Source organism: Triticum dicoccoides, chromosome 4B, assembly GCF_002162155.2.
Source record: "Triticum dicoccoides isolate Atlit2015 ecotype Zavitan chromosome 4B, WEW_v2.0, whole genome shotgun sequence".
NCBI classification, from domain to species: domain Eukaryota; kingdom Viridiplantae; phylum Streptophyta; class Magnoliopsida; order Poales; family Poaceae; genus Triticum; species Triticum dicoccoides.
In genome coordinates, this window is record NC_041387.1 from 476,905,812 (window position 1) to 476,977,900 (window position 72,089).

Here is a 72,089-nt window from a genome sequence, read left to right on the forward strand (position 1 = left end):
ATCCATTCATCATATAGTATCAACGCCAGTTTAGCCATCCTGATGTTGGAAAAGAATTGTAGTTTCCTTCCTCTTAAGCAGAAGTTGGGTTGGCTTAAATGCCACTGCAATGATATGGGGGAGCTCATGGCAGCTCTCGTCAAATATGATGACTCTGATAGTACTAAGGACCCTGAGTCTGATGAGGAGAAAGCTGGCAAGGGGAAGAAGAGTGGCAATGCAAAGGGACAACATTATACGCCGAGCCAAGGTGGAAATGGTAAGTGCAAAGCCGACAGCGGTTTGGACTTTGTGGCTAACACCAATGCGCAGAACAATAATCAGCGCCGTAAGGGGAAAGCATCAACGCCCCGGTTTGGAGGGCCGAAGTTCAACCTTGAGGCCGTGATGAATCAACCTTGCCCAAAGCACGGTACACAAGAGAAGCCGACCAGTCATCTATGGAAGGATTGCTTCATCATGAGGGAGTATAGAAATTACATTTTTTCAGAATAGTCATGGCCCGAATGGCGGCTCAGGATCCGGCTCTCATGGTCCTGGTTGTGGAGGTGGCGGTTCAAGCTCTGGTTTTCAGGGCCAAGGCAATCAAGGCAGCTTCAATCAGCAGTCTGGTCAAGGGAATCAGCAGCAGCAGTCTGGTTATCAGAACAATCCAAAGCAACTGAATGGTGGTCAATATCACGTGTTTACCACGAGTCTGTGCAAACGAGATCAGAAAATCCATAAGCGGGTGGTGAACTCAGTTGAGCCGGCGATCCCTCAATAGTTGAGGTGGTCTGAGCAGCCTATCATATGGAGCCGTGAGGATCACCCGCCCCGAGTTGACAATCCGGGTCAATTAGCGTTGGTGGTTGCTCCTCAGGTAGGAGGATACAAGCTTCCGAAGGTGCTTACGGATGGAGGCAAGTAGTATCAATATCCTTTACTATGATACTTTTCGCCGTATGAATTTGACCGACAAAGATCTTAAGTCATCCTCTACTATTTTTCACGGGGTGGTGCCTGGTAAGTCGGCTTACCCGGAGGGTAGGATAACCCTGGAAGTGGCTTTCGGCAATGATCATGATTCTAGAGCTGAAAAATTGACCTTTGAGGTGGTCAAAATCAAGAGTCTGTATCTTGCTTTGTTCGGATGGCTGTCTTATGCCAGATTCATGGCCCAACCTTGTTATTTTTATTTGCAGCTAAAACTGTTGGGTCATAAATGCACCATCATGGTGTACGGTGATAAAAATAGCTCTAGAGTGTGAAGAAGGTGATGCTGCTTATGCTGAGTCTGTTTGTGCAATAGAGGAGTTGAAGTTTTACAAGGATAATGTTGACCCGACATATATGACACCTTTGAAGAAGCCAACTACAGAGCATGACCCCTTGTTGAAATTTAAGTCAGTAGATGACACTAAGTTGGTTGAATTTTTTCCGGTGATTCATCTAAGCAGTTCAGCATCAGTGCTAATATGGATCCGAAATAGGAAAGCATGCTCATCGAGTTCATCCGTGAGAACCGTGATATCTTTGCATTGAAACCTTTAGACATGCTAGGTGTACCGAGGGAACTCATCGAGCACACTCTCAATATTGATCCAAAGTTTAAGCCCATCAAAAAATTCCTTCGTCATTTCAATGAAGAGAGGCGTAAGGCCATTGGTGAAGAAGTGGCCCGGCTCTTGGCGGCTGGGTTCATCATTGAAGTTTTTCATCCTGAGTGATTGGCTAACCTGGTGCTGGTGCTTAAGAAGAATGGCACCTGGCGTATGTGTGTGGATTATACAGATCTTAATAAGGCCTGTCCGGCTGACCCTTTTGCTCTCCCTCGTATTGATCAGATTATTGATGCTATGGCGGCTTGTGAGTGTTTGAGTTTTCTGGATGCTTATTCTGGTTATCATCAAATCAAGATGGCAGTTAAGGACCAGGAGAAGACAACTTTCATCACTCCCTTTGGAAACTTCTGCTATGTGTTTATGCCTTTTGGGCTCAAGAATGCCCATGCGACTTATCAGCGGTGCGTTTAGAATTGCCTTCATAACCAGATTTGACGTAATGTTCATGCCTATGTGGATGATATTGTTGTGCAATCCAAGAAGAAAGAGACCTTGATAGATGATTTGAAAGAGACCTTTGACAATCTCCGAGTCTATAAGATGATGCTTAACCCGACAAAGTGTGTCTTTGGCGTGCCAGCACGCGAGCTATTGGGTTTCTTGGTTTCTGAGAGAGGCATTGAAGCTAACCCGGAGAAAATCAAGGCTATCACTTCTTTGGCTAAGCCGGCATGTATCAATGACGTCTAGCATTTGGCGGGTTGTATTGCGGCTTTGAGCCAGTTTGTAAGCCGCCCGGGTGAAAATGCTATTCCTCTCTATCAGATGATGAAGAAAACATATCACTTTGTCTGGAGTGATGATGCGAATGAGGCGTTTGAGGCATTGAAGAGACAGTTGGCTGAACCGCCGGTTCTTGCAGCTCCTACTGAGAAGGAGCCCTTGCTTTTATATGTGGCTACTAACAGCAGAGATGTCAGTGTGGCAGTTGTAGTGGAAAGGAAAGAGTCGGGCAAGGAATATCTGGTTCAAAGGCCAGTTTATTGTGTCAGTGAGGTTCTCATTGAATCTATGCAGAGATACCCACATTGGTAGAAACTGGTTTATGCCGTGTTCATGGCTAGCCATAAGTTGAAACAATATTTCCTTGGTTAGCCCATCACCGTGGTTAGTTGTGCCCCTTTAGGGGATATTATTCAAAACAAAGAAGCCATAGGTCGGGTAGCCAAGTGGGCCATTGAGCTTGGACCCCATGGTTTGAAGTATATGCCCCGAACAGCTATCAAGTCTCAAGCACTTGTGGATTTCATTAATGACTGGAAAGAGTTGCAGATGCCTGAGGAGAAGCCGGATAACACATATTGCACTATTCACTTTGATGGATCCAGGCAATGGGGGGGGCTAGAGTTATTTTGACTTCCCTATGAGGTGATAAATTTGGTTATGTTTTGAGGTTGATGTTCCCTTGTACTAACAATGCAGCTGAGTATGAAGCCTTGCTCCATGGTCTTCAGATGGCTAAAGAGATGAATCTAAGCCGGGTGAGGTGTTTTGGCGACTCAGACTTGGTGGCTCAGCAAGTTTCAAGAACTTGGGATTCAAGTGATCCTCTCATGGTGGCTTATCGCCGAGAGGTTGATACTACTGCTGTTCATTTAAAGGGTTACCAAGTGGAGCATGTTGATTGCGGGAAAAATGAGGCTACTGATGCTTTGGTCCCACCTAATATTTTCCTTGATATTTTACATAATCCTTCGGTTAAATTGCCTACGGAGGAAGATTTGCAATTCTTGTCTCGGAGGCACAGTTGGTGGCCGCTCTTCATGCTATACCTGATTGGACAGTTCCATATTTGGCTTATATGACCCGGGGTGAGTTACCTGAAGATGAAACTTTAGCCAGGCAGATAACCCAGTGGTCTAAGTCAATGACTATCGTCAATGGAGAGTTGTACCAATGCAGTGTCACAGGGGTGTTTCAACGTTGTGTTTCTCTTGAGGAGGGCCGCGAGATTCTATGAGAGATCCATGAAGGCGATTGTGGTCACCACGATGGGTCTAAATCTCTTATGGCTAAGGCTTTTCGTCATGGGTTTTATTGGATGGCGGCTCATGCTGATGCAGAGGATTTGGTCAGTAAATGTGATGGTAGTCAGAAATTTTCAAGACGAGCTCATGTGTCGCCTCAACAATTGAGGATGATTCCAATTACTTGGCCGTTCGCAGTTTGGGGGCTGGATATGGTTGGACCTTTTAAAAGATCCAATGACAAAAAGACTCACCTCTTGGTGGTGGTTCACAAGTTTACAAAGTGGGACGAGGCAGAGCCGGTCAACAAGTGTGATGCGACAATGATGGTTCAATTCATCAAAAAGGTGATTTTCCGTTTCGGTTACCCTCACAGGATCATCACTGATAATGGCACTAATCTGTCTAAAGGTGCTATGAAAGAATTTTGTCAACGTGAACATATACGTCTTGATGTATCATCTATGGCCCGCCCCTAGTCCAATGTGAGGGAGTCCCGGATTAGGGGGTATCCGGACAGCCAGACTATATACATCGTCTGGACTACTGAAGCGTGAAGATACAAGACTCAAGACTTCAACCCGTGTCCGGATGGGACTCTACTTTGTGTGGAAGACAAGCTTGGCGATCCAGATATTATATTTCCTTCCTTGTAACCGACTCCATGTAAACCCTAGCCCTCTCCGGTGTCTATATAAACCAGAGAGGATGGTCCTTAGAAGGCCGATCACAATTACAATCATAACATCATAGGCTAGCTCCTAGGGTTTAGCCTCTATGATCTCGTGGTAGATCTACTCTTGTATTACTCATATCTCCAATATTAATCAAGCAGGAAGTAGGGTTTTACCTCCATCTAGGGGGCAAAACACACCTATTTGGCCCGAGCCACAAACTCGATCAGCCGTGTGAAATTCACGGTACTCCAAGAAGGACGGCAAAACACACCAATAGAGAATGCCGGATCTTCAAAACAAAGCGACCGGTCATGTGCCGAAAACAATGAAGGGAGGTGTCTAGGCACAACAGTATGGCCGATCGCCACCCTATCATACAAACCACGGCAATTCAATTGTCGTACCCCCAGACCTAGTAGTCCAGGGGCTCCATAACACACAAATCCCCCACGGGTATAAATTTACAAATAACACCTTCTACAAGATGTCAGGCGCAAAGGCCAAGTTCATTGGCCCACCGCTCTAACGGTTGTTCTCAGATAACCAAAAAATGCCACATCATCGGTGCATTCCCCTCATACGGTAACTTACCGTCTGCTAACGGGATGAACCATGCTGACTAGATTCCACGTGGTAGGCTGTAAGGCCAACACCAGTGATATACTCACGCCTACGTACAAGGCCAAACCCCGCCACTAGAGCGGAAATCATACAGCTGTCGGAGTAACAAGTCATGCATGCCTATCAATATTTTGATATGACAACCAACTATCCGGACACCAACTGAGGAGTCCGGGCTACTTCTCGGAATAGCGGCTGGGGTCACCAGGGTCCAATCAGGAACCTTTAGACCAACCACGGGAGGACGCTCGGCGGCCTCCAAGCATTTACCTTCACAAACTAACTTTTATGCAGAACAGGATTGGCGGCGTGGAATCGACCCGGACACACAAGGACAGGACCATGCAGGTAGAAGGCAGTTCGGATTCACTTTCGATCCATTCACAGCCCCCTCCAGTCCGGCCATCATAGGTTCCGCCAAAAACCATTCCTTTTTCATAATCATAAATCGCACTCATATGCATAGACAAATCATCCTACTACAATGTGCAGACTTAAATAACATGCACCGACCGTCGTTTATCATTGACGCCTCTTTGCCACAAAAGGGCAGCCACACTTCGTGTTACACCTGGTTATTCGAGGGGCTTCACAAGACGGCAACAAAGTCCGACCACCTTTTCGGTCGGTCGGCACCCCGAACTTATAGCACTATATGCATCAGCTCCGAATCATGTCTTGGGTCATTGGTTGGGTTTGCCCGGCTCCCATGTTTTGGTACCTTACGTTTCATTCCGTCGGCTAAGGTAGCGCTGGGAGAACTACTGCGATTGTGTCCCAGTTCTGTCGAACGAGCGCCTCAGTAGAGAAAGCCGAAAACCGACTGTCATGATGCAGCAAGAGCGGGTCAGCTATTCGAGAGGTTGTAAAATCCTTAAAGATTTATTCCGCATAATGCCATCATAAATGCAGACTGCAACGAATCAGTCTTTCGATCAGGCGCCAATAGAGCCCCTATTTCGGCCTTCTGAACACTAGGGGTTGCGCCGACCATACTCGAATTCCTATGGCTAAGTGAGAGTAGTAAAGCCTTATAGTCCGATTGCCTGGTTCGTGGTGAGAAACACCTCCTCATAAGGACCCAATCATGGGATAAAGAGTGTTCAGAAATATCCCGAACACCCTCGTACTTCTCACGTGGGGGCTGAAGCCGACGACTAGCCAACTCTCAGAATTTACATACAATAAACACCCGCACGGGAAGAACATATGTTCACACAAAATAGGCAATACATAATAAACGTGCCATTATCCCATATTACAAATATTGGCAAGAATGCATTCAGGGAAATATAATGTCTTTGGTGCACTTATCCGCAGCCAGGCGGGCCCCCTTCAGTACACCTTCATAGTACAGTTCGGGCTTGCGATGCTCCTTACCCTCCGGTGGCCCCTCAGTTATCAGCTTCTCCGCATCAAGCTTCCCCCAATGCACTTTTGCATGGGCAAGCGCCATGCGCACACCTTCTATACAGACTGATCGCTTGATAGTATCAAGCCAAGGACAGGCGCCCACAATCCGCTTCACGAGTTCGAAGTAACTGCTTGGAATTAGCTCTGCCGGCCACAGCCGGATAACCAAGTCCTTCATGGATAGTTTGGCCTCCTGGTGCAGTTTGACCAGCTGCTTTAGCTGATCGATAAAAGGCACCGGATAGTTCGGCGCCAGATACTGCGACCAGAAGTTCCTCTCCACAGACTCCCTCTCCTCGGTCCTGTAAAATTGGGCAGCATATGATATGCTGCGAGGCAGATCCGCAAAAGCCCCTGTAAAATCAAGAATTCAGCTTGCCGCTTAGAGTTCTCCACACTATAACATAATAATGGCCATGGATACAACATGCCTTACCATCTGCAACTTTTCGGGCCTCCTAAATGTCCCGTACAGCACCTTGGGCTTCTTCCCAAGCATCTTCTGCGCCTTGGAGAGCTTGGGCGAGTTCGGATTCTTTCCCTACTAGACTCTGCTCCAAGCTCTCGCTTTTCGTCACAGCCTCCTGGAGGTCCCGCTCAGCTATGACGACCCTGGCCGCGTGTTTTTCACGCAGCGCCTGTTTGGCGGCAGCCTTCTCGTGGGCATCAACCACTGCCTTCTTCATTGCCTCATATTCGGCACTCGCTCCTAGGGCGTATAACATAAATACTTTTCAATAGGCACACTTATTCATTTGTGCCCAAAGCAAGACAATGTTTAAACATACCTTGCTTCTCCTCTAATTGCTTCTTCACACGGCCAAGTTCTTCTTCGGCCCGTTCCAGGCTCTGCTTCAGTTCGGACACTTCCGCGTCATGAGCGGCAGTCCTCTCCGCAGACGCTTGTTTTCAAACAAATGGGTATACATCATTAAACACAGGTTCCCACTATAGAAGAGGGTTTGATCCCCTTCCCGACTCTCTTTTGCCGGACAGTGTATCAGGGGCTACTCCTCATATCATGCTGCTTCTTCAAAAGGTTCCTTCGAAACGATACCTCAAAAGAATTTATAAGGTCAAGACAGGACTCATTCAGCTCGCTTTCGGCAGCCTGAATCTTTCCAACCACCGTATCCATAAGGGTCCGATGTTCATTGACGATAGATGCGTTCTTTAACGCTGTCGATAGACCGCTCGGCAGCTCTGCATAGACAGAGGTTGCCGGCGGAGTAGGCAAACCGCCCTCCGTGGAGGGTGGCCGCTCGCCTGATCCTGGAGCTTTAGAGGCCTCCAGGACCTTATTCGGCTCTGAGCCTCTTTGAGACGACACCTCAGTGTCGCGCCTGGACTCCGGAAAAGGAGCCCCTGGAGGCGTCTCGCTCGCCACAACATCCGAGCTCAATGAATCTCTGATGAGGACTGTCCGACAGGAGACGTCGCCGGGCTATATGAGATGTGGGGACAGTCAAAACTACTATGCCCAGATGACCCTGGATACAGAGGCGTATTCGGATTTAGGTTACTTATGATTTTCCCAGGGGCTGGGCCTCGGGATCCCACTCCGAGTTGTTATCGGCAGCCGGGGTGGATGCCTATGGATGGGAACCTCGCCCCCTCTTGGGCGATTCGGCCTCCAGGGACAGGGAAGCTGTACGCTTCTTCCCGCCTTCAGAGCGAGGCTCGTCCTCCTCTGCTTCCTCCTCTTCATCTTCGGAAGAAGGAGCGTCGCTGGAGCCTTTGGATCTGGCGTCCGAAGCCTCGCAGCAATAGAGGCCACTCCGGGTCTTCTTGACCTTCTTGGAGGCCTCCTTCTTTAACGCCTCGTAAGGCGCAGGGACCAGCATCTTCGTTAGAAGAGGTCCGCCCGGTTCCTCCAGTAGTGGGGCCGGACATTGTATCTGCTCCACCTTCTTTATCCATCCCTGAGGTCACGACGAAGCACGATTAGAATTTTCCCCCAGGACATGCCAACTGAAGCATGGATGGACAGGGCGTGGCTGTAACTTACTGGGCTTGGAGAAGGGATAATTGATACCCCCGATCCTCGGTGGAATCCGGCCATTTGCCGGACTTGAAGAGCACCTTCCAGATATCCTCGTGGGAGGAGTCATAGAGCTCCTGAAGGGTCTGGTGCTTGGCTGGGTCGAACTCCCACAAAGTGCAGGCTCGACGCTGGCAAGGGAGAACCAGGCGAACTAGCATCACCTGGACTACGTCAACAAGTTTGACGTCCTTGTCGATCTCGCTCTGAACGTGCGTCTGGAGCAGTGATAGCTCATCGGACGAGGACCAGTTCGGGCCCTTCTTGGGCCAGGACGTGAGCCACAGTGGAGCTTCGAATCTGAATTCAGGAGTCGCAGCCCATTTTTTGCCGCGTGGTTCGGTGATATAAAACCACTGCTGTTGCCACTCCTTGATGGAGTCGTTGAAAGTTCCCTTCGGCCAAACACCTTGGGCATCTTGCTCACCATGGCACTGCCGCACTCGGCGTGTTCGCCGCTCACCACCTTGGGCTTCACATTGAAAATCTTCAGCCATAGGCCGAAGTGAGGCAGAATCCGGAGAAAAGAGTTGGGGGAAAGATCATGAAAATCAGCCCATAGTAATACATGACCCCACGTACAAATGGGTGGAGGGGAAACCCGAGCCCACGGACAAAATGGGGAAGGAACACGATTTTCTAGCGAGGCTCCAGAGTAGGGACAACCTGTCCCGCCGGTGGGAGACGGTGGCCAATCTTCTTGGCCAGATACCCGGCTTCCCGGAGCTTCTTGATATCCTTCTCCCGGACGGTAGAGGCCATCCATCTGCCTCCTGCTCCGGATCCGAACATCTTTGGAAAACCTCTCTTCAATGGGAAAGGGAGAGTGCTTGGGCGTTAGGGCTCGAGCGGTGGGGAATGATTTAGCGGAAGGAGAAGGCGTGGGTAAAGAGGAAGAGACCTTATCTCTTTATAAGAGGTGGTAAAAGCTTTTTGTGCTTCCCCACTTGCCTGGTGGAACCCGCTCACATCCCGCTTGCCGCGATTAGCAGTGCGGTTGGATTACCCATGCCCATATTAATGAGAATCCCGTGATAAGGGGACACGATCTTTGCTTCGACAAGACGTGCCAAGGAAACCGCCTCGTGATATACGCTGAGGCTGGAGGTGAGAAAACGGCTCGGATAATGACCCGACCTTGATCACATGTCGCACTGTCCAGAAAGTTGTCAGCAGAGTACATTTGGGAAATACTGCTATCTCTATGGCGGTATGTGAAGATCATTTTGGCTATCCGGACATGGCCTACGTGTTCGATAATAACCTTGGAATATTCAGAAGGAGGAACCCGCCTTGCAATGCCGAAGACAAGACTGCATGCCAGACTCATCGTCATTGAAGTCTGGTTCAGGGGCTACTGAGGGAGTCCTGGATTAGGGGGTATCCTGACAGCCGGACAATATACATTGTCCAGACTACTGAAGCGTGAAGATACAAGACTCAAGACTTCAACCCATGTCCAGATGGGACTCTCCTTTGCGTGGAAGACAAGCTTGGTGATCCGGATATTGTATTTCCTTCCTTGTAACCGACTCCATGTAAACCCTAGCCCTCTCCTTTGTCTATATAAACCAGAGAGGATGGTCCTTAGAAGGCCGATCACAATTACAATCATACCATCATAGGTAGCTCCTAGGGTTTAGCCTCTACGATCTCATGGTAGATCTACTCTTGTATTATTCATATCTTCAATATTAATCAAGCAGGAAGTAGGGTTTTACCTCCATCGAGAGGGCACGAACCTGGGTAAATGTTGTGTCCCTTGCTTCCTGTTACCATCAACCTAAGGCGCACAGATCGAGACCCCCTACCCGAGATCCGCCGGTTTTGACACCGACACAATGGGCAAGCTGAAAGAGCCAATTAAGAAATCTTGAGAGGTATAAAGCCCCGGCTCATGGTCCCTTTGTAGAGGATGCCGGGTTGTTGGGTGGAAGAGTAGCCCTCACTGCTATGGAGTATCAATACTGTTGGGAACTGTAGCATGCAATTTCAAAAAAATCCTATGCTCACGCAAGATCTATCTAGGAGATGCATAACAACGAGAGGGGGAGAGTCTGTCCACGTACCCTCGTAGACCGAACGCGGAAGCGTTAACTTAACATGGTTGATGTAGTCGGACGTCTTCTCCAATCAACCGATCAAGCACCAAACATACGGCACCTCCGAGTTCTGCACACGTTCAGCTCGATGACATCCCTCGAACTCTTGATCCATTAGAGTGTCGATGGAGTCGATGAGTTCCGCGAGCACGACGCCCAGGGCTTTGCCTAAGCAATACAACGATATGACCTGAGGAGTAAACGATGGAGGGGGGTGTCGATGTCAAAACCGGCGGATCTCGGGTAGGGGGTCCCGAACTGTGCGTCTAAGGCTAATGGTAACAGGAGGCTAGGGACATGATGTTTACCCAGGTTCGGGCCCTCTCGGTGGAGGTAATACCCTACTTCCTGCTTGATTGATCTTGATGATATGAGTATTACAAGAGTCGATCTACCACGAGATCGTAGAGGCTAAACCCTAGAAGCTAGCCTATGATTCTGATTGTTGTTGTCCTACGGACTAAACCCTCCGGTTTATATAGACACTTACATAGAGTCGGTTACAGAGGAGGAGATCTACCTATCCGAATCACCAAGCTTGCCTTCCACGCCAAGGAGAGTCCCATCCAAACACGGGACGAAGTCTTCAATCTTGTATCTTCATAGTCCAACAGTCCGGCCAAAGTATATAGTCCGGCTGTCCGAATACCCCCTAATCCAGGACTGCCTCAGTAGCCCCTGAACTAGGCTTCAATTACGATGAGTCCAGTGCACAGATTGTCTTCGGCATTGCAAGGCGGGTTCCATCTCCAAATACTCCAAGATAAACTTCGAACACATGAATCGTGTCCGGCTCTGCAAAATAAACTCCACATAACACCGTAGAGAGCATAATATTCCACAAATCCAATCTGCCGACAGCTTTTCCTAGCATGACATCACGCTATGGCTCGGTTACTACGAACCATTTTTCCCAGCCTGCCACTACACATGTTGCGAGGCGGTTTTATTGGCATGTCTTGTCGAAGCAGAGATCGTGTTCCCCTTATCGTGGGATTCTCATCAATACAGGCGTGGGTAACCCAACTACACCTGTTGGTATGACTCCTTAATTTTAGGCAAGTCCTGAACGGTCACGCTGAGGACGCTTGATATTCACCCCCTTTATAGAGGGACCGAGGCCTGTCCCTTTCTTCCCACGCTTGCTCCTTCCCCCACCTCGAGTTCCAACACCCAAAGCTCAGGCTTAAGCACTTTGGACCTTCAATCATGTCTGGGCCAGACCTTCAAGGTCGGTGGATGGCCTCCTCTGTCACAGATGAGGACATCGAGAAGCTCAGGGAGGCCAGGTATCTGACCACCGAAATCCAGCACAGGCTTCCTGCACAAGGGCAGGTCATCCCCACTCCCGAACCCAACGAGAGCGTTGTATTTGTTTCCCACTTCCTCCTAGGTTTAGGCTTTAATCTTGATCCCTTTGTGAGTGGGCTCATGTTTTATTATGGGCTAGATTTTCATGATCTAGCTCCGGATTCCATCCTTCACATCTCGTCGTTTATCATTGTGTGTGAAGCCTTCCTCACATCAGCCCACACTTTGGTCTATGGCTCAAGACCTTCAATGTAGAGCCGAAGGTGATCGATGGGAAACACGCAGAGTGCAGAGGTGCTATAATAAGTAAAAGCGCCGATGCCCCATGGCCAGAAGGTTCCTTCTCGGAGGTGTCTGATTTATGGCTACGGAGGTGGTTCTACATCACAACTCCCCGAGGCACAAAGTGGGCGGCTGCCCCTGCCTTCCGCCCGGGCCCTCCGCCTCAACTGGCGTCATGGGTGAACGAGGGACCGGACTAGGGACCTGCTAATGACGTACAGACATTGCAGAGCCGTATTCGGGATCTTCTTGAGAGGGATGTCAGCCTCATTAAAATAATTCAGGTAATGCTAGTCTGTCGGGTCCTGCCGGGCAAACGTCGACCTCTCCGGATGTGGGAGTTCAACCCAGAAGGACCATGAACTATTCAGCACTTCTTCAGCATGACGCTCGAAGGGATGCATCGGTTATTCTTCGGATCATGCATAAAGTGTCCGGACACCACCAAGGATGTGGGTTTGAACTGCAATCGTCCAGATACCCAAGTAAGTAACTCTGCAACCGAACACTCTGTTCATATTTATCACAGCATTATTCTGAAAACTATCCATGGCCAGGATTGGCTCAGCAAGGCAGAGAGGATCAGGTGTCCGGTCCCGCTTCCCGAAGGCTTGCCGAATCCTGCGTTAACCAGGATGCTTAAACACGCGCTGAATCAAGTGCCATCGGGGAAGGATGAAGGGAAGAGTAGAGAAACCGAAAATGAGCTTCATACATTGTACATCCAAACTGGGGGAATTAATATCTCCATGAAGGAGGATAATCGGGGAGGTGAATCTCAAGTTCCCTCCCCCCACGGGAAGAAAAGGGCTGCCTCCGAAGACCTGGAAGTGGAGGCGTCCAAACTAGGGAAGAAGCCTTCGCCAGGGAGCCCCGCCCCAGAGGGCGTCCTCGCCGCACAGCGCCTGCAAGCGGGCCAGCCCTGCACCGAGCTGTAAGTTAATTAAAAGTATTTTAATAAATATATACTGCTTTTTCCTCCGAGAACAATAACTAGGACCTATCTCTTGCAGTCCGGCTTGTAGCCCTTCTCAACAGAGTTCGTCTTTGGGGGATCTTTTTCCGGAGATGATGGAGAGTGAAACTCCACCTGCCTCCCCGCCCTATGGGGCGCGTGACCCCAAGGTGTCGTCATGGAGGATTCCTGATCCGTCAAGGCCAGAAGCCAATTCTTCGGCCACCCGAAGCCCGGAGTGTTCGGCTCCCAAGGAGGGCAATAGGAAGAGTCCGGGACTGTCCAGCACTCAGCCGGACACACTGACGGGTCTTCTGGACTGAGCTGCTCTCTTAGAGGCTCACTATACTTTAATGGGTATGGTATTTGAGAAGATTTCATCCGCCAAAAGTGGGTTGAATGAGGCTCTTACGAGCCTCCTCAAAGGTTTTGAGGTACGCAAAGAAATACACAATCTTTCGGCTGTACCGCACACGCTAGGTGTGCTCCGTATAGATAGTAGTCCGTATAGATAGTAGCCCCTGAGACTCTGGTTGCCAGCCCTAGGAGGCAAACTGAGGATCACACTCCCAAGTAACGATCACACTGTATTTATGTGCAGATGGCTAATGGTCCGGTGGTTGACCGGACTGCTGAATTCACCGAACTGAGTGGACAACTTGATGTGGCAGATGCCGACAGCGCGCTTGTGAACAAGCGGCTTGACGCGTCACAGGGTATGTGTTCTTTTCCTAATTGTTAGCAAATATTAATAGTAGCATGATGCTAATATAATATGTTGTGGCTGCAGATGGAGCTGCTGCCGTGGAGGCTCTAAGGGCGGACTTGCCCTAGCCAAGGAAGAAGCCAGGATAAGCGATGCGGCCGTCCTAAAGGCGACCGAAGAGTTAAGAGCCGAACAGGCTGCTCATCGCCAAAGAGAAGATAAAATAGTCGAGATGACTATGGAGCTGAGAGATGCCATCGACCGATATGAGCTCCTTGAGAAGGCGAGCCAAGAGAAAGCGGCTAACCTGAAGAAAGCCTTGGAATCTGCCAAGGGAACGCGCTTTGAAATTAGAGCTGCCCAGGAGGAGCTTCGACAAGCCGGAGATATCACGGCTGGGAAGCCCTTCTTGTTGCAGATAAAGTTTGGAGATCCGAACTATGCCCCTCTGGATCAGCTATGGAGTGCTGCAGACACGTATGTGGACCTGGGAAAAAGTACTGCTGATGCGACCAAGTTTTTCAAAGACCAAAAAGATAATGAGGTGGAAAGGTTATTCTGGTCGCAGTTCAGTTCCCCGACGCGTCCGCTGCCATTGAATGAAAGGATGGTCGCATGGGCCGAGCTCCATAGGTTGTCCGGACTTGTCATGAGGTATGTTGTAGACCATCTCTGGCCGAAGGGACCAAGGCCGAATAGTTATTTTGGTTTAGTGCAACAATTCCTTGGCGCTGTGTCGCGTATTGATGCTGTGAAGAGGTCGGCGTGCATAGAGGGTGCATGGATGGCTCTTGCCCGTGTTAAAACATATTGGGCAGATATGGAGGCCACCGGTATTGCAACACAGGGTCCGGCGGGAGGCCAGGACCTGGCCGAGCACTATTTTGAGCAAGTCCTAGAAGGCGCCCGTTTAATAGAGGCTCAGTGCTCTAAGAGTATTATGTTCGAGTAACATATATCTCAATTGTAAAAACAATTTTATTTTGATTATAAAGGATGTATTTATACTTTTTCCCGAAAGTATTGTGGTGGCTCCTGTGCGGCCGTTAATGTATCTAACCTGAAAGTTTGCAATCGTTGGATTCAGCCCCCACGCATATAATGTGGGGCATAAAATGCGAGTAATCACACTTGATCCATTGTCTTGGTCCATTAAGGAGGTGATCTCACATCGAACTATGCAGCCGAACTATATAGCTTTAACACTTTCCCTTAGCCATAGGAGTTTGACGGTGGGGCTACTATATAGCCCCTGGTACTTCCACGTTCATCCGAATACGGAGCACGTGTGTACATGACCGAGAAACGGTCCTTCATTAATGCGGAGGAATCCCGAAGATTCTGATAAGTCATCAAGTGGTTGACCAATCTCTCGCTGTATCATGACAGTCGGTTTTCGGCTTTCTCTACTGAGGTGCTCATCTGGAATAACCATGGCACAATCATAGTAGTTCTCCTTTGGCCGCCTTAGCCGATAAAATGGAACCTAAGGTAGCAAACCAGGAGCCAGGCAAACCCAACATTTGACCAAAGACATGATTCGGAGCTGATGCATATAGGGCCAAAATCACGACGCCGAACACTCCCGAAGGTATTCGGACTTTATAACATATACTGGGCTGAGGAACACCCTTGATGATGAACCCAGAATTTCCAGGTACGTGCATTGATCTGTCCTGGCGAAATGCCAATAACGCCAGTGTCTCTTGTGGGTGTATTAAGTACCCATGGGATGTTAAGCAACAAGAGACATTAAAGATGGTTTACGCAGGGGCTTAATCTAAAGAGAAACCTTTGAGCGGGGCCCTGCTGCACGTCTACGGCTTTGTCTCTATTGTGCCGTATCCTGGAAGGGTGTCGCACGATTGGTATCTCTAAAAAAGGAAAATTCAGGTAAAAGAGTCTAGTGTAATCGTGCGAGAAGTTGGTTATTCTCAATGAATCATGAAAATGCAATATATTGTTATATTAATAGGGTCAAGCCCAACTGTGGGCTTTGTTACATGTTTGCAGCCCCTAGCACCACCTATGGGGGTATATCTATAGACCCCAGCTCAGGTTTATCTGGGCTATTACCACCGGTGGTGCACCGGACTCGTCTAACCGTGTTCGTGGTCTTGACGACCGATCATGTATTTTGGTTGAAGAGGCCGCTTAGTGTTCGGCTGCTATAGCCACCACATATTCTTCCGCACATAAGGAACGCTCTGTGTTTCCTCTAAGTGTGATTACGCTGCATGGACCAGGCATTTTGAGTTTAAGGTACGCGTAGTGTGGTACTGCGTTGAAGCGAGCGAAGGCCGCTCGTCCGAGTAGTGCGTGATAGCCGCTTCGGAATGGAGCGATGTCGAAGATTAATTCTTCGCTTCTGAAGTTGTCGGGAGATCCGAATATAACCTCTAATACGAGGGAGCCCGTGCAGCGGGCCTCAACGCCTGGTATTACTCCTTTAAAGGTAGTGTTACTTTGTCTTATTCTTGACGGGTCTATCCCCATCTTGCGGACAGTGTCCTGATATATCAGATTAAGACTACTACCACCGCCCATAAGGACTCGAGTGAGATGGTATCCATCAATTATTGGGTCGAGCACCAAGGCAGCCGATCCTCCGTGCCGGATACTAGTCGGATGATCCCTCTGATCAAAAGTGATCGGACAGGCCGACCAAGGGTTGAATTTGAGGGCGACGGGCTCTATAGCGTATACGTCTCTGAGTGCACGTTTGCGCCTTCTCTTCGGTATATGAGTTGCGTAGATCATATTCACTGTTTTTACTTCTGGTGGGAATTTTTTCTATCCCCCAGTGTTCGGCTTGCGAGGCTCATCCTCGTCCTCACTTGGTGTCTCCCTTCCTTTGTGTTCGGCGTTTAGCTTGCCGGCCTGCTTGGGGACCCAACATTCTCAGTAGGTGTGGTTTGCAGGTTTTTCTCGGGTGCCATGAATTCGACATAATTTGTCCACAACCTTATTTAGGCTGGACGGTCCATCCCTGCTGCCTTTAAATGGCTTTTTCCATTGACCGGGTCGAGAGCCCCTGTGTCAGTGTCAAAACCGGCGGATCTCGGGTAGGGGGTCCCGAACTGTGCGTCTAGGCGGATGGTAACAGGATACGAGGGACACAATGTTTTTACCCAGGTTCAGGCCCTCTTGATGGAGGTAAAACCCTACATCCTGCTTGATTAATATTGATGATGTGGATTACAAGAGTAGATCTACCACGAGATCAAGGAGGCTAAACCCTAGAAGCTAGCCTATGGTATGATTGTTGTTCATCCTATGGACTAAGGCCATCCGGTTTATATAGACACCGGAGAGGGCAAGGTTTACACAGAGTCGGTTACAATGGTAGGAGATCTACATATCCGTATCGCCAAGCTTGCCTTCCACGCCAAGGAAAGTCCCATCCGGACACGGGACGAAGTCTTCAATCTTGTATCTTCATAGTCTTGGAGTCCGGCCGATGATGATAGTTCGGCTATCCGGGCACCCCCTAGTCCGGGACTCCCTCAGTAGCCCCCGAACCAGGCTTCAATAATGATGAATCCGGCGCGTATGTTGTCTTCGGCGTTTGCAAGGCGGGTTCTTCTTCATGCTCCATGTGTTTGCCGGATAGTGTCCGGTTGCTTCATAAATGCTGCGCTCCTTGGCTTCCGTGTCCAATAATGGTCTTCTTCCACGCATCGCACGAATGCGAAAAGCCAGGGTATTTTTATGTTTTACCCCCTAGCTGCGCAAATAAGCTGCCTATAAGGGAGGCGAGGATCCAGATCCAAATCACATCCTCCTTCTTCTGCAAGCACTCACCGAGGCGCATCTGACACCAAACCCATTCCAACATGGACAGTCGACACGGCTCCTCTTCTCGCGCTCCCAGCCCTAAGCCAGGAGATTGGAGGAGATGCTTAGTCCCACACAGCGAGTTAGTGACGCTCCAAGCAGAGGGATATCTTCCCCCGGCCTTTATGGTTCCGGTTCGAGTTGGACTGGCCACCTACAAAGGTGGGAAGCAGGCGGAGAGCGCCCCCAATCCCTCCAAAGGAGAGCAGGTGTGTTTCGTCTCCTACTTAATAAGGGGACTCAGATTTCCTATACATCCGTTTCTCCGGGGGCTCCTGGAGTTTTACGGACTCCAGCTTCATCACCTTACACCTGCCTCCATTTTGCACATTGCGGGCTTCGTAGCTCTGTGTGAGCTGTTCTTGGGCATTGAGCCCCATTTTGCGCTGTGGAAGAGGCTGTTTTGCCTCGTACCCCGCTCTCACGAGGGGTCGATATACCAAGTGGGCGGAGCCGAAATATGGCGCATCGCCGGGACCGGATACCTGTCCGGGACCCCGAAGAAGGCGTCCGAAGATTGGCCTTCGGAGTGGTTTTATATGGAGGATGCTCCACTGCCGGATCCAGTCCGGATCGGCCTTCCGGAGTTCAGCAACGCTCCCCTGAAGAAACGCCTAAGTTGGCGCCCACGGAGCCCTCGACGAGAAGATGATAGTAGCGTCCATTACTTGATGGGCCGGATACGGCTGCTAGCCCATTCCGGATTAACCATGATCGGAGTCATGGCCACATGCATTATGCGTGGGGTGCAGCCGCTCCAATATAGGGGCCACCCCATGTGGGACTTCAACGGAGACGACGACGCCACCCGTCACGGCCGCAAGGGACCTGGCTCGATCGACGATCTGGTGAAGATCCTGTCCGGCTTGTACAAGGGGGAGAAGGAGGACTTCCTCCGCATGAATCCTCTGAATGGATTTTCCATGAACAACCCTCGGAGCTGGGTAAGCGGTCGCATGCATATCTGAACCGTGCCTTTAAAGGCAATTGTCTTATTGTATGATTTTGACACAGGAACTGCGTCGGGATGTGGAGGGCATAAAAAGCCCAGCCCCACAACCCGAAGACCCAGAAAGGTCCCTCGATCCGGCCTCCGAAGAGGATCCGGACTTAGCGGTGGAACTGATCAACGGGGTGTACCACCAGCTCAGCATAGATAATGCTTTAATCACCATTATGGCTGACTACCCCGGTTTGTGTCCGGCTTCCCCGGTGAGTACGACCGAAGTCCTGGCACCGTTACTTCTTTAATGCTTAGTTCTGACCACCGTGCTCCAATGGTGTTCGGCAGGAAGCGCCTTTACGGCAGGAAGTCGAGCCCGCGGCGACCGGCCAACAAGGGTCAGTCCAGCCCAGCAGGCGGAGGAGGAGTGCGACGCGAACTGAAACGTCGCTGTAACGGTACGGAGCACCGCTATTTTTTAAGGGAAGGATTCCCAGGAGGCATATTAATGCTCATAACCTTTCCAGAAAGAGCGCTCGCCGGACAGTGTTCGGAGAGGTTGCCAATCAAGCCTCCGCCAACCATGCTCCAACGCATGGCCCAGAAGGGGAGGCGAATACAAGGCATGAGTCGGACACTCCTCCGACGGAGGATGCCGACAGGCTGTCTGCCACCCGGTCTGAGGTGGAGAGCGCCATGAATCATAGGCGTCGCCGGACAGTTCTTCGTGACACGTGTTTCTCCCCGGAGGCGTTAAATGCCTTTGATGCGGGAAACGCGCACCTCCGTGCCGCTCAAGATGGGTTAACCAGAGCCACGGAGCAGTATGTGAAAGACATACGTGTAAGTAATTTTAATAGTTATATATGCCAGTAGCCCCCGAGACTTAAAATGGTTAAAATAACTGATTTAAGGATCAACTTTTATGCAGGATCTTACGGAGAAGAATACCCATCTGTCCCAGGAGCTCCAAGAGTGCAAGGCCCAACTTGAGGCCGCACTGGCCGCCACAGGTGGAGCCACAGAGACCCCCGCTGGTAAGACGTACTTTGAAGAGATAATTAATTAACAAAGTGCGGCGTGAATCTGACAATAATATTGCAGAGGGCGCCGGACTAGATCCGGACAAGCAACATCTACTGCGTCAGCTAAAGGCTGGCGAGAGGGTGCTTATGAAGGTGCAGCAGGAGAGAAATAAGCTCCAAGATGCCCACACCCAGCAAGGAGAAGAGCTTAAAGGTGTTCGGGCCAGCTGTCTGGCTCCTTGAAGGAGAATCAGCAACTTCATCGCGGCATTTATAGTAAGTGCTTAAGCAAATTCCTTTGAAAAGAAGAATTCAGCGAGGAAGTCGTTTGACAGAAATATGTCTTTAGGTGTGCTCACAGGTCGCCCTGCGGAGGAAATGCCTAGGTCAACAGGTGACCAACTTCCCGAGCTGGCGCAATTGTTCGAACGTGTTCGGCAGGCGATGAGTGGCGTCGTTCAGGCTTTATGGCCATCCATCTCCCTACCTGAGGGCCTTGGTGAGCTTGCTGAGAAGCTCCAGGGAGCACGGCGACGCCTCCGTTTGTGGAAGATATCGGCCTACCGTCAGGGTGCCAGGGAGGCCTGGGCCATGGTGAAGACACGCTACCCGAAGGCTGACCCAAACCACATGGCCGAGGTCGGACCTGCGGGGCCTGATGGGAAGGAGATCCCTGTGAGCTTAATGTATGGCCAAGTAGAACTGGCTGCGAAATATTCCCAACAGGACTGTAAATTAGACAGCCTGTTAGATGGGATTGAGGAGGAGTACAATTAGTCGGTTTGACGATGTAATTTGAAATGACATGTAAGATGCCTTCTAGCCGGATTGTAGATCGTTTGTCTTTGCGGACCGTTTCGCTTCAACCTCGTGGACCCAACAGTCCGGAGTGTGTCCGAATACCCCTACGGTTATAAAAGAACCGGGGCATGCATGGAGACAAGGCATCGGGGTCATAATTGCGTTATCAGACAAGTGCCCAACTAGTCATGTTATATTACATGGTTAGCAAGAAACATCTTCCAGGGAGAATAGTTCCGTTAAGGGTTCCTTTCCCTGGGAGGCATGCCCTAAGGTGCAATGCCGGACTGCGAAAATAGCAGAAAAAGCATCCGGGGGCTTATAAATAAGTAAGTAATAAATCATCTTTCAAGTCACCGACCGAATTCTCTTAAGAACGCTAGCTTTCGGCTTCACCCAGTCTGAGGTACACGTCCGGCTGACCCGGCAGTAACAATCGCAAAGGTGCTCCCTTTACCTCCTAACCGAACAATCGGGAACGTAGGGGTAAGCACAGGAGCCAGGCAACCCAGCTTGGCCAAAACTTAAGTCATATCGATGCATATAATGGTGAATAAAAGGTACATGCGGAAGTATGACACATGTATTGGGCGTGAAGCCCATATTAATAAGCTTCTGGTAAAAAGCCCCCAGGTATAATGAGTGCTAGGAGCACATCAAGTGTGTGCGAACAAAGCGCAAATCAGCCTATAAAAGGTAAGGAAAAAAGTGGGAAGAAGGAGGGGGACAAGAGACAGTAAAAAATATAAAAAGGTGGATGGGGAGTGAGACGAACTCTAAGTCCGGTGTTTAGGTGTAGAATCTTCGGAGACGGGCTGCGTTCCATGGGTTCGGCTCGAGTCGGTTGTCAGATGCTTTACGTAGACGGTATGCTCTGCCGGTCAGGACTTGGTCGATGATGAAGGGACCTTCCCACTTGGGCTTAAGTTTGTCCTTTTTCTTGTCCGGCAGGCGTAGAACGAGTTCGCCGACATTGTAAGTTTTGGCCCATACTTCTCTGCTTTGATATCTTCGAGCCTGCTGCTAATAGAATGCGGAACGAGCCTTTGCCACGTCCCGCTCCTCCTCTAAGGCGTCCAAACTGTCCTGCCGATCCAACTCGGCTTCTCTTTCTTCGTACATGCGCACACAAGGTGAGTCATGAATTATATCGCAAGGCAGAACTACCTCTGCGTCGTACACCATGAAAAATGGTGTGAATCCAGTAGTTTGGTTTGGCGTGGTTCGCAGCCCCCAGAGTACGGAGTCGATCTCCTCTACCCAGTGCGTGTTAGATTCCTTGAGGGACCGCACTAGTCTGGGTTTGATGCCGCTCATGATTAGACCATTTGCTCGCTCAACTTGACCGTTAGTTTGGGGGTGATAGACTGAAGCGTAATCGAGCTTGATGCCCATGTTTTTGCACCAGAGTTTAACCTCGTCGGCAGTGAAGTTCGTGCCGTTATCAGTGATGATGTTGTGGGGGACGCCAAAACGGTGTACTACCCCGGATAGGAAGTCTATCACCAGTCCGGATTCTGCCGTTTTAACCGGCTTGGCCTCAATCCATTTGGTGAATTTGTCCACCATGACCAATAAGTATTTGTGCTTGTGGGTTCCCCCTTTAAGGGCTCCAACCATGTCAAGCCCCCAGACCGCGAACGGCCAGGTAATGGGTATGGTTTTGAGGGCGGTGGGTGGCATGTGGCTCTGATTAGCAAAGAGCTGGCAACCGACGCATCATTGGACTAAGTCCTGAGCATCTGCCCGGGCTGTCGGCCAATAAAATCCTGTACAGAAGGCCTTGCCTACGAGTGCCCGGGCTGCAGCGTGGTGCCCGCCGAGTTCGGCGTGAATTTTGGCCAGGAGATTCCGCCCCTCCTCTTCGGAGATACACCTTTGAAGGACTCCGGTTGTGCTTTTCTTATAAAGTTCTCCCTCATGGACCTTGTAGGCTTTAGATCGCCAAACTATGCAGCGGGCCTCATTTTGTTCTTTGGGAAGTTCCTGCCGAATTAAGTAGGCTAGGAATGGTTCTGTCCACGGGGCAATTACTGCCATTATTTCGTGAGCTAAAGGTGTTATTTTGTTGGCTAAGCCGCCGATTGTGTCAGAATGGTCTGAGTTCGGTGATGCAGCTGGCTCCGGATTGTTATTTCCGGACTCCTCTTCCCATAACACGGATGGCTTGAAGAGTCGTTCCAGGAAGATGTTTGGAGGGACGGCGTCTCGTTTCGCGCCGATGCGTGCTAACACGTCTGCTGCCTGGTTATTATCCCGGGCTACATGGTGGAATTCGAGTCCTTCGAACCGAGCTGACATTTTTAGCACGGCGTTGCGGTAAGCTGCCATTTTTGGATCTTTGGCATCAAAGTCTCCATTTACTTGGGATATTGCAAGGTTTGAATCCCCGCGCACCTCTAGGCGTTGAATGCCCATGGAGATTGCCATCCGGAGGCCATGTAGAAGGGCCTCGTATTCGGCTGCGTTATTGGAGTCCATGTACATTATTTGAAGTATGTATTGGATTGTGTCTCTGGTTGGGGACGTCAGGACGACGCCAGCCCCCAAGCCAGCCAACATTTTGGATCCGTCGAAATGCATGATCCAATTGGAGTATGCGCCGTACTCTTTAGGGAGTTCGGCTTCGGTCTATTCGGCGACGAAGTCGGCCAGAACCTGCGACTTTATAGCGCACCGTGGTTTATAGGTTATGTCAAATGGTAAGAGCTCAATAGCCCATTTTGCAATCCTGCCCGTTGCGTCGCGATTGTTTATAATATCGTTGAGAGGTACTTCGGAGGCCACCGTTATGGAACACTCTTGAAAGTATTGCAGCTTCCGGGATGCCATGAACACCGCATATGCTATCTTTTGATAATGTGGGTACCGGGACTTGCATGGAGTTAGAACAGTGGATACGTAGTACACTGGTTTTTGAAGGGGGAATCTGTGCCCTTCTGTCTCTCGCTCGACGATGAGTACCCCGCTAACAACTTGATGTGTTGCTGCGATATATAATAACATAGGTTCGCCCAGGTTGGGCGCGGCCAGGACCGGATTTGTTGCCAGTATGGCCTTTATTTCTTCGAGTCCGGCTGTGGCAGCATCCGTCCATTCGAAATGTTCGGTGCGCCGGAGGAGGCGGTAGAGGGGCAGAGCCTTTTCTCCCAAACGGGAGATGAAGCGACTTAAGGCCACTACGCATTCGGTTAGTTTTTGTATTTGCTTGAGGTCTTTTGGAATATCCAATTGTGACAGAGCTCGGATTTTGGCTGGGTTTAGTTCAATTCCTCTACCGGATACGATGAAGCCCAAGATCTTTCTGGCTGGTACGCCGAAGACGCATTTTTCCGGATTGAGCTTAATGTCATATGCTCGGAGGTTGTCGAATGTCACCCTCAAGTCTTCTACTAGATTTTTGACGTGTTTGGTCTTGACGACCACATCGTCTACATATGCCTCTACTGTTTTGCCTATCTGGGTAGCCAGACATGTTTGAATCATGCGCTGATTTGTTGCGCCGGCGTTTTTGAGTCCGAAGGGCATTGTGTTGAAGCAGAATGGCCCATATGGAGTAATGAATGCCGTTGCGGCCTAGTCTTTCTCCGCCATCTTGATTTGATGGTATCCGGAGTATGCGTCGAGGAAGCACAATGAATCGTGCCCTACGGTAGCATCGATGATTTGGTCGATGCGAGGGAGGGGGAAAGGGTCCTTTGGACAGGCCTTGTTAAGGTCTTTAAAACCGACGCAGAGGCGCCAGGATTTGTCCTTTTTTGGTACCATTACTAGATTGGCTAGCCAGTCCGGATGTTTTATATCTCTGATGAATCCGGCTTCTAAGAGTTTGGCTAGCTCTTCTCCCATTGCCTGTCTTTTGGGTTCAGAAAATCGCCGAAGAGCTTGTTTGACCGGCTTGAATCCTTTTAGGAGGTTTAGGCTGTGTTCTGCCAGCCTGCGTGGGATTCCTGGCATCTCTGAAGGGTCCCAGGAAAAAATGTCCCAATTTTCCCGAAGGAATTCTCGTAGTGCGGCTTCGACATCAGGACTTAATTGTGCCCCAATGGAGGCCGTCTTTGTGGGGTCGGTTGGATGGACCTGAAATTTGACTATTTCGTCTGCTGGTTTAAAAGAGGTGGACTTGGACCTCTTATCGAGTATCACATCGTCCCTATCCACCGTGGAGCGCAGCGTAGTTAGTTCCTCTGCCGCTAGGGCTTCGGACAATGCCTCTAGGGCCAGTGCGGCTGTCTTATTTTCAGCACGGAGTGCTGTATCTGGAACGCTGGCAAGAGTGATTATCCCATTGGGTCCGGGAATTTTGAGCTTCATGTACCCTTAGTGGGGTATAGCTTGGAAGATTGTGAATGCCTCTCGCCCTAACAAAGCGTGATATCCGCTGCCGAATGGGGCCACTTGGAACGTGACCTCCTCGGACCCGTAATTGTCCGGTGAGCCGAACACTACATCTAGTGTGATTTTTCCTATGCAGCGTACTTCTCGACTAGGGATTATCCCTCTGAAGGTTGTGCTGCTTCGCTCGATGCGGCTCCAGTCAATATCCATTTTTTGAAGGGTTTCCTCATAGATGAGGTTTAATCCGTTGGCGCCATCCATGAGTACCTTGGTAAGGCGAAAGCCGTCCACTATCGGACTGAGGACCAATGCGGCTGGTGCTCTAGCTGTTCGGAATTTAGGTTCGTCGCTGGCATTGAAGGTGATAGCCGTGTCACTCCATGGATTTGCTGTTGCTACTTGGTAGACTTCGGCGAGGCCGCGGATTGTTCGTTTTCGCATGTTATTTGATGCGAAAGTCTCGAAGACTGTTAATACCGTACCGGTACTGCAGGGCTGTTTGCCCGGGGCTAAAAAGCCTTCGCCACTTTTGGCCACTTGCCGTAGTATCCAACATGCTCGAAGGCTGTGTGTTGGAGTGGCGCCCTCCGTACTATGGATTTTGCAGGGTCCGTTGAGCCAGCCCTCCAGTACGGTTCCATGCCCTTTAGGGGGTCTTTGCTTTTTGGTTTTTAACCCGGGTGCTTGAGTATGGCGCACCCTTTTACTTCGGACTAGGGTTGTGGTCCAGGCCGGACTGTCCCAAAACCTAGTTTCGGTGTTCCTGGCACTCTACCGCACAGTATTTTTGTACGATAGTCGCTAGGTCGATGAAGCGTGTAACTTCGCGATGACTTATGGCATTCATGATTCCCTTGTCCGTGCAATTGTTGCAGAAAATTGAAATCGTGCTTTGTTTGCAGCAGTCCTTTATCCTGTTCATAACCAGGAGGAATCTGGCCCAGTAATGATGTACTGTTTCATCGGGCTCTTGCCGTATTCGAGATAGATCGCTTATGTTTGGGTGGGCGGGTGGAATCAAGTTCGGAACCCCGCCCGATCTGAGGCTCAAAGGCCAAGAAGTTTCCGAATTTGGAAGCTTGACTTGCTGGATGCTTTCCAACGAATCTAGTCCGATGCCTGACTCTAAGTTCAGTATTTGATTAGCGTCCATCCCTTCGCGGGAATCCAGCTTGGAGGGATCGGGAATCCGGACATAGTTGGTTTTCAACATAGAAGAAGGGTTGCCGCATTGTTCCTCTACCACGACAACATGGTGGGTGGCCTGAGGAGAGTTAATCTCTCTCAGATCGGGTTTAAGCCCAATCTGATTGTAGTCTGTGGCGACTCCCAGGGCGGCGATGCGATCCAAGAGCTTGTTTACCGAGGAGAGCTCAATCGGATCTAACTGCTCGGCGAATTCCGGACTGACGTGAAGATCGCTTTTGATGACCTGAGAGGTCATCGTCGGAGCGGTGGCCGAACAGGCGGTCATAAGAAAACCACCTAGCCGGACAGTTTGGCCGACGGCCAAAGCTCTCTTGACGACGGTACCGTCTTTAAAGACGGGAGAAGGCATCCTTCCTGATCGCGACGACACAGAGGAACTCTCAATGAAAGCACCAATGTCGGTGTCAAAACCGGCAGATCTTGGGTAGGGGGTCCCGAACTGTGCGTCTAGGCGGATGGTAACAGGAGACGAGGGACATGATGTTTTTCCCAGGTTCAGGCCCTCTTGATGGAGGTAAAACCCTGCGTCCTGCTTGATTAATATTGATGATGTGGATTACAAGAGTAGATCTACCACGAGATCAAGGAGGCTAAACCCTAGAAGCTAGCCTATGGTATGATTGTTGTTCGGCCTATGGACTAAGGCCATCCGGTTTATATAGATACCGGAGAGGGCTAGGGTTACACAGAGTCGGTTACAATGGTAGGAGATCTACATATCCGTATCGCCAAGCTTGCCTTCCACGCCAAGGAAAGTCCCATCCGGACACGGGACGAAGTCTTCAATCTTGTATCTTCATAGTCTTGGAGTCCGGCCGATGATGATAGTTCGGCTATCCGGACACCCCCTAGTCCGGGACTCCCTCACCCTGAATCCGGTGTTGACCGCCGTGTTATCTGGGCTGTCTTCATTGTTTCGACGCTTGTGTTTATTGCGTCGTGGCTTCCTATTGCCATCCCTGAGTTCGGATGTGCCTGGGTCGCTGGTACCTCTACGGGCTAACCAGCTGTCTTCTCCTGCGCAAAAGCGGGTCATAAGGCTTGATAGGGCTGCCATTGTCCTTGTCTTTTCTTGGCCGAGGTGTCTGGCAAGCCATTTGTCTCGGATACTGTGCTTGAAGGCCGCTAAGGCTTCGGCATCCGGACAATCAATGATTTGATTCTTCTTAGTGATAAATCTATTGCAAAGCTTACGGTCCGACTCTCCGGGTTCTTGGATTATGTGACTTAAATCGTCTGCATCCGGAGGTCGGACATAGGTCCCTTGAAAATTGGCCCTGAAAGCATCCTCAGGTTCCTCCCAACTTCCGATTGAGTTTTCGGGGAGGCTTTTCAACCAATGCCGAGCTGGTCCTTTAAACTTGGGGGGCAGGTATTTAATGGCATGGAGATCATCTCCGCGAGCCATGTGGATATGAAGGATAAAGTCCTCAATCCAGACCCCAGGGTCTGTCATTCCGTCGTATGCCTCTATATTTACGGGTTTGAATCCCTGTGGAAATTCATGATCCAGAACTTCATTAGTGAAGCACAGTGGGTGTGCAGCACACCTGTAATTGGATGTGTCGTGGCATGCTGTCGACGGTTGTTGTGTTCGGGGTTGATTCCGAACTGGTATTCGATCCGTATGATCATTTTGGTGGCTATGATCTTGCACCGGAGCACGTCCTCTAGATCCATAGATGGACCTGGTCGCACCAGCCTTTTTGTCCAAGAGCTCACATAAATCATGTGATGGCTTGTGTGCGGCGTTAGTAGCTGCTCTGTCGCGGCCACGAGGTGGTCGGTCCGGCTGATCGACCGTATTATTCTTCAGCGGGATGGGCTCTATGGCCTCGTCGTTGAATTCGGGCAGCAGCTTGCGCTTTGGGTAGATCTTTGTGTGGTGATCATTGTCGGTGTAAAAACCGGCGGATCTCGGGTAGGGGGTCCCGAACTGTGCGTCTAAGGCTAATGGTAACAGGAGGCTGGGGACACGATGTTTACCCAGGTTCGGGCCCTCTCGATGGAGGTAATACCTAATATGAGTATTACAAGAGTTGATCTACCACGAGATCGTAGAGGCTAAACCTTAGAAGCTAGCCTATGATTATGATTTTTTTCCCTATGGACTAAACCCTCCGGTTTATATAGACACCGGAGGGGGCTAGGGTTACACAGAGTCGGTTACAGAGGAGGAGATCTACATATCCGAATCGCCAAGCTTGCCTTCCACGCCAAGGAGAGTGCCATCCGGACACGGGATGAAGTCTTCAATCTTGTATCTTCATAGTCCAACAGTCCGGCCAAAGTATATAGTCCGGCTGTCCGAATACCCCCTAATCCAGGACTCCCTCAGTAGCCCCTGAAGCAGGCTTCAAAGACGATGAGTCCGGCACGCAGATTGTCTTTGGCATTGCAAGGTGGGTTCCATCTCTGAATACTCCATAGAAGATTTAGAACACGAGGATTGTGTCCGGCTCTGCAAAACAAATTTCACATACCACCATAGAGAGAATAATATTCCACAAATCTAATCTGCTGACAACTTTTTATAGCATGACATCACGCCATGGCTCGGTCATTATTCGAACTGTTTTTCACAACCGTCTACCGCACATATTGCGAGGTGGTTTCCTTGGCACGCCTTGCCGAAGCAGAGATCGTGTCCCCTTATTGCAGGATTCTCATCAATACGGGTATGGGTAAACCAACCGCGTCATCAATCGTGGCGCTTGGAAAGTAAGTGATTTTAACAGGCAAGTGGGGAGGCGTACAATTTCTACCGCCTTTATAAGGAGACAGGGATTCCCCGTTTTCACCCACACCTTCTTCCTCCTTTACTCATCCATTCTCAAACCCTCGAGCTCCAGCGCCCAAGTTCTCACCTTCTCCGTAAAGCCATTCACGACATGTCCGGAGCGGGAGGCAAGTGGATGGCCTCCTCCGTCACGGAGGAGGACATTACGAAGATTCGAGAGGCCGGATACCTGGCCGCAAACATCGCGCACAGGCTTCAGGTGGAGGGGCAGATCACCCCACTCCAAAACCTCGGGAAAGAGTAGTGTTCCTCTCTCATTTCGTCTGCAGACTGGGTTTTCCACTTCACCCATTTGCCCGCGGGCTCATGTTTTACTATGGGTTAGATTTTCATGATCTGGCCCCAAATTTCATCCTCAACATCTCGGCGTTTATCGTCGTGTGCGAGGCCTTCCTCCGCATCAAGCCCCACTTTGGCCTGTGGCTAAAGATCTTCAACGTGAAGCCGAAGATAGTGAGTGGCCAGCAAGCGGAGTGCGGAGGCACCATGGTGGGCAAGATGCCCAACGTTACCTGGCTCGAAGGCTCCTTCATGGAGACCGTGAAGGGGTGGCAATCGGGGCGGTTCTACATCACCGAGCCGCGCGGCGCCAACTGGGCGGCGGCCCCCGAATTTCGATCCGGCATCCCCATGCGACTCACCTCCTGGGAAAAGAAGGGCTTGGCCTGGGGTGTACCTGCGGAGCTGACCGGACACCAAAACTGCATCACAAATATGATAGACAAGAAGATCAAGCTTGTCAACGTGGTCCAGGTCATGCTCTTCCGCTGTATCCTCCCGTGTCAAAGACGGGCGTTCAATATGTGGGTGTTCGATCCGGCCGAACACCAGACGCTGCGAGAGCTCTTCAACACGATGCATAAAGACGTTTGGAAGGTGCTGTTCAAAGCTGCCGAAGTACCTTCTTCCAATTCCGAGGACCATGGACTCAGCGCAAAGCGCCCCGCCAATTGGGTAAGCTCTCTAAATATCACAAGATGTGCCTTTCCCAATATATTTGTGGGAGGATTTTAAGCCACCACGCTAATCAAACATGACTATGTGGTGACGGCGGAGCGGATCGACTGTCCGGCTCTGCTACCTGAAGATCCAGCAACCGCACTCCTAACGGAGATGCTGGTTCCGGCGCCTTATTAGGTGCCGGAGAAGAAGGCCAAGAAGGCGGCTACGGGGACCAGGAAAGGTCTCCGGCGCCAGGCCGTAATAGACTCGTCGTCCAAGGACGCCGAGGCAGATTCCTCCCACAAAGGCGGGGAGGAAGAAGAAATCCCCCCTCCCCGCACCGGGGAGGAGAAGAAGAGAAAAGCCGCCCCGCAGGGGGAGGCTAGGATGCCTAAGAAGGGAAAGACATCCCTTCCGGACTACTCCACCACGGCCCTACAGTGACGAGGAGTGGTTGCCCAGGGCCAAGCCCCTGGCAAAATCGTAAGTATCCATACTCCATAGTACGTTTAATGCGTCTTAGCTTCATTGTTTGTTATAACGCCGAGCTTGCATGTGTAGTCCGGCCAAGTCCCACCTCGAGGTATCCTCTTCGGATTGGTCCTTGAGTGAATAGGAGATGAATACCTATTCACTCCCGATGGCCACATCCCCACGACCCACGGATGACACCGAGGTGTTGTCCCAGAGGATACGGAACAGGGGGCGACGGATCTAGAGAAGCCCCAAGGCGAAATCCCAGATGCTTGGCACATGGGGGGTAAGATTCCCATGGATTATGCTGACGGGAGCCGCAACAAGTCTGGCTCCCAACCGGATACTGCGCCGGAACCTCCAATGGTTCCGGATTCAAGTAGGCAGCCCCTCGCTAAGGAGGGCGAGCTGTGAATGCCGATGACCTCTGTCCAGTCGGAGGCATCGGATAATTTGCTGGAAGTGCTTTGCGGCGCTTCCACCGACGAAGAGCACCGTACTCTTATGAGTATGGTGATTGAGAAGGTTCGGTCCACCAAAAGTGGATTGACTGAAGCCTGTGCCAGCCTCCTAACAGGCTTTGAGGTAAGTAACAAGAGTGTAAGAAAATGTCACCTTATAGATAGTAGCCCCTGATACTCTGTTTGGTGTTCGAAAAAAAGCCAAACTGAGGGTCAATTATTATCCGCAACGGTCTAACAGAAAATGTCTATGTGAATAAGCAGGCGTTGCTGCTGGCTGCTGCCGCCCGTACTGCAGAGGTTGCCGGACTGACGCGAGACCTAGGGCGGGCCGAAGAAGAGCTCAGCCTCGTGAAGAGGCAGCTCCAGAAGAACAAAGGTAAGATATACCCCGTCCGTATGTAATATAAAGGAGAAAAATCATGGATGCTAATAGAAGCATCATGAATTTTAATAGGGGCCACGACTGAAGTGGCGGCCCTGAAGAAAGTGCTATCCGAGGCCAAAGACAAGGCGGCCAAGGAGCGCACCGCGCGTGAGAAACAGGAGGCTCGAGTTAATGAGGTACAACAAGAGCTCCGGGACTTTGACAAAAAATTCAAGTCCTTGGAGCATGACTTCAAGATGCAAGAGTCTGAGCTTGCGAAGGCCCTCCAGAGCATGCAAGACGCCAAGGCCGAAGCCCAAAAGGCCCTCCAGGAAATTCAGACGGCATGGAAGATAACAGCGGGTAAGGCATTCATTATGCAAATCAAGCACGTGGAGGAGACATTTCTTTTACTTACCTGAATTCGAAGCTCTCCAGGGGCATTCGCAGATTTGCCACGCAGCATATCGGATGCCACGGAGTTCTACCGTGCCGAAGAGGGGAGCTCGACGGAGAAGTTGTTCTGGTCCCAGTATGCCGGGGCCGAACATCCGATGCCCTTGAGTGACCAACTGAAGCAATTGGTCGAACTCTACAAGGCAGGCGAACTGGCCATGAAGGACTTTATAGTCCAGCTGTGGCCTGGCGAGCCCCTACCCAACAGCTACTTCGGCCTGATAAAGCGGATGGTGAATACTTGTCCACTGCTAGAAGTTGTTAACCACTCCGTCTGTATTGAAGGTGCCCGCCTAGCCTTCGCCCGCGCGAAAGTTCACTGGGCAAAGATGGATGCGGAGAAGCTCGTGACGAAGGCACCGCCGGAGGGCAAGGCGCATCGCCACCCTGAGAAGTACTATGACGGTGTTATGAAAGGCGCCCGCCTTGTGGCGAAGGAATGTGCCAAGGATGTAATATTTGAGTGAATGTACTCATGTCATCCTGTAATATGAAAACTAGTTCGTGTACGCTATATAACGCTTTTTGATTTAAAATATTACCTTCTATGCGGCCGTTTATAAAATTCTGAAAGTTGGCCAGTCGTCGGCTTCCGCCCCCATGTAACTAGTACTGGGGTGTTCATGGTAAACCCGAACACTCTTTATCCAAATTGTTGGTGCTTGAAGGAGGTTTTTAGCACAGCGAACAAGGCTATCGGACTATGCAGCTTTATCACTCTCACTTAGCGATAGAAGTCTACAATTTTAAATTTCGGCGAAGCCGCTAGTATTCGGAAGGCCGAACTTGGGGTGCTATACACGCCTAAATCGGACAAGGCCGTTTCCTCGCCTGAAGCGGAAAAACTCTTTAAGGATTTAAGACCTCTCGAACAGCGACCAGCTCTCGTCGCATCATGACAGTCAGTTTTCGGCTTTCTCTACTGAGGTGCTCGTCCGGAAGAACCGGGACACAATCGCAGTAGTTCTCCCTGTGCTACCTTAGCCGATATAGCGGAACGTAAGCCAAAACAAGGGAGCTGGGCAAACCCAACTATTGACCCAAGACATGATTTTGAGCTGATGCATATAATGCTATAAGTTCGGGGTGCCGCACTATCAAAAGTGTTCGGACTTTTCTTGCCATGTTATGGGGTACAACGAAGCCCCTGGCAAACTGAACATACCAAAGTGTATGGCTGCAATAAATGCGGTCAAGGGAAAATATAAAGAGAACAATAATAAGCTGATGCTGTATATTTTCCCATTGTTATTTAAGTAATACGTCAAAGCGTATGTTTACAAGTAATGCAATAAGCAAAAATAGGACTATTTGACATGTCCTATCCAAGGGCACGCTGCGTGTGGGTATGTAAAACAGGTATAACGATCGTTAACAGGACCACCTGGGTATTCCCTTATACGCAAAGCCTCTTGCCTCCTTGGTTTTTCCTTCCCGTGATGAGTCCGATGATCAGGATCTCTGTGCGGGCTTCCCAAAAGTAGGGTCCTGAAAAGAAAGAAGATGATAAAGGTATGCGGGTCTCGTGATGGTTGAGCCATACCGTGGACCGCATTGCCGTCGTGCTTCTGCCTATGCCCATGGTATTTTGAGTGCGTAATTGCATACGCGTGGCACAAATTTCGCCGCTTGACTGGGACTACGACGGAGGGAGAATTGCTACTCGAGCTCTTGGTGTGCCGGACGATCCTGTTGCAGGGTACTCCGGACTCGCTTGACGGTGTCCGGGGTTTTTATCACCGAGTTGGCGGTCTGCCGACGAAGGCTGCTTTGTACTTCTGCTGCGAGGGCCGCAGTTTGCTCCTCCATACGGAGAGAGCAGTCTGTGTTTCCATTGACTGTTATAACCCCGCGAGGTCCTGGCATCTTGAGCTTGAGGTATGCATAGTGTGGTACCGCATTGAATTGAGAAAATGCGGTTTGTCCTAGTCGTGCATGATAGCCACTACGGAAGGAGACGATATCGAAGATTAACTCCTCACTTTGGAAGTTGTCCGGAGATCCGAAGACCACATCCAGTGTTATTGAGCCTATACAACAGGCCTCTACACCTGGGATTACACCTTTAAAGGTGGTTTTGGTGGGTTTGATCCTTGAGGGATTGATGCCCATTTTGCGCACTGTGTCCTGGTAAAGCAGGTTCAGGCTGCTGCCACCGTCCATGAGGACTCACGTGAGGTGGAATCCGTTAATGATTGGGTCGAGGACCAATGCGGCTGAACCGCCATGACGGATACTGGTAGGATGGTCCCTGCGATCAAAGGTGATCGGGAAGGATGACCATGGGTTGAACTTTGGGGTGACTGGCTCCATCGCGTAGACGTCCTTTAGTGCATGCTTCCGTTCCCGCTTGGGAATGTGGGTGGCATAGATCATGTTTACCGTTTTCACTTGGGGAGGAAATTTCTTCTGTCCCCCTGTGTTCGGCCGCCGGGGCTCCTCGTCGTCCTTGCTATGCAGCCCCTTGTCCTTGTTTTCGGCATTCAACTTGCCGGCCTATTTAAACACCCAACATTCTCTGTTAGTGTGGTTGGTTGGTTTATCAGGGGTGTCGTGAATTTGACACGAGCGGTCGAGTATGTGGTCCAGGCTGGATGATCCCGAATTGTTTCTTTTAAATGGCTTTTTCCGCTGACCAGACATGGAGCCGCTGAATCCAACATTGACTGCTGTATCTTTGGTGTTGTTGCCTTTGTTCTGACGCTTATTTTTGTTGTGTTGTGGCTTGCCGTTGCTGTCGCGGATATCTAAAGTGCCGGAGATTCTTGGTGTGATGCTACTACGAGCCAGCCAGCTGTCCTCGCCCGCGCAAAAGCGGGTCATTAGTGTCGTGAGGGCTGCCATGGACTTCGGCTTTTCTTGGCCAAGGTGTCGGGCGAGCCACTCATCACGGATGTTATGCTTAAAGGCTGCTAGGGCTTCAGCGTTCGGACAATTGACGATTTGGTTCTTTTTAGTTAGGAACCGAGTCCAAAATTTCCCGGCTGACTCTCCGGGCTGTTGGGTTATGTGACTTAAGTCATCAGCATCCGGTGGTCGCACGTAAGTGCCCTGGAAGTTTTCAAGGAATGCATCCTCTAGGTTTTCCCAACTACCAATGGAGTTCACCGGCAGGCTATTCAGCCAATGTCGAGCTGGTCTTTTGAGCTTAAGGGGAAGATACTTGATGGCGTGCATATCATCACCACGGGCCATGTGAATGTGGAGAAGAAAATCTTCAATCCATACTGAGGGATCTGTTGTGCCATCATATGATTTGATGTTTATGGGTTTAAACCCTTCTGGGAATTCATGGTCCATTACTTCATCAGTGAAGCAGAGGGGGTGTGCGGCGCCTCTATGCTAGGCTATGTCACGACATAGTTCGAATGAGTTTGGTCTGTTGTTTTCGGCCCAGCCGAACTTGTTGCTAGTGTATCCGGCATGACGGTCATCATCACGCGTTATGGCGCGCCCCCATGATCCGTAGATCGGTCTTGACTGTCTTGCTTTGTTTTCCAATATATCTCGCAGGTCCAGCGTATTGCCCCGGGCGTTAGCGTTTTTGTTTGATGTGCGGCCGGGTGCAGGTGGTTGTTCGGGCTGATACGCCACTTTGTCTCGGCCACGAGGTGGCCGGTCCGCCTTGTCCTGCGCTGTTATTGTAGGCTCTAGCGCCTCCTCTTCAAGTTGAGGTATTAACCTGCACTTCAGGTAATTTTTGGTTGGGAGCTCCAGTCCGTATTCCTCGGCTGCCAGGACCTCGGTCCATTTGTCTGTTAGCAGATCTTGATCAGCTTGGAGCTGTTGTTGTTTCTTCTTCAGGCTTTTTGCAGTGGCTATAAGCCGGTGCTTGAAGCGCTTCTGCTCGACGGGATCCTCAGGCACGACAAATTCATCATTGCCGAGGCTCACCTCGTCTTCGGAGAGAGGCATATAATAATCTTCCTCCAGGTCTCCGTCCGGTTCCTGTTCATCTGGGCTAGCTTGCCTGTCCTCCTACTTGGCCTACTCGAAGTTAGGCTGGTCGGGGTTGTATTCGTTATCGGCACCATCCGGATTGCTATCGTCTCCTGTGCCGGCATTGCTGTGGCGGGGCTTAGAGCGGCACCGATGACGCCCACGCTTAGACTGCTTCCCTGAGGGATTATCCTCTGTTGCCTCTTCGCCATTGTTTTCTTTGGGGTATCCACCATTTATATATCATATGATGAGGTGGCTGTCCAGCGCCCAGTGGGCGGCGGTTCCTGTTCTTCTCCTGCATCATCATCCATACTATCGATGTCTTCGGAGTCGAAGTCGATCACGTCGGTTAAATCATCGACAATGGCTATTAAGTGGGTGGTGGATGGGTAACGAATTTCTTCATCGTCCGCTTCCCACTCGAGCCAGACATAGCTCGGCCAAGAGTCTCCTAATAAAGAGAGAGACCTCAATGAATTTAGCACGTCACCCAAGGGTGAGTGTTGAAAGATATCCGCGGAGGTGAACTCCATGATCGGTGCCCAATCAGATTCGACAGGCATGGACGCACGCGGTCGGGGACCTGAGACCGTAGACAAGTCCGGGGGTCCGGTGACACAAGTTTCCTTAGAGGTGGAGCTTGTGTTCAGCTCAAACGCCGATGAGTGTGGGGTCCATCCACCCGTCCTCGGATGGCGCGGTCTGCTCTAGATTAAAGGCCGGGGCAGCTGCAGGTGCGATAGTCTGAATACCGTCTGAGGGCAGATCTAAGTCATGCACGTCGTGACTGTTCGGTGCTCCAGGTACAGGCTTGAATCCGTCGAAGATCAAGGCTCCGCGAATATTAGCCATGTAGTTTAAGTTTCCAAATCTGACCTGATGGCCAGGGGCATAGCTGTCGATCTGCTCCAGATGGCCAAGTGAGTTGGCCCGCGGTGCGAAGCCACCGAATACGAAGATCTGTCCGGGGAGAAAGGTCTCACCCTGGATCGCATCATTGCTGATGATTGAAGGAGCCATCGAGCCTTATAGCGACAACACAGTGGAGCTCTCAATGAAAGCACCAATGTTGGTGTCAAAACCGGCGGATTTCGGATAGGGGGTCCCAAACTATGCGTTTAAGGCTAATGGTAACAGGAGGCTGGGGACACGATGTTTACCCAGGTTCGGGCCCTCTCAATGGAGGTAATACCCTACTTCCTGCTTGATTGATCTTGATGATATGAGTATTACAAGAGTTGATCTACCACGAGATCGTAGAGGCTAAACCCTAGAAGCTAGCTTATGATTATGATTGTTTTCCTCCTACGGACTAAACCCTCCGGTTTATATAGACACCAGAGGGGGCTAGGGTTACATAGAGTCGGTTACAGAGGAGGAGATCTACATATTTGAATCGTCAAGCTTGCCTTCCACGCCAAGGAGAGTCCCATCCGGACACGGGACGAAGTCTTAAATCTTGTATCTTCATAGTCCAACAGTCCGGCCAACGTATATAGTTCGGCTGTCCGAATACCCCCTAATCCAGTACTCCCTCAATCATCACCATATTTTTCTCCAGTGTCTAGCACTTTGTTCCATCTGCAGTTGAGGGTATCATGTGCGGCTTTAAGCCTTTGCTTCTGCTTCTTCAGGCTCCTTGCGGTGGCCATAAGCCTTTTGTGGAGGTTCTCTTGTTCCAAACGTTTTTCCAGGATGATGAATGCGTCGTCGTCCGGACTATCCTCCTCTCCGGAGGCAGGTTGATGAGTTTTACCCTCGGGATCGCCGTGATCGGGCGTCTGCTCCGGGCTATGTTCGGCGTGCCCTGGATCATCCTGCTCCATCCCTGGGTCCATGGGGTCGTCGTTTCCTTTCGAGTCGACCAGGGTATCAATTTCTTGCGCTGTTATTGCTATTTTTACTATGGCTGGACTTAGAGCGGCGCCTGCACCATCGCTTTGGTTTCTGCCTGGGGGGATTATCCTCTGTGGCGTCCTTTTTTCGCTGTTGTTCTCCTTGGGTGTGTCCACCATGTATATATCATATGATGAGGTGGCTGTCCAGCGCGCCGTGGGCGGTGGTTCTAGATCATCTCCCGCATCAACGTCCATACCATCAATGTCTTCGGAGTCAAAGTCAAGCATGTAGGTTAAGTCATCGACAGTGGCTATTAAGTGGGTGGTGGGTGGGTAGCAAATTTCTTCGCCGTCCGTATCCCACTCGAGCCGAACATAGTTTGGCCAAGAGTCTTCTGATAAAGAGAGAGACCTTAATGAATTTAGCATGTCACCCAAGGGTGAGTGTTGAAAGATATCCGTGGAGGTAAACTCCATGATCGGTGCCCAATCTGATTCGATAGGCACGGACGCACGCGGTCCGGAACCTGATACCGGAGACAAGTCCGAGGGTCCGGTTACACAGGTTTCCTTAGAGGTGGAGCCTGTGTTCGGCTCCAACGCCGATGAGTGTGCGGTCTCTATGGCGGGGTCCATCCACCCGTCCTCGGATGGCGAGATCTGCTCCAGATTAAAGGCTGGGGCGGCTGCAAGTGCGATAGTCCGAATACCGTCTGAGGGAAGATCTAAGTCATGCACGTCGTGACTGTTCGGTGTTCCTGACACAGGCTCGAATCCATCGAAGATCAAGTCTCCGCGAATATCAGCCGTGTGGTCCAAGTTTCCAAATCTGACCTGATGGCCAGGGGCGTAGCTGTCGATCTGCTCCAGATGGCCAAGCGAGTTGGCCCGCAGTGCGAAGCCGCCGAATACAAAGATCTGTCCGGGGAGAAAAGTCTCACCCTGGATCGCATCGTTGCTGATGATTGGAGGAGCCATCGAGCCTTATAGCAACGACACAGTGGAACTCTCAATGAAAGCACCAATGTCGGTGTCAAAACCGGCAGATCTCGGTAGGGGGTTCCGAACTATGCGTCTAAGGCTAATGGTAACAGGAGGCCGGGGACACGATGTTTACCCAGGTTTGGGCCCTCTCGATGGAGGTAATACCCTACTTTCTCCTTGATTGATCTTGATGATATGAGTATTACAAGAGTCGATCTACCACGAGATCGTAGAGGCTAAACCCTAGAAGCTAGCCTATGATTCTGATTGTTGTTGCCCTACGGACTAAACCCTCCAGTTTATATAGACATCGGAGGGGGCTAGGGTTACATAGAGTCGATTACAGAGGAGGAGATCTACATATCCGAATCGCCAAGCTTGCCTTACAGGCCAAGGAGAGTCCCATCCGAACACGGGACGATGTCTTCAATCTTGTATCTTCATAGTCCAACAATCCGGCCAAAGTATATAGTCCGGCTGTCCGAATACCCCCTAATACAGGACTCCCTCAGGGGGCACTACACACGGCTAAACAACTGATGTGCTTTGGGTGCCCCTCCGCCCCCGTATATAAAGGAGGAAGGGAGGAGGCCGGCCACAAGGGGCACACCAAGGCGGGAGGAGTCCTACTAGGACTCCACTTCTAGTAGGATTCGCCCCCCTTTTTTCCTTCTTCTGGAGGGGGAAAAGGGGGAAGGGAGAGGAAGATGGGAAGGAAAGGGGGGCGCTCCCCCTCCCCTAGTCCAATTACATCTCCCTATGGGAGGGGGGTACAACCACCCCTTGTGGGCTGCCTCCCCTCTCTCCTATGGCCCATGTAGGCCCAATAATCCCCCGGGGGGTTCCAGTAACCTCCCGGTACTCCAAAAAACATCCGATACTTCCCGAAACCATTCCGGTGTCCGAACGTGACCTTCCAATATATCAATATTTACCTCTCAACCATTTCGAGACTCCTCATCATGTCTGTGATCTCATTCGAGACTCCGAACAACCTTTGGTCACCAAAACACACAACTCATATAATACCTATCGTCATCGAACGTTAAGCGTGCAGACCCTACGAGTTCGAGAACTATGTAGAAATGACCGAGACACCTCTCCGGTCAATAACCAATAGCGGAACCTGGATGCTCATATTGGTTCCCACATATTCTACGAAGATCTTTATTGGTCGAACCGCAATGTCAACATAGTTATTCCCTTTGTCATCGGTATGTTACTTGCCCGAGATTCGATTGTCGGTATCTTCATACCTAGTTCAATCTCGGTACTAGCAAGTCTCTTTACTCGTTCCATAGTGCATCATCCCGTTAGTAACTCATTAGTCACATTGCTTTCAAGGCTTCATATGATGTGCATTACCGAGAGGGCCCAGAGATACCTCTCCGATACTCGGAGTGACATATCCTAATCTCGATCTATGCCAACCCAACAAACACCTTCGGAGATACCTATAGAGCATCTTTATAATCACCCAGTTAGTTTGTGACGTTTGATAGCACACAAGGCATTCCTCCAGTGTCCGGGAGTTGCATAATCTCATAGTCAGAGGAATATATATTTGACACGAAGAAAGCAGTAGCAATAAAACTGAACGATCATGATGCTAAGCTAACGGATGGGTCTTGTCCATCACATTGTTCCACTAATGATGTGATCCCGTTATCAAATGGCAACTCATGTCCATGGCTCGGAAACTTAATCATCTTTGATCAACGAGCTAGTCTAGTAGAGGCATACTAGGGACATATTGTTTTGTCTATGTATTCACACATGTATCAAGTTTCTGGTTAATAAAATTCTAGCATGAGTAATAAACATTTATCATGAATAAGGAAATATTAAATAACAACTTTATTATTGCCTCTAGGGCATATTTCCTTCAAAAACTACCCCCAATAGATCTACGGGTTACACGCCTTTCTTCATGGTTTATGGAGCACAGGCGGTTCTCCCTAGTGATATCCGTCATGATTCACCCCGTGTGGTGGCTTATGTTGAAACTGATAATGAAAAAACACTTCAGGATGCTCTTGACCTTTTGGATGAGGAGTGTGACCTTGTAGCGGCTCGTTCGGCGTTTTACCAGCAAGATCTGCGTCATTATCATAGTCGCCGGGTTAAAACACGAACCTTTCAAGAAGGTGACTTGGTGCTCCGGCTCATCCAGGATCAAACAGACATGCAGAAGTTGTCCCCGCCTTGGGAAGGGCCTTTTGTGGTTAGCAAAAATATGAACAACGGGTCATACTACCTCATTGATGTTCGAGAGCACAAGGACTCATGCAAATCTGAGGAGGAGACCCACTGGCCGTGGAACATTGCTCATCTTCGACCTTATTACACCTGAGCCACCAGCTCTTGTGATGTACACACTTCTACCAATGTATATACTATGATTAGAATAATAAAGCCGGCATCCCTGCTAATTCAGGGCCTCTATCGTTTCATTTCTGAGAATCTGAGTCTTTATTGTCAATTCATAAGGTCACTTGGGAGCTTCTTGTTCATTGAGCATTGCTATGACTACCCTCTTGATCCGGCTTGCATGCCTTGTTACAAAATAACCTGGGGGCTTCCTGCTCATTGAGCATAGCTTTGACTACCCTTTGATCCGGCTTATATGCCTGATTGCAGACAACTTGGGATTTTTTTCCCTAAGTTCAAAGGTTACCAAATAGAACTTGTTCCAATGTACAGTTCAAACATAGGTAACATGTCTTGATGACTTGTTAAAAAGTTACTTGGGGGCTCCCTGTTAATGAACAAGGCTTTGTTGTCCCTTGTAATAGGCTTGGGCACCATGTGTATTCACCAAAGATTCGGTTATCCTGCCTGTGTATGCTTGGCACTCCGACCAGGTAATCGTGGGATGACTCGACGTACTCTTGACAGTCAATCTTATAAAGACCCTAAACTTTTCAAAGTTAAAACAATGATTGGTCATTTGAGGCCCGACTTACATGTTTGAATTAAGGATTAACTTAGTGGCTGTGCAACCCTTGAATAACACTTGATATTGAGGCTTGGCAGCATATGAAGGCCTTGTTTTTTCTGATTTATATTCGCTTTGAACATTTTTGACGGTTCCTCTTTTGTACCATATTGATATATGGTTTAAAATTGATTAAGGCCATGTCAATTTGATCCTTATGATTGATATTGAAATCTATCCAGAGTTTTGATAACCCGGCCTGGCTTTGGACGATAATTCGCATGTGTGTGTTGATTATGTGCTTGGTGTTCTGTGCTCTAAGTCTTTGGGTTGTTACCCTTACTGCATATGGCATGTTAAGCTGGCAGTACGAACAATTATCACAGGTATGATATTTACTTGTTATGAATATATGAGGTTTGATAATCCCACCCTGGTTAAAGAATATGCAGTCACTAGTGGATTTTTGTGGGGTATTATGACCCGCCCTGGGGTAAACCACCAGTGCACTTGTTATCTGCTTGTATGCAAGAAATACGATAACCATGGTTTGCATAATAGATGACATTATAAGTATGAGTGGTAGATCATCAAAGCATTAGATCCACGGGTCAAAAGTGTTATGCAAATAAACATGCACGATGGCATGACAGGTCAATGTTTTAAGCTAGCCTATTACAAGGCTATCATTAAGCCCAAATGATTCAAAGTTTTTCAACAAAACATGGTGCCGTGAGAGCCACCCTTCAGATCAGTTGTGCTGTTGCTGGTTGGATGAGTCCGGGTTAGCCTGCGCCGGTTCTTCGCCTCCATCTGTTGTCTAGAAATCAGGTGTTTTCCAATCGATGTCCGTTAAAGCTTGGAATTCAGCTTCATCATTAATGAGTTCAGATAGGTCAACTTCAGGGGTAAAAGTATGCTTACGTGCTGGCAGGACAAGATCGATAGCTTCATAAACTAGAGCCTTTTGTCTGGAGTTCTCTGGTGTATAAGCTGCCTGATATTGTGAAAGGTTGGTCTCTTCGGCCAACTTGGCGGCTAGTGGGCGCACCTCCCTCGCTCATACAACAAAGTCATCTGCGGTGAAGGGTGTCATGTCCTCCTTATAATGCGGGCAGCCACTGGCCAACTCTGCCGGGTCTAGCTCCGGTTGCCACGCCTTTGCTCGACTCAAAGCCGTAATGGCGCCGGCTCTTGCAAATGATTGCTTGATTTCTGCAATCCTTTGCAGCAAGACAGATAATTGATTTAGCACATCTTTGATAAGTGAAGGTGGCTCTTTGCTATGAGTAATGGCAGCTATAGTGCGCTGAGTGCCTGCTTATAGCTATTCCACTAAGGTGTAAGCCATCTTCAGCTTTACAAGTGTATTTTTCCCAAGGTTGGAGCTTCTGGGACCTATAAAGTAAAGCATATACAGTTAAGTCGCCAGGTGAGTTAAAATTGTACATTGGAATTAAGTGAGTTGTTCAGAATTGCTTACCAAAGATGGCACTGGTCATCTGTGAAATCTGGTGCTTTAAGCCGGAGAGCTCTGTAGTGACCTCTTTCAGAGAAGATTCAGCAGATTCTGCTCTTTGCACTAAGGACATTTTTTCCTCGTCCCAGGCAGATCTTTCTGTTGCAAACTTGGTTTTGAGCTTTTCTGATTCATCCAAGCTAAACTTGAATTTGGCTTCAGCCTTCTGGGTTTTAGCTTCTTGATGTTTGACCTACTTTTTCAAGTCAGCTAATTGAGACTGGGCTTTAGTGGCGGCTTCCTGAACAAGCATGGCTAAAACAATCATAAGTGGCAACATATATAAGTCCCAAGCGCTTTGCAAAGCAAGATCACTTGGCACTTGGGGGCTAATGTGTGTGGAAGCTCTTTTTATGCATGTTATGAACCGGATCAACTTTGTCAAGCTAAGTCGACTCATGAGGGCTAGGACTTTGAAGATTTCTGTTCTACTAATGAGAATGAGTCAGCTAAACTTTGCCAAGATAAGCCGGCTCATGGGGGCTACGATTTGAAGCTTTCTTACTCTATGCTAATTGAAGTCTTTGCTATACTCTGCTAAAACTATCCTATGGCTAAGACTTGGGGGTTGGAAGCTATATATTAATAAAGGAAGTAGAGGTTTGTACCTCATATTTTTGATGCATCTACTTGACGATGCCCATCTCAAGATCGCGACCAGCATGAACTTGGCTAAGATAGCCAGAGAGGAGTTCACTGACGCCTAGCTGAGAATAATTGGACAGATCAAACTTGACCTTCCGCTTCTGGACAAGTTCCTCCTTGGTAGTGTGGTTGGCCAGGACTGTGGGATTCCCTGGCTCTGTGTAGTTGGTGCTAGTGACAAGAACATCTTCAGTTTCTTCAGCCGGCTTGGCAGGGCTCGACGGTTTAGCTCCTGAAGAGTCAATAGTCCAAGGGTCCATGGGGATCTCTGGTATCTCTGTTGGGACCTTGTCATCAATGTTTTCAGTATTTTCGATTGAAGCTTTAGATTCTGGCGGTTTATTCTCCAGTTCATGAACCTGGGGGTCTTTGGTTGGCTTGACGGTTGTGGGAGTCCTGGATTAGGGGGTCCTCGGGCGTCTGGTCTATTGATGTGGGCCAGACTGATGGGTCGTCAAGATACAAGACAACAGATTATCTCCCGTGTCCAGTGGGGACTCTCACATGCGTGGATGGCAAGTATTGGTGTCCGGATATATTATTCCTTTCTATAAAAACCGACTTGGTACAACCCTAAAGCCCCTCCGGTGTCTATATAAACCGGAGGGTTAGATCGGAGGCCGGATCACAACATTGCTAGGCTAGCTATCTAGAGTTAGTCGAATCAATCTCGAGGTAGATCAACTCTTGTAACCCCTATACCCTCGAATATAATCAAGCAGGAGTAGGGTTTTACCTCCATCAAGAAGGCCCGAACCTGGGTAAATACTGTGTCCCTTCTCCATGTTTACCATTGATCCTCAGACGCACAGCTTGGGCCCCCTTACCCGAGATCTGCCGGTTTTGACACCGACATTGGTGCTTTCATTGAGAGCTCCGCTGTATCGTTGACAGAAGGATCGATGGCTCACCTCTTCGTTAATGATGATGCTGTATCTAGGGAGACCTTTCTTCCTGGACAAGTTTTTGTGATTGGTGGCTTTGTGCTTCATGCCAACTCGATTGTCCACCTCGAGCAGGTCAATAGTTACACCCCCGGCCGCCAGATCAGGTTTGGATACAAAAACTATGTTGCTGACATCCGAGGAGACCTAGTCTTTGACGGGTTCATGGCCTCGACCGCCACTCTGTGTCCCCGCCATGAAGACTCTTCGGATCCCCTGTCAGATCCCATCCAGGGGTGAACTCCAAAACCCACCTCAGCCTTACATTCGGGGCAGGTCTCATCGTCCAAAGACGGGAACATAAGCCCCGCCAGACTTCTTCCCCTTGCGGAACTCCTAACCGAAGACCGGGATGCAATCTTAGACTTGGCTCTAGGCAACCATCCCGAACTGCCGAGGTCTGCACTCACCGGGCTCGATCAAGCGTCCCATGCCGAACTCAGCTCGGCGGGTCTATCGTTTTCGCTCCCACTTCCGCTCTTAGATGAAGCACTGTGTCTGATGCAGTCCCTCGCCATCACTAAGGCCTTACCTATGAACTGTACCCATCTCGGACTGGGGGCTGAGCGCGGGGAATTTTATGCCCCACACAACACCCACTAGATATCCACTGTCGAAGAGTTAACCGACATGTTGGACTATGCATCTGAAGACATTGACGGCATGGACGGCGATGCCGACGCTGAACCAAGCCAGGTCCCACCCGTTATGGGGTGTTGGACGACCACCTCAACCTACAACATGTACATGGTGGACACTCCGAAGAACGATGAGGATAACCTGAGCTTGGATGAGGACAAACCCGTCGATAAACCACCAAAGCGCCGACGTCAGCGGCGCCGCTCAAGATCGTGTCGGGCAAAGGATAGCAATGCCGGCACCGGTGAATGAGACTCCGAATGATGCCGAAGATCCCGAATACCCTGTCGAGCCCATGTCCGAACAGGACGAAAGGGAAGAGGGTGAATATAGCCCTGGACACGCTGACAACGAAGATGCGGAGGATAACAACTACATGCCAGAATCTGAAGAGGAGGTTAGCCTTGGTGACCAAGACTTCATCATCCCAGAAGAACCCCTCGACCAAGAACGCTTTATGCGGCAACTCATTGCTACAACCCGGAGCCTGAAGAAGAAGAAGCAGCAGCTCAAAGAAGAACAAGATACACTGAATGAAAGGTGGACTAAGGTCTTGGCCGCTGAGGAATACGGCCAAGAGCGACCTGTCAAAAGTTACCCTAGGTGCAAGCTGCTGCCTCAATTCGAAGATGAAGTCCTTGAACCAATATCGTCGAAATACAATCAGGCAGATCAACCAGACCGACCACCACGTGGACGGGAGAAAACGACATATCAAGCTGAACACCAACCCGCACCCCCTCTCCGAAGAGGCAGGGAGACGGTAGCCGTGGGATACACGTATGACCTGCAACGTGACCTAGCCAATAAAGCTGGTCAGACCAGATTAATCTACGGATCAAGGGGCCGTGCCCCGGCGCGAGATAATGGCTATAAAGCCCGGTGTGATGAATGTTACTATATTCAGGATCAAAACCAAACTCAAATGCCAGCAGATCTCCACTGCGATATTGCACGATATAAAGGGGCCACACACACCCTATGCTTCACCGATGAGGTTATGGAACATCAATTTCCGGAAGGGTTTAAACCCGTAAACATCGAACAATATGATGGAATTACGGATCCGACCGTCTGGATCGAGGAATTCCTTCTCCACATTTATATGGCTCGAGGAGTTGATCTCTGAGGGAGTCCCGGATTAGGTGGTGTCCGGTGACCGGACTATAACCTTTGGCCAGACTCCCGGACTATGAAGATACAAGATTGAAGACTTCGTCCCGTGTCCGGATGGGACATTCCTTGGCGTGGAAGGCAAGCTTGGCGATACGGATATGTAGATCTCCTCCCATTGTAACCGACTCTGTGTAACCCTAGCCCTCTCCGGGGTCTATATAAACCGGAGAGTTTTAGTCCGTAGGACGAACAACAATCATACCATAAGCTAGCTTCTAGGGTTTAGCCTCTTGATCTCATGGTAGATCTACTCTTGTACTACCCATATCATCAATATTAATCAAGCAGGAGTAGGGTTTTACCTCCATCGAGAGGGCTCGAACCTGGGTAAAAACATCGTGTCCCTTGTCTCCTGTTACCATCCGCCTAGACGCACAGTTCGGGACCCCCTACCCGAGATCTGCCGGTTTTGACACCGACAATCTCCACGCTATCAAATATCTTCCTCTAAAGCTAAAAGGACCAGCCCGGTACTGGCTAAATAGCCTCCCAGAAAACTCCATTGGAACCCGGGAAGACTTGGAAGATGCTTTCAAGGCTAACTTCCAGGGCACTTACGTCCGGCCACCGGATGCTGACGACTTGAGCGACATAATTTAGCAGCCAGGCGAATCAGCTCGTATTCTTTGGAACCGGTTCTTAACTAAAAAGAACTGGATCATAGACTATCCGGACGCTGAAGCCTTAGTGGCCTTTAAGCACAGCGTCCGTGACGAATGGCTCGCCCGACACCTTGGGTAGGAAAAATCGAAGACCATGGCAGCCTTAACAACACTCGTGACCCGCTTTTGTGCGGGCGAAGACAACTGGCTGGCTCGTAGAAGCAACAGCTCAGGCGACTGATGTCTACGATGCAACCTTCTTCTTGTAGACGTTGTTGGGCCTCCAAGTGCAGAGGTTTGTAGGAAAGTAGCAAATTTCCCTCAAGTGGATGACCTAAGGTTTATCAATCTGTGGGAGGTGTAGGATGAAGATGGTCTCTCTCAAACAACCCTGCAACCAAATAACAGAGTCTCTTGTGTCCCCAACACACCCAATACAATGGTAAATTGTATAGGTGCACTAGTTCGACAAAGAGATGGTGATACAAGTGCAATATGGATGGTAGATATAGATTTTTGTAATCTGAAAATATAAAAACAGCAAGGTAGCAAGTGGTAAAAGTGAGCGAAAACGGTATTGCAATGCTTCGAAACAAGGCCTAGGGTTCATACTTTCACTAGTGCAAGTTCTCTCAATAATAATAACATAATTGGGTCATATAACAATCCCTCAGCATGCAACAAAGAGTCACTCCAAAGTCACTAATAGCGGAGAACAAACGAAGATATTATTGTAGGGTTCGAAACCACCTCAAAGTTATTCTTTCTGATCAATCCATTGGGTTATTCCTAAGTGTCACAAACAGCCCTAGTGTTCGTAGTAAAATAACACCTTAAGACACAAATCAACCAAAACCCTAATGTCACCTAGATACTCCAATGTCACATCAAGTATCCGCGGGTATGATTATACGATATGCATCCCACAATCTTAGATTCATCTATTCAAACCAACACAAAGAACTTCAAAGAGTGCCCCAAAGTTTCTACCGGAGAGTCAAGACGAAAAATTGTGCCAACCCCTATGCATAGATTCCCAAGGTCACGGAACCCACAAGTTGATCACCAAAATATACATGGGGTGAATCAATAGAATACCCCATTGTCACCACGGGTACCCCATGCAAGACATACATCAAGTGTTCTCAAATCCTTAAAGACTCAATCCGATAAGATAACTTCAAAGGGAAAACTCAATCCATTACAAGAGAGTAGAGGGGGAGAAACATCATAAGATCCAACTATAGAAGCAAAGCTCGCGGTACATCAAGATCGTGCCAAATCAAGAACACGAGAGAGAGAGAGAAAGAGAGAGAGAGATCAATAACATAGCTACTGGTACATACCCTTAGCCCCGAGGGTGAACTACTCCCTCCTTGTCATGGAGAGCACCGAGATGATGAAGATGGCCACTGGTGATGGATCCCCCCTCGGGCAGGATGCCGGAACAGGGTCCTGATCGGTTTTTGGTGGCTACAGAGGCTTGCGGCGGTGGAACTCCCGATTTAGGTTATTTTCTAGAGGTTTGGGGATTTATAGGAGAGGTTGGCGTCGAAAGCAAGTAAGGGCCCCCCAGGGAGAGTCCACGAGGCACAGGGGCGCGCCCCAGGGGGTAGGGGTGCCCTCCACCCTCGTGGGCCCCACAGGACTCCCCTCTGGTAACTCTTCGTTCCAATATTTTTTATATTTTCTAGAAAAAATCTCTGTCGATTTTTAGCGCATTTCGAGAACTTTTATTTCTATACAAAAACAACACCACGGTAATTCTGCTGAAAACAGCGTTAGTTCGGGTTAGTTCTAACCAAATCATACCAAAATCATGTAAAAATATTATAAACATGGCATGAATACATCAAAAATTATAGATACGTTGGAGACATATCAGCATCCCCAAGCTTAATTCCTCCTCGTCCTCGAGTAGGTAAATGATAAAAACAGAATTTTTGATGTGGAATGCTACCTAATATATTTATCAATGTAATCTTCTCTATTGTGGCAAGAATATTTAGATCCGTAAGATTCAAAACAAAAGTTTAATATTGACATGGAAACAATAATACTTCAAGCATACTAACAAAGCAAGCATGTCTTCTCAAAATAGCATGGCCAAAGAAAGCTATCCCTACAAAATCATATAGTCTGGCTATGTTCTATCTTCATCACACAAAATATTTAAATCATGCACAACCCCGATCACAAGCCAAGCAATTGTTTCACACTTTTGATGTTTTCAAAGTTTTTCAATCTTCACGCAATACATGATCGTGAGCCATGGATATAGCACTAAGGTGGAATAGAATATGGTGGTTGTGGAGCAGACAAAAAAAGGAGAAGATAGTCTCACATCAACTAGGCGTATCAACGGGATATGGAGATTCCCATCAATAGATATCAATGTGAGTGAGTAGGGATTGCCATGCAACGGATGCACTAGAGCTATAAGTGTATGAAAGCTCAAAAAGAAACTAAGTGGGTGTGCATCCAACTTGCTTGCTCACGAAGACCTAGGGCATTTTGAGGAAGCCCATCATTTGAATATACAAGCAAAGTTCTATAATGAAAGTTCCCGCTAGTATATGAAAGTAACAACATAGGAGACTCTCTATCATGAAGATCATGGTGCTACTTTGAAGCACAAGTGTGGTAAAAGGATAGTAGCATTGCCCCTTCTCTCTTTTTCTCTCATTTTTTTGTTTTTTTGTTTTTTTTGGCCTTCTCTTTTTTTAGGCCTCTTTTATTTTTTATTTTTTATTTTTCATCCAGAGTCTCATCCTGACTTGTGGGAGAATCTCCATCATCCTTTCCTCACTAGAACAATGCTCTAATAATGAAGATCATCACACTTTTATTTACTTAAAACTCAAGAATTACAAATCGATACTTAGAACAAATATGACTCTATAGGAATGCCTCCGGCGGTGTATCGGGATGTGCTTTGAATCAAGAGTGACATGCATGAAAGAATTATGAAAGGTGGCTTTGCCATAAATACGATGTCAACTACATGATCATGCAAAGCAATATGACAATGATGAAGTGTGTCATAATAAATGGAACGGTGGGAAGTTGCATGGCGATATATCTCGGAATGGCTATGGAAATGCCAAAATAGGTAGGTATGGTGGCTGTTTTGAGGAAGGTATATGGTGGGTGTATGGTGCCGGCGAAAGTTGGGCGGTACAAGAGAGGCTAGCAATGGTGGAAGGGTGAGAGTGTGTATAATCAATGGACTCAACATTATTCATAAATAACCATGCTCCTAGGGGGATAGATTGGTAGGAAAAGACCATCGCTCGTCCCCGACCGCCACTCATAAGGAAGACAATCAATAAATAAATCATGCTCCAACTTCATCACATAACGGTTCACCGTACGTGCATGCTACGACAATCACAAACTTTAACACAAGTATCTCTCAAATTCACAACTACTCCACTAGCATGACTCTAATATCACCATATCTCAAAACAATCATAAAGAATCAAACTTCACATAATATTCAATGCACTTTATATGAAAGTTTTTACTATATCCCTCTTGGATGCCCATCATATTAGGACTAAATTGATAACCAAAGCAAATTACCATGCTGTTTAAGACTCTCAAAATAATATAAGTTAATCATGAGAGTTCATCTATTTCTTCAAAATAAAACCACCGCCGTGCTCTAAAAATATATTAGTGAAGCACTAGAGCAAATGACAAACTACTCCGAAAGATATAAGTGAAGATCAATGAGTAGTCGAATAATTATGTAACTATGTGAACACTCTCTACATTTAAGAATTTCAGATCTTGGTATTTTATTCAAACAGCAAGAAAAACCTAATAAAATAAATTGATGCTCCAAGCAAAACACATATCATGTGGTTAATAAATATATAGCTCCTAGTAAAGTTACCGATGAACGAAGACGAAAGATGGATGCCATCTGGGGCATCCCCAAGCTTAGGATTTTGGTTCTCCTTGAATATTACCTTGGGGTTCCTTGGGCATTCCCAATCTTAGGCTCTTTCCACTCCTTATTCCATAGTCCATCGAATCTTTACCCAAAACTTGTAAACTTCACAACACAAAACTCAACAGAAAACTCGTAAGCTCCGTTAGTATAAGAAAATAGATCACCACTTTTGGTACTGTTGTGAACTCATTTGAAATTCATATTGGTCTAATATCTGCTGTATACTAATTTCTCTGTGGTTCATACCCTCCGATACTACTCAAAGATTCATCAGAATAAGCAAACAACACATAGAAAGTAGAATCTGTCAAAAACATAACAGTCTGTAGTAATATGTAACTCTCGAATAATTTTATAACTCCAAAAATTCTGAAATAAACTGTTGGATGTTAGTAATTTGTCTATTAATCTTCTTCAAAAAGAATCAACTTAAAATCGCTCTTCTGTAAAAAAATGACAATTATTCTCGTGAGCGCAAAGTTTCTGTTTTTACAGCAAGATCACATTAACTTTCACCCAAGTCTTCCCAAAGGTTCTACTTGGAACTTTATTGAAACAAAAGTTATAAAACATGATTACTATAGTAGCTTAATCATAGGGACACACAAAAATAGTAGGGGTAAATATTGGGTTGTCTGCCAACAAGCGCTTTTCTTTAATGCCTTTTTAGTTAGGCATGATGATGACAATGATGCTCACATAAAAGATAAGAATTGAAACATAACGGGAGCATCATGAAGCATATGACTAACACATTTAAGTCTAACCCACTTCCTACGCATAGTTATTTTGTGAGCAAACAACTTATGGGAACAAGAATCAACTATCATAGGAAAGCAAAACAATCATAGCTTCAAGATTTTCAACATATAGAGAGGAAACTTGATATTATTGCAACTCCTACAAGCATATATTCCTCCCTCATAATAATTTTCAGTAGCATCATGAATGAATTCAACAATATAACCATCACATAAAGAATTCTTGTCATGATCCCCAAGCATATAAATTTTATTACTCTCCACATAAGCAAAATTCTTCTCATTCGGAATAGTGGGAGTATCATAAGAAACTCGAATACTATAAATTGTTTCCACATTGAAAGAGTAATGTTAAGAAAATGGGTAATAATAATCATGACAAGTTTTATAAATATACTCATCACTACTTTTTATAGCATAAGTATCATCACATTAATCATCATAATTAGCAACTTTGTTCTCATCAAAATCAATTGAAACTTCTTCCAAGATAGTGGAATCATTACTAAATAAAGTCATGACCTCTCCAAATCCACTTTCATAAATATAATCATCATAAATAGGAGGAATTCTATCATCACAATAAATTTTCATATCAAAACTTGGGAGACTAAAAATGTCATCTTTATTAAACATAGCATCCCCAAGCTTGGGACAAACATTAATTGCAGCAAAGAAATTCTCAAACATGTCATTCTCATCAAACATAGCATCCCCAAGCTTGGGCTTATGCATATCATAAGCATAATCACTCTCATCATTAATAGTATGAATAGCACCAATAGTATAGCAATTAACATCATCACAATGAGTAGTAGGAGCAGCATCGTTTGGGAGGGATACCTTTTTACCTTTGCTTCTCCTTCTTTTCTTTTTCTTCTCCACATTATGTGTGGGTTTAATCCTCTTTTTGGAGCTCCTCATTAATGAGATTGGTTGAATAGAAAGCTCCTCCTTGTTGCCTGATTCACAATAAGAAAGAATAGGAGGATATTGGGAAATCTCTTCCCTTTCATTAGTATTCTCTTCATATTCTATTTGTTTCCTTGTCTTTATGTAATTGGCAATATAAGGATTTTCAATGCAATTCACCGCACAATACATATAAATTTCCTCTAGATCAAAAATCAAGAACTGGCTCAATGGAAAATTCTGGAATATCCTTAGTTATATGTTTCATTTCTTCATAACCCAGAAGCAAACTAAGTTCATTATGATGTGCAAGGGAAATAAAGTCATCACAACTTTTGGACACGATTCGATCATGAAACAATTTGCATTGGATATTTAAATGACCACGTTCATTGCAAAGGATGGCTAAGAAAATTTAAATTTTCAGCATAAACATCTAGCCTTTCTTGCAACCATTTAGTTTCTAAATGCTTATGCCTCTTGCAAAATCTATCTTCCCTATTTGGTGTGTACTTGCAAACTCTATGCACTCCATAAAAGTTGACATGCTTATAAGAAACATTTTCATCATGACTAATGCAATCATCATTAGTACTATGGATATTCAAAGAGTTCATACTAACAACATTGCAATCATACTCATGATTCAAAGATCTAGTGCCAAACATTTTAATGCATTCTTCTTATAGCACTTGGGCACAATTTTCCTTTCCATCATTTTCATGAAAGACATTAAAAAGATGAAGCATATGAGGTACCCTCGGTTCCATTTTTTTAGTTTTTTTATAAACTAAACTAGTGATAAAACAAGAAACAAAAAGATTCGATTGCAAGATCTAAAGATATACCTTCAAGCACTAACCTCCCCAGCAACGGCGCCAGAAAAGAGCTTGATGTCTTCTATGCAACCTTCTTGAAGACGTTGTTGGGCCTCCAAGTGCAGAGGTTTGTAGGACAGTAGAAAATTTCCCTCAAGTGGATGACCTAAGGTTTATCAATCCATGGGAGGCGTAGGATGAAGATGGACTCTCTCAAACAACCCTGCAACCAAATAGCAAAGAGTCTCTTGTGTCCCCAACACACCCAATACAATGGTAAATTGTATAGGTGCACTAGTTCGTCAAAGAGATGGTCATACAAGTGCAATATGGATGGTAGATATAGGCTTTTGTAATCTGAAAATATAAAAACAGCAAGGTAGCAAGTGATAAAAGTGGGCGAAAACGGTATTGCAATGCTTCGAAACAAGGCCTAGGGTTCATACTTTCACTAGTGCATGTTCTCTCAACAATAATAACATAATTGGATCATATAGCAATCCCTCAACATGCAACAAAGAGTCACTCAAAAGTCACTAATAGCAGAGAACAAACAAAAAGATTATTGTGTGACAGCCTGGATTTTCCTTCTCTCTCTTTCCGGACTTGCCTTCTCTCTCTTTTCTGGACTCAGTTTTTATCATGGTTTTGCCTTGATTTGGATTGGAGTTTCAAGAATTTCAAATGGAATTGGCACTTGGGCATATCCTTAACTTTCACCCAAGTGACCTATCTTCTTTATTCCTCTGATCAATCCTCAAAATAATCAAATGAACATTTTTCATAAAAGAAAATATTCATTTCTCTCTCTGGAACTCATTTCAGAAACTTGTGCTCCAAAGCAACTTCTGTTTTTCTAGCTCAAAAAAATCTGAGGTAATTCCTAAATATTCTTAGCACCTAGGCAACCTTCCCATGCAAAAATATTGCATCACTTTTTGTAATATTTTTTCTGTAGAAAATCTTTTCACTTCTGGACCAGAAATGCACTTTATACAGCAAGTGCATTTTCCTTGAGCTTTTAGCCTTGATCTTTCTTGAGCTTAAACACCCTCCTAAGTAACCCTAAACCCCAGGAGATCAGCCCTACTGGCCTTCTATAAGGTGGCCAAACTTGGCGACCAAGTTTCTAGACAGAAACTTGTCAGCTTAGTGGAGTCAAGTCTGGTCGGCCTGGGCATGAACCATCACCTCTCCTAGACTAAACACTGCACGGTCGAGCACGTAGACAAGGTTTGGCCGCTCCTAGGAGTTGTTTTGACCATGCCAGCTTGGTCACCGCACGTGGACACGGCGCCTGGCAGCGTCTCGACGCGCTCTGGCTGGCGCCTTGCTCTCTATTTTGCGCGTGCTCGTTCCAGCGCTCGCTGCCGACTGCCGCACCGCGCCACAAGCCCCAACCCATCACCCTTGATCGCTCCCTGGCGCTCGCCGACGCCGGAGCCGCTGCAGCAAGCACGGGAGCGTCACGGCCAAAACGCCATAGTGCGCGCGTGCACTTGTCCGCTTCCCCAACCACCTCATGTGCTCATCCGCTATCATGGGCAAGCTCTTGAGTTGACGCAGAGCATTTTCCCCCTCGCGTTGGAGCTTCTTGTCGCTGTTCGCCGTGTGTCCAGAGAGCTCCAGTGGCGACATGTTCCCTCCTTGCTCCGGCTATATATAGCGCCCCCCGGCTTGAATCCTAGCCAAGCAGCACTCCACACCACCTCCACAAACATGTACACGAGCAGAAGCTCGGTCAGGCAGGCCTCTGGCCGTCGCCCCGACCAGAGGACTCCGACGATCCCCGAAGTCCAACCGCCGTGCTCCAGTGCCTCTCGAGCTCAAGCACCTTCTTGGACGGTGCATTGGGGATCTGCTGGTGCTGCCTGGACACCACTGAGCCCTCGGAGCCACCTCTAGCCGTCGTCTTCAACCTCTCCAGCGAAACCCTGTTCGCCATCGTAGCTTGTGAACTCAACTGCAAGTAGCTCTGCCCACCTCTCGCCAAGCCACGGGTATGGGCAGGTGCACCTCGAGCCCCGCTTCAATCCTATCCCTCTAGTCTAGCCCCAAACCCCCTCGTCGCCGGCGTGAGCTCCGGCGAAGGCCCGCCTTTCTCTGATCTTGCCCCCCCTCTCTCTCCTGACGCACGGGACCCACTTGCCGGTCTCACCACTCGCACCCAAAGCAGTACAAGAAGAGGCATATTTCTGTTTTACGCTTTCGACGTCACCCCCCCCCAGGATTTCTGTTTCATTCAAATATTATTCAGAAATTTGACTGAACTTTGACCAGCCACCATTTCTAAACCATAAGTCCAAATGATTTGATTATTTTTGCATTGTCTTTGTTTCAGAAAGCTCTAGCAGCACACCAGAAGGTGGATTTTTCCTTGCTGTCTAGAATTTCTGGTGATTTTCAGATTGTGTTTTGACAAATATTTTTGTGGTTTAAATCCTTTTTCAGAAGGAGAAGCTTGTCTTGAAGCAAACCAAGAGGGGTGTGATCCTCCTCTACACTAATGCAAGCCACACCAGCATTTGGATGGTGTCATTTCAATATCTATGATTTTCTACTTGAATATGAGTTATTATTTGCAATTAAAATTTGATAAATAACTTTAGTTAATTTCTAATTACTTTACCATGCTTGATATGCTTGTTTTAGTTACTGGTTGAATGCATGAACTTGTTTGGATAAGTAGAGTAATATTTTGCACTATGCATATTGCTATGGAAATTAATGGTAGTTATTTTACTAGTGATAGTTTCATTAAAATTTAGAACTAATAAAAATGTTCCTTGATAAATAAAAATGAGTTATAACCTGAGAATTTTTTGTTCTAAGTATTGCAAGATGTATATGTTGTTAAGTTTGAGTCATGAATATGAGTTGTTTGCTTTGCATGACGAATAGTTGCATGATCCCTTTTGGGGTATATCATGTTGATGATAAAAAGTTTTTATCAAAGCTAAACTTGATTAAGTTCAACTTGAATATGATGTTGATCACATCATGGTGCCACTGAATCGGGTTTTTAATTCAGTGCCACCACATTTACCTTATGGGAAGGTCTTGATTCGGTCCTTTGTCGTGGCTCTTACTGGTGCCTCCCCCGAGGGAAGGTTATGGGCGTGCATACCCTGGCCCGGTAGGCAGACATAACCTTGTGCCCTCATTTTTGTTTTTATGGTACCTTGTCCCTGTTTGGGACCGTTTTGCCACAACGGTGGCCGTTGGTGTCTTTGGTAGTTACAGGGCCACCCAAGACCTAGCCCTGAGGGGGAGTTGGTCGGAGTAGCCGGGGAGAGGGCATGACAAAGGGAGGGTTTTGTAGGAATGCTTTGGTCCACCGGAATGGGAATGCGAGGATAGGTGTTCCATAGTGTGGGTAAAGGGCGTTACCTCTATAGAGTGTAATCAATCTATCGATAGCCGCGTCCTCGGTTATGGGCATAACTCGGGAGTAACTCACACCATGTATCAACTTTTCTAATAAATCTTGCAAACTAAGTGATGGTTGTGATGTATTGGTTCGTGGCGAAGCATGAACACTCGAGGTGTTCATGAGTGATTGGTTTCAGGTGTGACCCAAGAATGGTCACCGTTTGGTTACGAGGTAACCGTCTGGTAAGCGAGTCCGTGGGACTCATTGCATGAAACGTTTGCTTTCCTTCGGTAGTAGTTTTGCATTGTATTAATCTGGTTAAATATCATGATATTGTTTGGCATCGTGCTTATGTTTGTTGTGAGCTTGCAAGTACATTCAATGTACTAACCTGGTGTGTTATGCCAGTTTTCAGGCAAGGCAGTTCGCATCAGAGTGCATCTCAGGACTAGGCCGTGTTCACATGGGTGTCCTTGTGCTATGGAGTTCCACTTCGTCGTTCTTCTGCTGCCGCGTAGCTCATGTGATCGAGGCCCCGTCATGTTCATTAAATAATGTACATACTGTCCAGCAGCACCGTGTGTGCCGCTTGGCCTCGAATCTCGATGTAATAGCAGACCTATGTAATCCGCTAGCATCAATAAAGCAGTTGTTTCTGTACCATGTTGTTGTGTATTGCCAGAAGACTTTATCTCTGGGCTGGCAATGCAAGGTAAACCGGTTGCTCTAAGTCGGGGTGCCACAACGCTTGGTATCAGAGTTGTGCTGATTGTAGGACACGCTAGACCGTTATTGCGTTAGTGAAACGGTAGATAGCTTCGTTTGAGTGCCGATTGTTGCATTGCATGCATGTTTATTTGTTATTACTCGGGAGTAAGTCACCGCATCTGCTTCAGAATGTGTAGCGACGACTCTACCCAGAGGGTGCTGATCCAGAGTATCGGCTGTATCGCGAGCATCTGGCCGATGCATTGTATGAGTATTATGCTGAGGTCACTCTACACCACAGTTCACCTTCCGGCCCTTACACTCATTCGTCTAAGGGTGGTATTGCTTCTACGCCATCCCAGGCGGTTCAGTTTGCCGCCCTCGAGGCTGTTGTAGACTTGCGCTACAACAAGGTCCGCATGCATACCACCCTGGTCTTTTCTTCTACCCATCTCTGCATGAGAATGGGCGTATCCGTTTTCCTTTGATTAATCCAGCGTGCGACCGTCCCACTAGCCACCTTTCTCGCTACATCACCACTAGTTATCTCCTGAACTATGACTTAGCTCGGGAGCATTCACGTGCTCGCACCGCTCTCGCAGCTGCTCATATGAGGAACCATCTTCCCACAGTCATCTATACTTCTGCTTCGGTTTTTTCCACCTCTGTTCCACCGACGACCTCGCAGGGTACCGTTAACCCTCTGACGGTGAACCCTCGCAGTGATCCTGCTGCATGGTCTTCCCTTGTCGCTACTCCTGCTGCTCCTATGCTTAGATCCCATCGCCCGCCTGCCCCTGAGGGAGAGCCCTCAAGGCAGCGTCGTCGCATCCCTCTTGACCCGGAGGTCTCTGTTACCAGTTCAGGATCTGGGTTCGGCTCTGGAGACGAGCCTGCAGCAGCACCGACCGAGCAGTAGACCGTTAGCGTATCGTTGTAGTCATGAGCATGATATATGGCTGTAATCGCACTTGTCATGATGCGTAGTTTCATGTACGAGGGTAGTAGACATGCTGTGATGTTGCTTTCATGTTGGACTATGTATAATTATGTTGGAACTTTTTATTCGCCTTGGTTTCCATTCGCTGTTTTCTTCCTGGATTTGTCATTGGATTTTCCCCCCATTTTGGAATTTTCTCTTCATGGTTGCTGTGTATTGGGAAAATGAAAAATAGGATGACGCGTGGAGGCAGCAGCAACCAAGCTTGTGAGGATGTCCTTGCCCGTTGTTCCGCAAGACAGGCGGGACATTCCCCCGAGCCGTACCGGCCACCTCCGCCGCCACCGCCACATCCGCCTTCCACTGATCAGATCCTGCGAATGTTTGAAGAAAGAAGGAGCAACAACCTGTTGGAAATCCTGAAGAGTGTGCAAGCTATGGTTGGGCAAAATGGAAACCAGAATGGCCATCACTCCAAACTATCAGATTTTCAGCGAACCAAGCCTCCCAGTTTCAGCCACGCTACTAATCCTTTGGACGCCGATGACTGGCTAAGGACTATGGAGAGGAAACTGGAGATTGCTCGCACTGAAGAAGGAGACAAGGTTCCTTTCGCAACCCATTATCTCAAAGGAGCTGCCGCGATATGGTGGGACAATGCCAAGGCAATATGGCCTGCAGACGAGGAAATTACTTGGGAAAAATTCAAGGAACAATTCCGCAAGTATCATATTCCCACCAGAGTTATGAAAATCAAGCAGCGCGAATTCCTCGCTCTCACTCAAGGCAGCATGACCGTCAACGAGTACCTGAACAAGTTCAACCATTTGGCCCGCTATTCTCTCCACGATGTTGCCACAGAAGAGCGAAAGATCGACCGGTTCCTTGGAGGCCTGAATCAGAATCTCAGGTGCACTCTCAGCATGTTTGATTTCCCAGACTTCCTAACGCTGGTGAACAAGGCCCTCATCGCCAAAAGGGAACACAAGCTCCTACATGACCACAAGCCAGCTGTTAACGACCACAAATGCAAATTCGAGACAAAGAAGGATGTGCAACCAGTGCAAAAAGCTCATACTTGGCAACAGACTCAGGTGGAGTACAAACCAAATTGGCAGCAGAATGTCAACAAGACTACTACACAAGTCAAGAATGTCGTGGCCAACCCGGTGCACGAAGTCTGCCAGCGCAACAATTCATGTTTGAGTTGTGGTCAAACCGGACACTACACCAGACAGTGTCCCAAGAACAACAGGCACGTAGCTCCTTTCCAGCCGCAAGTCAACTAAATGGAGCCGTATTCCGCCCCAGATATGATTCAAGGGAAAATTCATCACATCTCCATAGACGAAGCTCAAGAGGACCCGGAAGTCGTCATTGGTATGCTTCTTGTTAATGACATACCCGCCATAATTTTATTTGACTCTGGGGCTTCCCACTCTTTCATATCGCGGAGTTTTGCTTCCCAAAACAATTTTCCTTGCTCGATTTTGGGAAAGCACATGTTGGTACAATCCCCGAGATCCCTACTCAGAAGCAATCTCGTTTGCCGAAATTTGGAAATTGACATCAAGGGCGTCAAGTTCCCAACCTCGTTGATAATCATCGATTCCAACAAATTGGACGTCATTCTGGGCATGAATTGGTTAACTCAGTATCAAGTCTGTATCAGTTGTGCGACCAGAGAAGTTACCCTGAAAATATGGAAGGTCGGACCACAAGTTTTTATGCCCGCAAGTGCATACCCACAAAAGATATGGTTTTTGCAGTAGTGGCCGAAGAAGTGGATTTAATTCCTGTGGTAATTGAGTATCCACACGTCTTTCCTGAAGAATTACCAGGCATGCCACCAGACTGAGAATTGGAGTTCGCAATTGACTTGGTGCCTGGAACCACTCCGATACATAAGAAATATTATCGGATGCCTTCCTCGGAATTGGTGGAATTGAAGAAACAACTGGATGAGATGCTGCAGAAAGGATACGTTCGTCCAAGCTCTTCACCATGGGGATCACCATCAATCTTCGTAGACAAAAAGGATGGCAGTCTATGAATGTGTGTAGACGACGACAACTGAATGACGTCACCATCAAAAACATGTATCCACTGCCGAGGATCGACGATCTATTTGATCTACTTAGTGGGCCAAAGTATTCTCAAAAATTGATTTGAGGACTGGATATCATCACCTCAAGATAAAGAAGGAAGATATTCCTAAGACCGCGTTTACCACTCGATATGGTCTTTATGAGTACACCGTTATGTCCTTCGGCCTCACCAACGCTCCTGCATTCTTTATGCATATGATGAACAAGGTGTTTATGGACTTCTTGGATAAATTTGTGGTGGTATTCATTGATGACATCCTCATTTACTCCAAGAGCAAGGATGAACACAAGGAGCACCTTCAAGCAGTTCTACAAAGGCTTCGCGACCATCAATTGTATGCCAGATTCACCAAATGTGAGTTCTGGCTCCAACAAGTGGTATTCCTCGGGCATGTCCTCTCGGCAGAAGGAATCTCCGCGGACCCAAGCAAGGTGAAGGATGTACTTGATTGGTCCGCACCCACCACAGTCTCAGAAATCCAGAGTTTCCTTGGACTAGCCGGATATTATCGCCGTTTTATCAAAGGCTTCTCGAAGATGGCCAAGCCTATGACTGAGCTTCTGAAGAAGGATCAGAAGTTCATATGGACTGAGGAATGCGAGCGGAGTTTCAATGAGTTAAAAATCAGGCTGACATCGGCACCAGTATTGACTCTCCCAGACATCTACCGCAATTTTGATGTCTACTGTGACGCCTCCAAAAGAGGACTGGGTGCATATTGATGCAAGATGGCAAAGTGGTGGCATATGCATCTCGACAACTGCGGAAACATGAAGGAAACTACCCTACTCATGATTTGGAATTGGCCGCGCTGATGCATGCTTTGAAGATCTGGAGACACTATCTGATTGGAAAGAAGTGCCAGATATTCACCGATCATAAGAGTCTCAAGTATATATTCACTCAGCCCAATTTGAACCTTTGACAGGTAAGATGGCTCGAATTGGTTAAGGACTACGACCTTGGGATAAATTATCACCCGGGCAAAGCCAATGTGATGGTTGACGCCCTCAGCCACAAACCAGCCAACCTTAATGCTCTAATGGATTCCTTGCCTCCTGAGCTTTATGAAGAAATCATGCAGCTCAATTTGGTAATCATCGATGCCCGTCTTGCCAACATATTGGAAGTTGCCCCTACTCTCGAAGAAGAAATCCACAGTGCTCAAGCGGATGATGAGAGGTTAATAATATATGTTCAGAAGATGCACCAAGGGCGTGCACAAGACTTCTCTATGGATCAGCAAGGTTCGCTAAGGTTCCGAGGAAGACTCTGCGTACCCAACCAAGAAAGTCTGAAGAAGAAGATATTGGCAGAAGCGCATGAAGCACCATACTCAATTCATCCCGGTGGTACCAAAATGTATGAGGACCTTCGTCAGGTATTTTGGTGGGATGGAATGAAGAAAGACATCGCATACTTTGTGGCCTGTTGCGACGTATGAAATAAGGTAAAGGCGTAACACCAAAAACCAGCCGGACTCCTCCAACCTCTGCCAGTATCCCAATGGAAATGGGATGATATCTGCATGGACTTCCTCACCGGACTACCAAGGTCTCATCAAGGAAACGACGCAATATGGGTCATAGTGGACACCTTAATAAAGGTGGCATACTTACTTCCTATCTGGACCACATACCTGCAAATCAACTCGCACAGTTGTATGTGTCAAGAATCATTAGTCTGCACGGAGTACCCAAGACTATCACCTCCGACAGGGGATCTCTTTTCACCTCTGCATTTTGGTCCCGACTACATCAAGCCTTGGGGACCGCTTTGAAATACAACATGGCCTGTCATCCTCAGACAGATGGATAGACCGAACGAGTAAATCAAATACTCGAAGATATGCTCAGGGCATGTACATTGGCCCAAGAAACCAAGTGGCAAGACTGTCTACCCTACGCCGAGTTTTCCTACAACAAAAGTTTCCAGGCCAGCTTAAATATGTCACCCTATGAAGCCCTGTATGCCCGGAAATGCTGCACTCCATTAAACTGGTCTCAAACCGGAGACATCCGCATTTTTGGGACTGATTTAATGCTTGAAGCAGAGAAGCAAGTCAAGGAAATCCGCAACAGACTGCAATTGGTCAAATCTCGACAGAAGAGCTACTATGATGCAAAACATTGTCAGATCAGCTTCGAACCCGGAGAACATGTATATCTCCAAGTCACCCCTATGAAAGGAGTCAAGAGGTTTCATACCCGCGGAAAATTGGCACCCAGATATATCGGTCCATTCCCCGTCGTGGCCGGAGTCGGAACAATTGCATATCAGTTGGAATTGCCACCAGAACTGTCATAAGTGCACAATGTGTATCACATCTCACAGCTAAGAAGGTGTATCTCGCCACCGGAGAAAAGGACTGATATGGCAGAGATAGAATTGGCTAAGGATTTGACTTATGAGGAGAAGCCAATCAGAATATTGGATCAGACAGAAAGGGTCTCCCGCAGCAAAGAAATAAGGTTTTACAAGGTTTAGTGGGAGCACCACACTAAAGAGGAAGCGACCTGGGAAAGAGAGGAATTTATAAGGACTGCATACCCAAAAAGGTTTTCCCAAGCAACCGAATCTCTAGGATGAGATTCATCTTAAGTGGGGGAGGTTTGTGACAGCCTGGATTTTGCCTTCTCTCTCTTTTCGGACTTGCCTTCTCTCTCTTTTCCGGACTTGGTTTTTATCGTGGTTTTGCCATGATTTGAATTGGAGTTTGAATCATTTCAAATGGACTTGGCACTTGGGCATATCCTTGACTTTCACCCAAGTGACCTATCTTCTTTATTCCTTTGATCAATCCTCAAAATAATGAAAAATATTCATTTCTCTCTCTGAAACTCATTTCAGAAACTTGTGGTCCAAAGAAACTTCAATTTTTCTTGCTCAGAAAAATCTAAGGTAATTCCTAAATATTCTTAGCACCTTGGCACACCTTCCCATGCAAAAATATTGCATCATGTTTTGTAATATTTTTGCTATAGAATATCTTTTCACTTCTGGACCAGAAATGCACTTTGTACACCAAGTGAATTTTTCCTTGAGCTTTTAGGCTTGATCTTTCTTGATCTTAAACACCCTCCTAAGTAACCCTAAACCCCAGGAGATCAGCCCTAATGGCCTTCTAGAAGGTGGCCAAACTTGGCGACCAAGTTTCTAGACAGAAACTTGTCAGCTTAGTGGAGTCAAGTCTGGTCGGCCTGGGCATGAACCATCACCTCTCCTAGACTAAACACTGCACGGTCGAGCGCGTAGACAAGGTTTGGCCATTCCTGGGCATCGTTTTGACCATGCCAGCTTGGTGACCGCGCATGGACACGGCGCCTGGCAGCGTCTCGACGCGCTCTGGCTGGCGCCTTGCACTCTGTTTCGCGCATGCTCGTTCCAGCACTCGCCGCCGACTGCCGCACCACGCCACAAGCCCCGACCCATCACCCTTGACCGCTCCCTAGCGCTCACCGACGCCGGAGCCACCGCAGCAAGCACGGGCGTGTCACGGCCAAAACGCCATAGTGCGCGCGTGCACTTGTCCGCTTCCCCAACCGCCTCCTGTGCTTGTCCACGAGCGTGGGCAAGCTCCTGCATTGACACTGAGCGTTTACCCCCTCGCGTTGGAGCTTCTCGTCGCCGTTCGCCGCGTGTCCAGAGAGCTCCGACGGCGACACGTTCCCCCCCCCCCTCTCGCTCTGGCTATATATAGCGCTCCCCACCTCGAATCCTAGCCAAGCACCACTCCACACCACCTCCACGAACATGTAGACGAGTAGAAGCTCGGTCGGTCAGGCATCTGGCCGTCATCCCAACCAGAGGACTCCGGTGATCCCTGCAGTCCAGCCGCCGTGCTATAGTGCCTCTCGAGCTCAAGCAGTTGCTTGGGCGGGGCATTGGGGATCTGCTGCTGCTGCCTGCACACCACTGAGCCCTCGGAGCCACCTCTAGCCGTCGTCTTTGATAACCCACAAGTGTAGGGGATCGCAACAACTTTCGAGGGTAGGGTATTCAACCCAATTTATTGATTAGACACAAGGGGAGCCAAAGAATATTCTTAAGTATTAGCAGTTGAGTTGTCAATTCAACCACACCTGGATAACTTAGTATCTGCAGCAAAGTATTTAGTAGCAAAGTAGTATGATAGTACAGGTAACAGTGGCAAAAGTAATATTTTTGGGTTTTGTAGTGATTGTAATAATAGCAACATAAAAGTAAATAAGCGAAGCACAAGATGTGAAAAGCTCGTAGGCATTGGATCAGTGATGGATAATTATGTCGGATGCAATTCCTCATGTAATAGCTATAACATAGAGTGACACAGAACTAGCTCCAATTCATCAATGTAATGTAGGCATGTATTCCGAATATAGTCATACATGCTTATGGAAAAGAACTTGCATGACATCTTTTGTCCTACCCTCCCATGGCAGCGGGTTCCTAGTGGAAACTAAGGGATATTAAGGCCTCCTTTTAATAGAGTACCGGACCAAAGCATTAATACATAGTGAATACAAGAACTCCTCAAACTACGGTAATCACCGAGAAGTATCCCGATTATTGTCACTTCGGGGTTGTCGGATCATAACACATAATAGGTGACTATAGAGTTGCAAGATAGGATCAAGAACACACATATATTCATGAAAACATAATAGGTTCAGATAAGAAATCATGGAACTTGGGCCCTAGTGACAAGCATTAAGCATAGCAAAGTCATAGCAACATCAATCTCAGAACATAGTGGATACTAGGGATCAAACCCTAACAAAACTAACTTGATTACATGGTAAATCTCATCCAACCCATCACCGTCCAGCAAACCTATGATGGAATTACTCACGCACGGCGGTGAGCATCATGAAATTGGTGATGGAGGATGGTTGATGATGACGACGACGATGAATCCCCCTCTCCGGAGCAACGAACGGACTCCAGATCAGCCCTCCCGAGAGAGATTAGAGCTTGGCGGCGGCTCCGTATCGTAAAACGCGATGAAACTTCCTCCCTGATTTTTCTCTCCGCGAGACGGAATATATGGAGTTGGAGTTGAGGTCGGCAGAGCTCCAGGGGGCCCACGAGACAGGGGGCGTGCCCAGAGGGGGTGGGCGCGCCCCCCACCCTGGTGGACAGGGTGTGGGCCCCCTGGCCTTCATCTTTTGCCAGTATTTTTTATATTTTCTGAAACTTATCTCCGAGGATTTTCAGGTCATTCCGAGAACTTTTGTTTTCTACACATAAAACAACATCATGGCAGTTTTGCTGAAAACAACGTCAGTCCGGGTTAGTTTCATTCAAATCATGCAAGTTAGAGTCCAAAACAAGGGCAAAAGTTTTTGGAAAAGTAGATACCTTGGAGACGTATCAACTCCCCCAAGCTTAAACCTTTGCTTGTCCTCAAGAAATTCAGTTGATAAACCAAAAGTGATAGAGAAAAACTTTTACAAACTCCATTTGCTCTTGTTGTTGTAAACATGCAAAGCCAGCATTCAGGTTTCAGCAAATATTATGAACTAACCATACTCACAATAACATCTCGGTCTCACAATTACTCATATCAATGGCATAATCAGCTAGCGAGCCATAATAAAAAAGCTCGGATGACAACACTTTCTCAAAACAATCATAACATGATATAACAAAATGGTATCTCGCTAGCCCTTTCTGAGACCGCAAAACATAAATGCAGAGCACCTTTAAAGATCAAGGACTGACTAAACATTGTAATTCATGGTAAAAGAGATCCAGTCAAGTCATACCCAATATAAATCGATAGTAATACATGCAAATAATAGTGTGCTCTCCAGCGGGTGCTTTTTAATAAGAAGGTGATGACTCAACATAAAAGTAAATAGACAGGCCCTTCACAAAGGGAAGCAGGGATTTGTAGAGGTGCCAGAGCTCGATTTTAAAATAGAGATTGAATAAAATTTTGAGCGGCATACTTTCACTGTCAACGCAACAACTATGAGATGGCTTTATCTTCCATACTACATGCATTATAGGCAGTTCCCAAATAGAATGGTAAAAGTTTATACTCCCCCACTGAGGGAGTCCTGGATAAGGGGGTATCCGGACAGCCGGACTATATACGTTTGCCGGACTGTTGGACTATGAAGATATAAGATTGAAGACTTCGTCCTGTGTCCGGATGGGACTCTCCATGGCGTGGAAGGCAAGCTTGGCGATTCAGATGTAGATCTCCTTCTCTGTAAACCGACTCTATGTAACCCTAGCCCCCTCCAGTGTCTATACAAACCGGAGGGTTTAGTCCGTAGGACACAACAACAATCATACCATAGGCTAGCTTCTAGGGTCTAGCCTCTCTGATCTCATGGTAGATCAACTCTTGTAATACTTATATCATCAAGCTCAATCAAGTAGGAAGTAGGGTATTACCTCCATCGAGAGGGCCTGAACCTGGGTAAACATCGTGTCCCCAGCCTCCTGTTACCATTAGCCTTAGATGCACAGTTCGGGACCCCCTACCCGAGATCCGCTGGTTTTGACACTGACATTAGTGCTTTCATTGAGAGTTCCTCTGTGTCTTTGCTGCAAGGTTAGATGTCTTCTCCAACCTTCAACCACGCTGTCCTGGGCGAGACTTTTCTCCCTGGACAAACCTTCGTGTTCGTCGGCTTCGCACTGCGGGCCAACTCGCTGGGCCATCTGGAGCAGATCGATAGTTATGCCCCTGGCCATCAGGTCAGGTTTGGAAACCCGAACTACACTGCCGACATCCGTAGAGACTTGATCTTCGACGGATTTGGGCCCGTGACAGGAGCGCCAAACAATCACGACGTGCATGACTTAGATCTGCAGTCGGACAGTATTCGGAACATCGCACCTGCTACAGCTCCGGACTTTGTTCCAGAGCAGGTCGCGCCTTCTGAGGGCGCTTGGATGGACCCCGTCCCGAAGGCCGTGCACTCATCGGCTTAGGAGCCGATCACAGACTCCTCTCCTAAAGGGATATGTATCTTTGGACCCCCGGACTCACCTCCGGTCGTGTGTTCCGGACCGCGCGCATCCATGCCCATCGAATCTAACCGGGCTCCAGTTATGGAATTTGCCGCTGCGGATATTTTTCAGCACTCACCCTTAGGAGATGTGCTAAATTCATTGAGGTCTTTCTCTCTGTCAGAAGACTCCTGGCCGAACTATGTTCGGCCCGTGTGGAATACGGAGGACGAAGAAAATTGTGACCCACCCACCACCCACTTTATAGCCACTATCGATGACCTAACAGACATGCTTGACGTCGACTCCGACAACATTGATGGTATGGACGTCGATGTAGGGGAAGACCTGGAACCACCGCCCACAGGGCGCTGGACAGCCACTTCATCATACGACGTCTACATGGTGGACACCCCCAAAGAAGACAATGGTGACATAAAGGACACAACGAAGGATAAATCCCCCTGGAAAAAGCAAAAACGACGGCGTAGGCGCCACCTTAGGTCCAGTCACAGTACAAATGGCGATAACAACCCAAAACAGGATGACACTCCGGTTGATTCCAAAGGCAAGAATGACCATAGGGACCCAGCGATGGAGCAGGATAAACCAGGTCATGCCGAACACAGCCCGGAGTAGACGCCCGATCATAATTCAAAGGGCCGAACTCATCACGCTAACTCCAAAGAAGAGAACAGTCCGGTTGACAATGCGTTCATCATCCCGGAAGAACCTTCAAAACGAGACAACCTCCGCAGAAAACTCCTGGCCACAGCGCGGAGCCTGAAGAAGCAGAAGCAAAGGCTTAAGGTCGCACAGGATACGCTCAACCGAAGATGGAATAAGGTGCTGGACACCGAAGGGAAACACGGAAATAATCGCCACACAAAGAGCTACCCAAAGAGCAAACTGCTACCCGAATTTGACGATGAAGCCGCAGCACCCGTTCGGCCCAGAAACAATACGACTACTCAGCCAGACCAACCACCTCATGGCCGCGATAGAGCAGCCACTGATACCGCACGCGATTCACGAGAGCTCCTGGACAAAAAGGCCAGTGCGACAAGATCCATCTATGGGCCCAGAGGACATGCTCCGACGCGGGATTATGGTCACCACAATGATCATACTGATCGAATACCAGTACGGAATCAACACCGGGAACAACAGCAGCCGGCAGCATGTCGTGACACGGCTCAATACAGAGGGGCTGTGCACCCCCTGTGCTTCATGGACGAGGTGCTGGATCATGAATTCCCACAGGGATTCAAACCGGTGAATATAGAGTCATGCGATGGAATGACGGACCCTGGGGTCTGGATTGAAGATTTAATCCTTCACATACACATGGCTCGTGGGGATGACCTCCATGCCATCAAATACCTCCCCCTCAAGTTAAAAGGACCAGCTCGCCACTGGCTGAAAAGCCTCCCCGAACACTCAATTGGAAGTTGGGAGGAACTCGAGGATGCCTTCAGGGCCATCTTTAAAGGGACCTATGTCCGGCCTCCAGACGCTGACGATTTAAGTCACATAATACAGCAGCCTGGAGAGTCAGCCCGCAAACTTTGGAACAGATTCCTCACTAAGAAGAATCAAATTGTCGACTATCCGGGTGCCGAAGCCTTAGCGGCCTTCAAACACAGTATCTGAGACGAGTGGCTTGCCACACACCTCGTCCAAGAAAAGCCGAGAACGATGGCAGCCTTAACAAGCCTCATGACCCAATTTTGTGCGGGCGAGGACAGCTGGTTGACCCATAGAGGCACCAGCTACCCAGGCACATCCAAAATCCAAGATGGCAATGGGAAGCCACGGCACACTAAGCACAAACGTCGAAATAACGATAGTCCGGACAACACAGCGGTCAACGCCGGATTTAGGGGCTCTCGACCTGGTCAAGGAAAGAAGCCATTTAAAGCCAGTAAAGAGGAACCATCCAGCCTGAACAAAGTCCTGGCCAGATTGTGCCAAATCCATGGCACTCCCGACAAACCTGCAAATCATACCCACAAAGAATGTTGGGTTTTCAAGCAGGACGGCAAGCTAAACGCCGAACACAAGGGAAGGGAAACACCAAACGAAGACAAGGATGAGCCTCGCCAGCCGAACACCAGGGGCCAGAAACAATTCCCACCGGAAGTCAAAATGGTAAACATGGTACACGCAACTCACGCAGAGTTCGTAGCCCCCCAATTCAATCCCTAGGCAACTTGCCCGATCACTTTTGATCACAGGGACTACCCGTCCAGTATCCGGCTTGGAGGATCGGCTGCCTTTGTGCTCGACCCAATAATTGACGGATACCATCTTACTCGCGTTCTAATGGATGGCGGCAGTAGTCTTAATCTGATATATCAAGACACCATCCGCAAGATGGGGGTAGACCCATCCAGAATAAGTCAAAATAACACCGCCTTCAATGGAGTGATTCCTGGCGTAGTAGCCCACTACTGGGGCTCCCTCGTATTAGAAGTAACACTCGGTTCTCCCGACAACTTCAGACGCAAGAACTTACTCTTCAACATCGCTCCCTTCAGCAGCGATTATGGTGCATTACTTGGAAGGCCAGCTTTCGCTTGCTTTAATGCAATACCAAACTACGCCTGCCTTAAACTCAAGATGCCCAGTCCACGCGGTGTCATCACAGTTAGCGGAAACACAGAGCAGTATGCGGAAGTTCCCGCTGCCGGACTCTAGGCGTCCTCTCCCATCGGAACGCATGACCAGTCATCAAGACCACAGACACGGTTAGACGAGTCCAATAAACAATTTTTCACAATGGCTCGAATAAACCTGAGTCAGGGGCTATACATGTGTCCCCATAAATAATATGAGGGGCTGCTAACATGTAAAAAAAGCCCACAATTCGGCTTGCCTCGTTAACAGGCCGGATCTCGAACATCTCTCGAGCATAACTAACTTTTCGCACGTTTTCCTTTTCTTTCATTCCTACAGACACTACTAGTGCGACACCCTTCCAGGATACGGCACAACGGAGACACAGGCACAGACGTGCAGCAGGGCCCCGCCCACAGGTTTCTCTTCAGATTAAGCCCCTGCGTAAACCTTCTTTATTGTCTCTTGTTGCTCAACGTCCCATGGGTATTTCATACACCTATAAGGGACACTGGCATTTTAGGCTTTTTGCCACGACAGATCAATGCGCGTACCTGGAATCACAGGGTCAAGGGCATTATTCAGCCCAATATATGTTATAAAAGTTCGGATACCTTCGGGAGTGTCCGGCATCACGAGTTTGGCCTTATATGCATCAGCTCCAAATCATGTCTTTGGTCAAATGTTGGGTTATCCCTGCTCCTGGGTTTGCTACCTTACGTTCCGTTCTATCGGCTAAGGCGGCCAAAGGAGAACTACTGTGATTGTGCCCTGGTTATTCCGAATGAGCACCTTAGTAGAGAAAGCCGAAAACTGACTGTCATGATATAGTGAGAGACTGGTCAACCACTCGAGGACTCATCAGAATCTATAGGATTCCTCTGCATTAACGAAGGACCGGTCTACCAGTCAAGTACGCGCACCGTATCTGGACGCACGCGGAAGTACCAGGGGCTATATCGTAGCCCCACCTTTCAACTCCTATGGCTTAGGGAAAGTGTTAGAGCTATATAGTCCGGTTGCCTGGTTCGATGTGCGAGCACCTCCTTGATGGACCAAGACGTTGGATCAAGTGTGTTTACGTCTATCTTCTCGAACACCCCTGCATTACGCGTGGGGGCTAAAGCCAACGACTACTAACTTTCATGTTGTATGAATACATAAACAGCCACACAGGAGACATTATAATACTTTCAGGCAAAAGTATAAAACACAGCCTCCATAATTAAACACATAAATGTTTATAACTAATAAGTTCGTCATTCAAACACGACATTCTTCGAACACTGAGACTCTATTCTACGGGCACCTTCTATGACCTGCTCAAAGTAGTGCTCAGCTGGGTCTTGGCTTCCGGCCGGACCCCGGGTTGCAATGCGGGTGGCCTCCATATCCGCCTAGTATGTTTTCACACGAGCAAAAGCCATCCACGCACCCTCTATGCACGCCGATCTCTTCATGGCATTGATCTGCGCTTTGGTGCCAAATAATCGTTGCACCAAACCAAAGTAACTGTCCGGCTTCGGCTCCTTCGGCCACAGATGGTCTATTACAGACCTCATTGCAAGGCCGGAGAGCCTATGGAGCTCGGCTATGGCGGCCATCTTGTCACTCAAGGGCAAGGAGCATGCTGGAGCATTAAATTGCGACCAGAACAGCCTCTCCATTTTATTATCCTCGTGATCCTTGAATAACTTGGTCGCATCAGCCACACTCTTCGCCAAGTTCGCACACTCATCTGCGGCACTCCATAGCTAGGGCTGCAAACGAGTCGAGTTCGAGCGAGTTGGAGTTGGCTCAGCTCAACTCATAATAAAATTCGAGCGAGCTCAATCTGAGTGAAGCTCAAGATCGAGCTATAGAACATGACTCGTGCTCAGCTTGTACCAATCTCGAGTCAATCTTGATCTAGTTTCGAGCTAAATAAAATGGTAAAAATTATAAATCTATGATGATTATTCAGACTAGATAAGGACACAACACGACACAACTTTGTACGTCTGCCTCGTCATGCCCGGGAGAGCTCCGAGCACATCTTTTTCTCTTGGGCGAACTAGAAATAGATGGTGGTCTTCGTGGACGAAAAACAAGAAAAAGAAGGTGCATATGCTGGGAAATTTTGCCACAAGAAATAGGATAATTTAACACATATCCGATCACGTACCATAATTAGACCTGAATCTTCTCTACACTTAATTAAGCTACCATGTTTGCTAGTTAATAAAATGGAGAAAAATCATGGACATCATATATTGTAACAAATTATCTTATTTTCATTTAATATATGGCATAATCATTGAACATAATGGTATTATGACGAGCTATCGAGCTAAAATCGAGCGAGCCAATATTGGCTCAAGATCGGCTCATTTCTCCGTCGA